General features: G+C 41.4%; 1 protein-coding gene across 1 annotated transcript; it reads left to right on the top strand.

The window, feature by feature from the left end:
- Positions 1-490: 490 nt before the first annotated feature.
- Positions 491-34,292, top strand: LOC308094206 (AP-2 complex subunit mu-A-like). The gene is made up of 12 exons (XM_080440713.1): positions 491-632; positions 11,377-11,497; positions 16,308-16,359; positions 16,553-16,766; positions 21,302-21,399; positions 22,534-22,669; positions 25,295-25,439; positions 30,235-30,360; positions 30,520-30,655; positions 31,871-31,968; positions 32,104-32,215; positions 32,364-34,292. Exons 2-12 carry the CDS (start codon positions 11,424-11,426, stop codon positions 32,496-32,498), a joined length of 1,326 nt encoding a protein of 441 aa, XP_080296839.1. The 5' UTR covers positions 491-632; positions 11,377-11,423; the 3' UTR covers positions 32,499-34,292.
- Positions 34,293-55,634: the final 21,342 nt, after the last annotated feature.

The raw sequence follows: 55,634 nt of genomic DNA, 5'->3' as shown, positions 1-55,634 counted from the left end.
TAGAGGACAAAATATGACTCCAAGTCTTAGGAATTAATTATTGGGTGAGTACAGACGGAGTTTAGAGCACTTTTATGGCCGCGCAGATCGTCACTACACAGTGGGTCGACGAGGGTGATCTATGACTGTGTATTTGGAATACTTGAAATGTATGTAAGATCACAGACATTCTAGGGCTAGGAAGTTGTGAATCCTTGTCTGAGACAAAGGCTGTTTTCTGTCAGAATGCAAGTTTAGATGTAAAACAAAACGGTAACCAAAACATTATATGTATATATATATATATATATATATATATATATATATATATATATATATATATATATATATATATATATATAGTCCATAAAAAAGAAATGAATGAAAAAAGTATTTCTTGCTCACACAGCAGAGTGAAAAAAACGGTTGCCCCTGACAACCTGGCTGGGATCGTCCAATCAGCAGCCGGGTGTCAGCCTGTCTCTACGGGCTATGGGATGTTGAGATAGACGAGGAGGAGAGCGGCTCAGAGACAGAAGTACACACCCTGACTACACACTGCTACACACTGCTACACACTGCCCTCTTACAGCAGCGGGACGGTACGGACAGCAGGGCATCGAACCTTTGGCCTGTGAGGAACAACATTCAGGGTAAGAGAGCATTAAGAGGCTTTTTATTCATTTTATTTGATCGTTGTTTCACCGTTAAGCCTTTCTGACGCGATGCTAACGCTAATGCTAGCTATAGCATGTAGCATGAAGCTAAGCTAACTGTGATCCGTTTTAATGTGAAGGTCATAGGTCAAGCTTTTCATTGATGTTTAATTAATGAATGAGTTTATTAAACAATCAGAGACTGAGATGCTTTATGGAGGAAGAGGATTTAATATTATAATGGATGTGAGGGGGAGGGGGGGGGGGGCAGACATCTTGACCAGTTATTAAGCAGTCTGGTTACTAACTAGTTAACTAGTTAATAACCAGTTAACCAGCTGAACATTGTGTAAAGATCTGATCTAAAGCCTGGTGACACAAGGCTCCTTTTAGATCTATAGGGGTGGCATTGACTGTGTGTGTGTGTGTGTGTGTGTGTGTGTGTGTGTGTGTGTGTGTGTGTGTGTATTGACCTAATGGGTCAATTAAGAGAAAAACAAAAGAGGCAAAAATGACTGTAGTGTCTGATTGAGATCTGATCTACAAGCTACTAGTGCTTGTAGATCAGATGTTTGGTGCACCTTGTGCTGCCTGGTCACGACACCTTCTGATGTGTGTGTGTGTGTGTGTGTGTGTGTGTGTGTGTGTGTGTGTGTGTGTGTGTGTGTTTCTGCTCCATTCCATAGTATTGTGTTTTATGAATGAATGAGAAGTGATTCATTCATAAGACGTATTATTTATTATTATTATTATTGTTTAACAGGAAGACATAATGTCTTTATTAGCCAATAAGATGACATCATTTGTCTTTAGCCAATAAGATGACATCATTTGTCTTTAGCCAATAAGATGTCTGCTAGTGTGGATGCAGGCCAGACTTAAAGGAGTAGTTCACACAATGTTTTTTGTAGCATTCCTGAGACAACAATTTGATGACCGACGGAAAGATGTAAATGTCTCCTACCTAGGACTCTACAAGTCTCCTACCTAGGAGACTACAAGTCTTCTACCTACCTAGGAGACTACAAGTCTCCTACCTAGGAGACTACAAGTCTCCTAGGTAGGTAGGAGACTACAAGTCTACTACCTACCTAGGAGACTACAAGTCTCTTATCTTAACTTAACTTGGTTGTCTGGCTGGTTGTCTGGATGGTTGTCTAGCTGGTTGTCTGGCTCTCTGGTTGTCTGGATGGTTGTCTGGATGGTTGTCTGGCTCTCTGGTTGTCTGGCTCTATGGTTGTCTGGATGGTTGTCTGGCTCTCTGGTTGTCTGGATGGTTGTCTGGATGGTTGTCTGGCTCTCTGGTTGTCTGGCTGGTTGTCTGGATGGTTGTCTGGCTCTCTGGTTGTCTGGATGGTTGTCTGGCTCTCTGGTTGTCTGGATGGTTGTCTGGCTCTCTGGTTGTCTGGCTCTCTGGTTGTCTGGATGGTTGTCTGGCTCTCTGGTTGAAACAGAAGGTCTCAGGTTCTATTCCCGGGCCGGCAGTGTGTCGAGGTGTCCCTGAGCAACACGTAACCGCTAACTCTAAGATCTGCTGCTCTTTAATGTGAATAGATCTGCTGATCTTTAATGTGAATAGATCTGATCTCTAATGTGAATAGATCTGATCTTTATTGTGAATAGATCTGATCTTTAATGTGAATAGATCTGATCTTTAATGTGAATGGATCTGATCTCTAATGTGAATAGATCTGATCTTTAATGTGAATGGATCTGATCTCTAATGTGAATAGATCTGATCTTTAATGTGAATAGATCTGATCTCTAATGTGAATAGATCTGATCTCTAATGTGAATAGATCTGATCTTTAATGTGAATAGATCTGATCTCTAATGTGAATAGATCTGATCTTTAATGTGAATAGATCTGATCTTTAATGTGAATGGATCTGATCTCTAATGTGAATAGATCTGATCTCTAATGTGAATAGATCTGATCTCTAATGTGAATAGATCTGATCTTTAATGTGAATAGATCTGATCTTTAATGTGAATGGATCTGATCTCTAATGTGAATAGATCTGATCTTTAATGTGAATAGATCTGATCTCTAATGTGAATAGATCTGATCTTTAATGTGAATAGATCTGATCTTTAATGTGAATAGATCTGATCTTTAATGTGAATGGATCTGATCTCTAATGTGAATAGATCTGATCTTTAATGTGAATGGATCTGATCTCTAATGTGAATAGATCTGATCTTTAATGTGAATAGATCTGATCTCTAATGTGAATAGATCTGATCTCTAATGTGAATAGATCTGATCTTTAATGTGAATAGATCTGATCTCTAATGTGAATAGATCTGATCTTTAATGTGAATAGATCTGATCTTTAATGTGAATAGATCTGATCTCTAATGTGAATAGATCTGATCTCTAATGTGAATAGATCTGATCTCTAATGTGAATAGATCTGATCTTTATTGTGAATAGATCTGATCTCTAATGTGAATAGATCTGATCTTTAATGTGAATAGATCTGATCTCTAATGTGAATAGATCTGATCTTTAATGTGAATAGATCTGATCTTTAATGTGAATAGATCTGATCTCTAATGTGAATAGATCTGATCTTTAATGTGAATAGATCTGATCTTTAATGTGAATAGATCTGATCTCTAATGTGAATAGATCTGATCTCTAATGTGAATAGATCTGATCTTTATTGTGAATAGATCTGATCTCTAATGTGAATAGATCTGATCTCTAATGTGAATAGATCTGATCTCTAATGTGAATAGATCTGATCTCTAATGTGAATAGATCTGATCTTTAATGTGAATAGATCTGATCTTTAATGTGAATAGATCTGATCTCTAATGTGAATAGATCTGATCTTTAATGTGAATAGGTCTGATCTCTAATGTGAATAGGTCTGATCTCTAATGTGAATAGATCTGATCTCTAATGTGAATAGATCTGATCTCTAATGTGAATAGATCTGATCTCTAATGTGAATAGATCTGATCTCTAATGTGAATAGATCTGATCTCTAATGTGAATAGATCTGATCTCTAATGTGAATAGATCTGATCTCTAATGTGAATAGATCTGATCTTTAATGTGAATAGATCTGATCTTTAATGTGAATAGATCTGATCTCTAATGTGAATAGATCTGATCTCTAATGTGAATAGATCTGATCTCTAATGTGAATAGATCTGATCTTTAATGTGAATAGATCTGATCTTTAATCTGAATAGATCTGATCTTTAATGTGAATAGATCTGATCTTTATTGTGAATAAATCTGATCTTTAATGTGAATAGATCTGATCTTTAATGTGAATAGATCTGATCTTTAATGTGAATAGATCTGATCTCTAATGTGAATAGATCTGATCTTTAATGTGAATAGATCTGATCTTTAATGTGAATAGATCTGATCTTTAATGTGAATAGATCTGATCTTTAATGTGAATAGATCTGATCTTTAATGTGAATAGATCTGATCTCTAATGTGAATAGATCTGATCTTTAATCTGAATAGATCTGATCTCTAATCTGAATAGATCTGATCTTTAATCTGAATAGATCTGATCTTTAATCTGAATAGATCTGATCTCTAATCTGAATAGATCTGATCTTTAATCTGAATAGATCTGATCTCTAATCTGAATAGATCTGATCTCTAATGTGAATAGATCTGATCTTTAATGTGAATAGATCTGATCTTTAATGTGAATAGATCTGATCTTTAATGTGAATGGATCTGATCTCTAATGTGAATAGATCTGATCTTTAATGTGAATGGATCTGATCTCTAATGTGAATAGATCTGATCTTTAATGTGAATAGATCTGATCTCTAATGTGAATAGATCTGATCTCTAATGTGAATAGATCTGATCTTTAATGTGAATAGATCTGATCTCTAATGTGAATAGATCTGATCTTTAATGTGAATAGATCTGATCTTTAATGTGAATAGATCTGATCTCTAATGTGAATAGATCTGATCTCTAATCTGAATAGATCTGATCTTTAATCTGAATAGATCTGATCTTTAATCTGAATAGATCTGATCTCTAATCTGAATAGATCTGATCTTTAATCTGAATAGATCTGATCTTTAATCTGAATAGATCTGATCTCTAATCTGAATAGATCTGATCTTTAATCTGAATAGATCTGATCTTTAATCTGAATAGATCTGCTGATCTTTAATGTGAATAGATCTCTTTTATTAAATGGTGAACTTTGAATGAAATTGAATAATGTATTTCACAGAATAATTTAAAATAAATGTAAATAAAGTTATTTATATTAAACAGGATGTATTTCACAGAATGATTTAAATTAAATATAAATAAAGTTATTTATATTAAACAGGATGTATTTCACAGAATGATTTAAATTAAATGTAAATAGTTAGAGATGTGATGAAAGAGCAGGGGTTGACACTAAGGTCTCAGAGGCACTTGCCCGTCGGGCAAGTAATAATAATAATAATAATAAACTTTATTTGTATAGCACCTTTCATGACATGAAATGCAGCTCAAAGTGCTTTACAGAGCAAGAATACAATTACAGTTAGAACCAATTTAACAATAAAGCAAACAAAAATAAAATAAAATAAAATAAAAGCAAAGGCAAAAGCAAAGGCATAAAACAACATTAAAATAGGCAGTACAGTGAGGAATTAAAAATCAACCAAAGAATCAGCTAAAAGCAAGAGTGAAGTAATAGGTCTTGAGCTGTGCTTTAAAGCTATCGACAGAGGCTGCCTGTCTTAAGTGTAATGGGAGTTTATTCCACACTGTCGGTCCGTAAAAGCAGAATGCTGCTTCACCGTATTTTTTATATGTCATTGTAGGCACCTCGAGCAGGTCAGCACTTGAAGACCTGAGGGCCCGGTTTGGAACATATCTCTCTAGGCAGTCATAGAGGTAGGTAGGTGCCAGACCATTTAGAGCTTTATAAACTATTAAAATAATTTTAAAATCAATCCTAAAAACAACCGGGAGCCAGTGTAGTGAAGCTAGAACTGGAGTGATATGTTCTCTCATCCTAGTTTTAGTTAAAATTCTGGCTGCCGCATTTTGAACAAGTTGTAATCTGTCAGTTGTTTTCTTTGGCAGGCCAGAGTAGAGTGCGTTGCAGTAATCAAGCCGAGAGAAAACAAAAGCGTGGATCAGCGTTTTTGCATCGTCTAACGACAGATAGTCGGCAATATTTCTAAGATGAAAGAAAGCAATCTTGGTGACATGATTAATGTGTGTATTGAAATTCAATTCAGAATCGATAATCACCCCCAGGTTCTTTACTGTGGTGTTACTTTCTACAGCCAGGTTACCAAGTCTACTTGTTATTGATTCTCTCTGCAGGTCATGTTCTACTTGCCCAAAGGTCATGCCCACTTGCCCGAAAAGTAAATCATCCAATATAAAATGATAGGTAAACTTTGAACTACCGTTCAATTTAACACTTATTTTTTTACTTTCTGGGGCTGTGCGATAAAAAATGTCATATAATGTTTTATGCCAAATACCTACATAGTAGAGATGCACCGATTAATCGGCCGCCGATTAAAAAAGCCGCTTTTAGGTCCAACCGGCTGGATTGGTGCTCGGCCGGTCACTGTCATAAATTCCGATTTTATGCCGGTCAAATTGAAACTGCGTTGGCACTGCGCAGCAACAGCATGATGATCAAAGTCGACTCGTGTGAGTCGACTCAGTAAACATTAGCAAGAGAAGCCCACAGATGGTGCTGATTACCCTTGAAATATAAGGATACATAATTATATTGAATATCTATATAATATGGAATATATTATATTTCATAATGCTGCGCGCATAGTCAATGTAGTGACTGTCGGTTCGTCAATCACGGGGAAAGTAAAGGCAGTAAGTGCGTCACCAGGCTTCTCATACGGTCCATGCAAAATATGTTGTAGACTACAGAAATAAATAGCTAGATAAACATCCCTTTTATTGTAGCCAGTGGCAAGGAAAAAATCACCCCCTGACTCTCTTTGCATATGCTGTTGAAAAGCAACTTTGGCATGGACGGGTGGTGTGTGTGTGTGTGTGTGTGCATGCGATGCGATGCGTGTGCGCGTGTGTGCATGCGATGCGTGTGCGCGCACTTCTCTCATACAGACAGTAGCTGCTCATTCCTCCTACCTGCAGGGTTGCCTCTTATTCCAAATACATTACTAGGCGCCATCTGAAAAGTCCTTAATGCAGTAAGCAGCTTCCAACAATAACTCTAAAAGACGTTGTGATCATGATATCAGCCACGACACAGCTGGTTTAATTAACAGACGTCTTCTCATCTATCCAGCTGTAGCCTATTAAAGCTCGTTAAGACACGTCCGAAAGTTTAACAAAGTCCACTGAGCAACAGAGTAGTGTAACATTTTTAGTCAGAGGTTAAAACAAGCCAAAACAGTGACATAAGGTGAGCTGAGAGAGATGAAGCAGGGACCCCCTTCTATGTTGTATGAAATTGAACTTTTTACTTGGTCAGCTCTTTTTTCCCCTCTCCACCTATATACCTCTTTGCCAAAAATAGCAGATCTACAAGCTTGTGAGCTTGTAGATCGGCCATTTTTAATAAATAATAATTTCAATAACTGATCTCAATATGGACCCATAATAAGTTTTGCCAAAATCATGCAGCTCTATAACAGTGACAGCCATAACAGCAATGGTACAAATAAAACAATAAATGATATAGGCTGCAGTAGTATTCTTTTTTAAATTATTCTTGTTTTTGTAATGACTTTAGGCCTTTCGTTGCATAGTACTTCATGTACTTAGCCTGGAAAAAATCTAGTTAGAAAATAGAAAATATAGAAAATGGGTATCAGTGAAACCGGTATCGGCAGGTCAGACTTTTAAAAAAACGGTAATCGGTATCGGCCAAGGATTTAGCAATGGGTGCATCTCTACTACATAGCTATGAAAATGACTCATGGGCTCACAGTCACACTTGTTATTTTATATTTTTAGCGGTGCCAGCCGCTCTACATTTGACCGTGTCTGTGTGTCCGTCCGTATGAGCACGGCAAAGAAGCAACACTGCACACGTGCGCACAACATGAACGCAGTGTGCAATTTCCGTGAAACTTTCCACGCATATTCCCACTAGGCCCAGGAAGAATTACCCCCCTTTTCACATTGCCCTGTTATAGCGCCACCAGGAGGCCAATTTTGGCAAAGCTGTTCAGTAGCCTTGAAATGAATTTACAGGGATTTAACATTGTTTCTCTAGTTCATATAAAGCCCAATTAAATAAACTCATCAAAGGCACCGCTTCCTTCACACAGGGTGTGATTTTTAAATGTAGCGACAGTGAAAACAGCACATTATAGGTAAACAGTCTCTTATTAGTATAGTATTAGTAGTATAGTATCACATTATAGGTAAACAGTCTTATTTTACATTCAGAAGACAGAGCTCTGGCCACGTTCAGGTGTTTAGACAGAAATCTCTTGTTGTGGTTATAGACGGTTGCGTTCCCTCTCAAACGAGCACTTGCCTGGTCGGGCAAAACCTGAAAGAAAACTCCACCTGCAGCACGTTTTATTTACCTGCCAGGAGCAGGTGGGCAACACATAGTGTCAATGCCTGAAAGAGGGAGAGGGGGGGGGGAGGGGGATGTGATGAGAGAGAGAGGGGGGGGGGGGGGATGTGATGAAAGGATGGAGGAGAGGGGATGTGTCAGACAACGGTTTCCCTGTAATGTGGGTCAGACTCAGCACATGGTCTCACTTCTCCTTTTCTCCTCCATTCCTCCCTTCATGCTTCTCCTTTTCTCCTCCATTCCTCCCTTCATGCTTCTCCTTTTCTCCTCCATTCCTCCCTTCATGCTATATACTAGAGGTTCCTCTCAGCTACGTTGAACCAGTGATCCAGCTGATAACTCTGTATCTGTCAGTCTTTATATATATATATATATATATATATATATATATGATGACACATTGAGGTTAGTCAACACAGTCAACACAGTCCATATTTGGCTGGAAAGTCCTTATATGGTCATGGCTGATCATGGTGACATGAGCTTAACGATGCTTAACGATGTGGTTCATCCGCCTGCCCATCCTCCCTTAAGGACATTTTAATATAGGAAGATGTGCCTTCTGTCTGCCTGGTTGTCTGTCTGGTTTGTCTGCCTGGTTGCAGGGGTTGACAATAAGGTCTCAGAGGCCTTAAATGTACTGTAAATAAGGGGCGGGGGAGGGGGTATTATATGTATTTATCCCCTCATTTGTAAAGGAAATGTACATGTGAAATGTAAAAGCAAAAATAAATGCATCTTAAAATAATTGGTGGTGACTTATGCAGCTCAGAGTGAAAAGATCAGCCGGCCAGGTGCCCACATGTCCCTAGTGCCCAGATGGTTTTGGTGCCCAGATGGTTTTGGTGCCCACATGTCCCTAGTGCCCAGATGGTTTTGGTGCCCACATGTCCCTAGTGCCCAGATGGTTTTGGTGCCCAGTTGTCCCTAGTGCCCAGATGGTTTTGGTGCCCAGTTGTCCCTAGTGCCCAGATGGTTTTGGTGCCCAGTTGTCCCTAGTGCCCAGATGGTTTTGGTGTCCATTTGTCCCTAGTGCCCAGATGGTTTTGGTGCCCAGATGGTTTTGGTGCCCATTTGTCCCTAGTGCCCAGATGGTTTTGGTGCCCAGTTGTCCCTAGTGCCCAGATGGTTTTGGTGCCCACATGTCCCTAGTGCCCAGATGGTTTTGGTGCCCAGTTGTCCCTAGTGCCCAGATGGTTTTGGTGCCCAGTTGTCCCTAGTGCCCAGATGGTTTTGGTGCCCAGATGGTTTTGGTGCCCACATGTCCCTAGTGCCCAGATGGTTTTGGTGCCCAGTTGTCCCTAGTGCCCAGATGGTTTTGGTGCCCAGATGGTTTTGGTGCCCACATGTCCCTAGTGCCCAGATGGTTTTGGTGCCCACATGTCCCTAGTGCCCAGATGGTTTTGGTGCCCAGTTGTCCCTAGTGCCCAGATGGTTTTGGTGCCCAGATGGTTTTGGTGCCCACCTGACCGGTTACCAGCCAGAGTGACGGCTTGTGTTGGTAACCGGAACACTCGCCCCAAAATACACAGTGGTTCTTCTATTTGTTTTACTGAGGTTAAGGTTAGGAATAAGGTTAGGTTTAGACACAGTTTTACTGAGGTTACATTTAGGAATAAGGTTAGGTTTAGACATAGTTTTACTGAGGTTAAGGTTAGGAATAAGGTTAGGTTTAGACATAGTTTTACTGAGGTTAAGGTTAGGAATAAGGTTAGGTTTAGACATAGTTTTACTGAGGTTAAGGTTAGGAATAAGGTTAGGTTTAGACATAGTTTTACTGAGGTTAAGGTTAGGAATAAGGTTAGGTTTAGACATAGTTTTACTGAGGTTACATTTAGGAATAAGGTTAGGTTTAGACATAGTTTTACTGAGGTTACATTTAGGAATAAGGTTAGGTTTAGACATAGTTTTACTGAGGTTACATTTAGGAATAAGGTTAGGTTTAGACATAGTTTTACTGAGGTTAAGGTTAGGAATAAGGTTAGGTTTAGACATAGTTTTACTGAGGTTACATTTAGGAATAAGGTTAGGTTTAGACATAGTTTTACTGAGGTTACATTTAGGAATAAGGTTAGGTTTAGACATAGTTTTACTGAGGTTACATTTAGGAATAAGGTTAGGTTTAGACATAGTTTTACTGAGGTTACATTTAGGAATAAGGTTAGGTTTAGACATAGTTTTACTGAGGTTAAGGTTAGGAATAAGGTTAGGGTTAGACATAGTTTTACTGAGGTTACATTTAGGAATAAGGTTAGGTTTAGACATAGTTTTACTGAGGTTACGTTTAGGAATAAGGTTAGGGTTAGACATAGTTTTACTGAGGTTAAGGTTAGGAATAAGGTTAGGTTTAGACATAGTTTTACTGAGGTTAAGGTTAGGAATAAGGTTAGGTTTAGACGTAGTTTTACTGAGGTTACGTTTAGGAATAAGGTTAGGTTTAGACATAGTTTTACTGAGGTTAAGGTTAGGAATAAGGTTAGGTTTAGACATAGTTTTACTGAGGTTACGTTAAGGAATAAGGTTAGGTTTAGACATAGTTTTACTGAGGTTAAGGTTAGGAATAAGGTTAGGTTTAGACATAGTTTTACTGAGGTTACGTTAAGGAATAAGGTTAGGTTTAGACATAGTTTTACTGAGGTTAAGGTTAGGAATAAGGTTAGGTTTAGACATAGTTTTACTGAGGTTAAGGTTAGGAATAAGGTTAGGTTTAGACATAGTTTTACTGAGGTTACGTTAAGGAATAAGGTTAGGTTTAGACATAGTTTTACTGAGGTTAAGGTTAGGAATAAGGTTAGGTTTAGACATAGTTTTACTGAGGTTAAGGTTAGGAATAAGGTTAGGTTTAGACATAGTTTACTGAGGTTAAGGTTAGGTGGTAAAGTAGATGGTTGCCTAGCCTGAGCAATTTTTGTATTAAGTTTGGAGAGAGGTGTGTGTGTGTGTGTGTGTGTGTGTGTGTGTGTGTGTGTGTGTGTGTGTGTGTGTGTGTGTGTGTGTGTGTGTGTGTGTGTGTGTGTGTGTGTGTGTGTGTGTGTGTGTGTGTGTGTGTGTGCACGTGCGCTCAACCAGGAGAATCCATTTTTATCTCTTATTCAAAATATATAAATAATATATTTTAATAAAAAATGATCCATTATGGGGGTAAAGATTAAAATGTTGCTTTTTTCTCCCCTTTCTTCCTCTCCCCTGTCTCTCTCTCCTCTCAGGTGGTTGTAGTTTCATCATGGCCAATCAGGAGTGAGGAACATCCAAGATGATTGGGGGACTGTTCATCTACAACCACAAGGGGGAGGTGCTTATCTCCCGTGTCTACCGCGATGACATAGGGTGCGTTCAAAACCTTTAACCTCTAACTTACTGTTTAATGTGATGACAGGGTGAGTTCAAAACCTCTAACTTACTGTTTAATGTGATGACAGGGTGAGTTCAAAACCTCTAACTTACTGTTTAATGTGATGACAGGGTGAGTTCAAAACTTCTAACTTACTGTTTAATGTGATGACAGGGTGAGTTCAAAACTTCTAACTTACTGTTTAATGTGATGACAGGGTGAGTTCAAAACCTCTAACTTACTGTTTAATGTGATGACAGGGTGAGTTCAAAACCTCTAACTTACTGTTTAATGTGATGACAGGGTGAGTTCAAAACCTCTAACTTACTGTTTAATGTGATGACAGGGTGAGTTCAAAACCTATAACTTACTGTTTAATGTGATGACAGGGTGAGTTCAAAACCTCTAACTTACTGTTTAATTTGATGACAGGGTGAGTTCAAAACCTCTAACTTACTGTTTAATGTGATGACAGGGTGAGTTCAAAACCTCTAACTTACTGTTTAATGTGATGACAGGGTGAGTTCAAAACCTCTAACTTACTGTTTAATGTGATGACAGGGTGAGTTCAAAACCTCTAACTTACTGTTTAATGTGATGACAGGGTGAGTTCAAAACCTCTAACTTACTGTTTAATGTGATGACAGGGTGGGTTCAAAACCTCTAACTTACTGTTTAATGTGATGACAGGGTGGGTTCAAAACCTATAACGTACTGTTTAATGTGATGACAGGGTGAGTTCAAAACCTCTAACTTACTGTTTGATGTGATGACAGGGTGAGTTCAAAACCTCTAACTTACTGTTTGATGTGATGACAGGGTGAGTTCAAAACCTCTAACTTACTGTTTAATGTGATGACAGGGTGAGTTCAAAACCTCTAACTTACTGTTTAATGTGATGACAGGGTGAGTTCAAAACCTCTAACTTACTGTTTAATGTGATGACAGGGTGAGTTCAAAACCTATAACTTACTGTTTAATGTGATGACAGGGTGAGTTCAAAACCTCTAACTTACTGTTTAATGTGATGACAGGGTGAGTTCAAAACCTCTAACTTACTGTTTAATGTGATGACAGGGTGAGTTCAAAACCTCTAACTTACTGTTTAATGTGATGACAGGGTGAGTTCAAAACCTCTAACTTACTGTTTAATGTGATGACAGGGTGAGTTCAAAACCTCTAACTTACTGTTTAATGTGATGACAGGGTGAGTTCAAAACCTCTAACTTACTGTTTAATGTGATGACAGGGTGAGTTCAAAACCTCTAACTTACTGTTTAATGTGATGACAGGGTGAGTTCAAAACCTATAACTTACTGTTTAATGTGATGACAGGGTGAGTTCAAAACCTATAACTTACTGTTTAATGTGATGACAGGGTGAGTTCAAAACCTCTAACTTACTGTTTAATGTGATGACAGGGTGAGTTCAAAACCTCTAACTTACTGTTAAATGTGATGACAGGGTGAGTTCAAAACCTATAACCTCTAACTTACTGTTTAATGTGATGACAGGGTGAGTTCAAAACCTATAACTTACTGTTTAATGTGATGACAGGGTGAGTTCAAAACCTCTAACTTACTGTTTAATGTGATGACAGGGTGAGTTCAAAACTTCTAACTTACTGTTTAATGTGATGACAGGGTGAGTTCAAAACCTCTGAACTTACTGTTTAATGTGATGACAGGGTGAGTTCAAAACTTCTAACTAATTGTTTAATGTGATGACAGGGTGAGTTCAAAACTTCTAACTTACTGTTTAATGTGATGACAGGGTGAGTTCAAAACCTCTAACTTACTGTTTAATGTGATGACAGGGTGAGTTCAAAACCTCTAACTTACTGTTTAATGTGATGACAGGGTGAGTTCAAAACCTCTAACTTACTGTTTAATGTGATGACAGGGTGAGTTCAAAACATCTAACTTACTGTTTAATGTGATGACAGGGTGAGTTCAAAACCTCTAACTTACTGTTTAATGTGATGACAGGGTGAGTTCAAAACCTATAACTTACTGTTTAACCCTGTAAGACCCGGATATATTTGTACTTGCAAAAAAAAATTAAAAACCTTTCAGATGGTCTTGTAGGAGTATTTAGAAGAGGAAAATATAATGTTTTTAAAAAAAAAATGTTTTGGTAAGTTTTTATGCAAATGTTGACATTTAGCAACGTTGGGTCCATCAGGTAGCAAAATTTCCTATAGGCCATTTTTATGGATAACATGGCAAATGTGTAATTACTTCACTAAAACAACTTAATGATTCATTGATATGGTTTATTATTTGGCCTCAGATCAATTATGAATAATATTTGGCCTCAGAACAGTATACATTATGAATAATAACACCAATAAGCCATATTTTTTAATCAATTTTATTAAAAGAACAACACAATAAAAATCTGTACAATATATGTAGTAAAGAAACCTAATAACCTAAACCATTGTCAGTGATCACACAATACTGTCTGGCCAACTCACTGATTTGCATTGATAAAAAGATGCAAACTGATCTCCACCCAATATGACCCTGCACATTGGTCAGTGGGTTCACTGGGTGGTTCACTGGGTGGTTGGTTTTCTTTGGACCCCATGCCACAGTCCTCTTCATCTGACTCTTCATCAGTCTCATTGATGTCTATGTAAACATCACTCTCTCCGTTCATCACGATATCCAGAACATCCCTGGCTGAGAAGCGAGTCCCTTTCTGTTGTTGTGGCATTCTGAAATGAAATATTACCATTAGTACATTTAGTAGTGCTTACACATCACTGCTTACTGCAGTGATGATGAAACAACATTTCACAAGTCATACAATACTGTCTGGAAAACCTATTGTGTGATGATGATTGCCCCTAAGTGGGCATCATTCCATTGCCCCTAAGTACCCACCACACCTTGAATGAATAATGAATAATAATGAACAACCCCCAACAAGTACCACAGTGGTCCCACTGTCCTTGTAGTATTGAAAGCAAATTAAACATACTGAGAAATAACAAGGGAATATATTGGTTAAACTATGGTTGAATATGTATTGTTTAGGGGGAGAGAGAAAGTTTGGGTGGACATTTTCTGAGGCTTACTGCTCAAAGCAAACAATTCTGTTTTTGTGAACAAAGGAACCAGCTTGTATGGTTCTGACTGTTAAAACAATGGTTACAAATATCATTGGAAATTAGAAATTAAAGTAAAAATGCACATATAGCCTACTCTCTCTCACTGTTTCTCTCTCTCTCATATATATATATATATATATATATATATATATATATATATATATATATATATATATATATATATATATATATATATATATATGCAAAGTGGGGGAAATACACATATAACTGTTTAAATCTATTGTGAAAACTATATATAAGGCTGAACAGTAGCAGGTGAACATTAGGCCTGCCCTTTGCAACCAAGAGGGCCCAACGTTGACCAAAAGCAACAAGTATGAATCATGCTATAATTTAAATTTGGGACATATATTTCACAATAATAACATATGTACATGTTCTAGACATTGTAATGTTCACCAAAACAAATATTACAGGCATATTACTTACGTTTTTGTGAGGAATATCTTCCAGAGAAAAAAGAGATCTGTTCCAACAGAGATTTTTCAAGTTGTGATGATTCCTGGCTCTGTGGGGGGTATTTATATGCAAATATCCTGGCCAATGGCATTGTAAGACTAAACAATAGGACCCAATGAGGATTTAGAGGTGAAAAAATAACAGAAAAACAAATTATTTAAACTCCTTTCTTTATAAAATATAATTGTTGCTCTAAAGCATCGCTGGGTCTTAGAGGGTTAATGTGATGACATAGGATGAGTTCAAAACCTATAACTTACTGTTTAATGTGATGACAAAAGGATGTAGGATGATCAAAACTAACTAAATTAGAAAACTAAGAAGTAGTGAAAAAAGAAGATCTACATGCTCGCAACGTGGTGAGAACGCGAGTTTGCAGATCTGCTATTTTCACTGGTTTGGGTCTGATTTCTCCTTTGGGTCTTGAGATAAAACATTTGTGAACCAAGGTGTCATGTGTTTGCTGCTCAGCCAATCAAACACAGCTGTGGGAAAGTCAACCTGAACAGGACTTTAATGGTAGATCCACTATTTACTACCAGGTGTGTTTATGTAATAATAGAATAATAATAATGTGTATCTCTAACCCCAGTAAGAACCAGTGTGTGAGAAACACTGGTTCTTACTCATATTCTATGATCCTATAGTCTACTGAGACACTACACTGTCTCTATGTATTCTAGTTTACTGAGACACTACACTCTCTCTGTATTCTATGATCCTATAGTTTACTGAGACACTACACTGTCTCTATGTATTCTAGTTTACTGAGACACTACACTGTCTCTGTATTCTATGATCCTATAGTTTACTGAGACACTACACTGTCTCTGTATTCTATGATCCTATAGTTTACTGAGACACTACACTGTCTCTGTATTCTATGATCCTATAGTTTACTGAGACACTACACTGTCTCTCTGTATTCTATGATCCTATAGTTTACTGAGACACTACACTGTCTCTGTATTCTATGATCCTATAGTTTACTGAGACACTACACTGTCTCTCTGTATTCTATGTATGTGTACCTTGTTTACTGTCATTCACTCTTTGTGACTTACAGAGTTTTATTCGACCAAATGAACCTTGTACCTAAGTGTTTTGTGAAATGGATTCCCCTCCAGGTCCACAATGGAAACCGTGTGTGTGTGTGTGTGTGGAGAGACACAGTTAAATGATCCTCTCATTTCTTCTCTCCCCTCCAGGCGTAATGCGGTGGACGCCTTCCGCGTCAACGTGATCCATGCCAGACAGCAGGTCAGTTCTCCTTCACTAACATAAACGTGTATTTCAGGTTCATTCTCCGGTCATCCAACATATTTATAATTATATTATATATACAGTATATTTCATAATCATATTTCAGGTTCGTTCTCCGTCACCAACATATTTTCATATATTTATAAATAATTATATTATATATACAGTATATTTTATAATCATTTTCCAGGTTCGTTCTCCGGTCACCAACATCGCCCGGACCAGCTTCTTCCACGTGAAGCGCTCTAACATCTGGCTGGCTGCCGTCACTAAGCAGAATGTCAACGCTGCCATGGTGTTCGAGTTCCTCTACAAGATGTGTGACGTCATGGCCGCCTACTTCGGCAAGATCAGTGAGGAGAACATCAAGAACAACTTTGTGCTCATCTACGAGCTGCTGGACGGTAAGTGTGTGTGTGCTTTTATTACTATGCTTGATATGAGAGGACCTACCACAGGTCACACTGATATGAGAGGACCTACCACAGGTCACACTGATATGAGAGGACCTACCACAGGTCACACTGATATGAGAGGACCTACCACAGGTCACACTGATATGAGAGGACCTACCACAGGTCACACTGATATGAGAGGATCTACCACAGGTCACACTGATATGAGAGGACCTACCACAGGTCACACTGATATGAGAGGACCTACCACAGGTCACACTGATATGAGAGGACCTACCACAGGTCACACTGATATGAGAGGACCTACCACAGGTCACACTGATATGAGAGGACCTACCACAGGTCACACTGATATGAGAGGACCTACCACAGGTCACAGACAAAGTCGGAGGATGTGTCTGACACTGTGTCAGATACTGTGTCTGACACTGTGTCAGATACTGTCAGACACTGTGTCAGATACTGTGTCTGACACTGTGTCAGATACTGTCAGACACTGTGTCAGATACTGTCAGACACAGTGTCAGATACTGTGTCAGATACTGTGTCAGACACTGTGTCAGACACTGTGTCAGATACTGTGTCAGATACTGTGTCAGATACTGTGTCAGACACTGTGTCAGATACTGTGTCAGATACTGTGTCAGACACTGTGTCTGACACTGTGTCTGACACTGTGTCAGATACTGTCAGATACTGTCAGACACTGTGTCAGACACTGTGTCAGACACTGTGTCTGACACAGTGTCTGACATGATCCTATAGTTTATCCTGTGTCGGATACTGTCAGACACTGTGTCAGACACTGTGTCAGACACAGTATCTGACACAGTGTCAGACACTGTGTCAGATACTGTGTCAGATACTGTGTCAGACACTGTGTCTGACACAGTGTCTGACACAGTGTCTGACACTGTGTCAGACACTGTGTCGGATACTGTCAGACACTGTGTCAGACACTGTGTCAGACACAGTATCTGACACTGTGTCAGATACTGTCAGACACTGTGTCAGACACTGTGTCAGACACTGTCTGACACTCCAAACCTCTATCAAAGCAGTGTGGGTTTTTGAAGCACATTTTGATTTAGTTTTTGTCTTTTGAATAAAATGTTATTACATTTTAGTCATCTGAAATGTTTTAATTTTAGTGACTAAATCTACTGTTGAAGTTTATTTTGGCAGACTGTGATGACAGTAATGCCTGATTTATACTTAGCTGTGTGCCGAAAATAGCTGATCTACAAGCTCACAATGCGTCACAGACGTGACACTTCTACTGGATCTCTTCTCCACTAGTCTTAGTTCTACTGGATCTCTTCTCCACTAGTCTTAGTTCTACTGGATCTCTTCTCCACTAGTCTTAGTTCTACTGGATCTCTTCTCCACTAGTCTTAGTTCTACTGGATCTCTTCTCCTCTAGTCTTAGTTCTACTGGATCTCTACTCCACTAGTCTTAGTTCTACTGGATCTCTACTCCACTAGTCTTAGTTCTACTGGATCTCTTCTCCACTAGTCTTAGTTCTACTGGATCTCTTCTCCACTAGTCTTAGTTCTACTGGATCTCTACTCCACTAGTCTTAGTTCTACTGGATCTCTTCTCCACTAGTCTTAGTTCTACTGGATCTCTACTCCACTAGTCTTAGTTCTACTGGATCTCTTCTCCTCTAGTCTTAGTTCTACTGGATCTCTTCTCCACTAGTCTTAGTTCTACTGGATCTCTTCTCCTCTAGTCTTAGTTCTACTGGATCTCTCTCTTCTCCACTAGTCTTAGTTCTACTGGATCTCTTCTCCACTAGTCTTAGTTCTACTGGATCTCTTCTCCTCTAGTCTTAGTTCTACTGGATCTCTTCTCCTCTAGTCTTAGTTCTACTGGATCTCTTCTCCACTAGTCTTAGTTCTACTGGATCTCTTCTCCACTAGTCTTAGTTCTACTGGATCTCTTCTCCACTAGTCTTAGTTCTACTGGATCTCTTCTCCACTAGTCTTAGTTCTACTGGATCTCTACTCCACTAGTCTTAGTTCTACTGGATCTCTACTCCACTAGTCTTAGTTCTACTGGATCTCTTCTCCACTAGTCTTAGTTCTACTGGATCTCTACTCCACTAGTCTTAGTTCTACTGGATCTCTTCTCCACTAGTCTTAGTTCTACTGGATCTCTTCTCCTCTAGTCTTAGTTCTACTGGATCTCTTCTCCTATAGTCTTAGTTCTACTGGATCTCTACTCCACTAGTCTTAGTTCTACTGGATCTCTTCTCCACTAGTCTTAGTTCTACTGGATCTCTTCTCCTCTAGTCTTAGTTCTACTGGATCTCTTCTCCTATAGTCTTAGTTCTACTGGATCTCTACTCCACTAGTCTTAGTTCTACTGGATCTCTTCTCCTCTAGTCTTAGTTCTACTGGATCTCTTCTCCACTAGTCTTAGTTCTACTGGATCTCTTCTCCACTAGTCTTAGTTCTACTGGATCTCTTCTCCTCTAGTCTTAGTTCTAGTGGATCTCTTCTCCACTAGTCTTAGTTCTACTGGATCTCTTCTCCACTAGTCTTAGTTCTACTGGATCTCTTCTCCACTAGTCTTAGTTCTACTGGATCTCTTCTCCACTAGTCTTAGTTCTACTGGATCTATTCTCCACTAGTCTTAGTTCTACTGGATCTCTTCTCCACTAGTCTTAGTTCTACTGGATCTCTTCTCCACTAGTCTTAGTTCTACTGGATCTCTTCTCCACTAGTCTTAGTTCTACTGGATCTCTTCTCCACTAGTCTTAGTTCTACTGGATCTCTTCTCCACTAGTCTTAGTTCTACTGGATCTATTCTCCACTAGTCTTAGTTCTACTGGATCTCTTCTCCACAAGTCTTAGTTCTACTGGATCTCTTCTCCACTAGTCTTAGTTCTAGTGGATCTCTTCTCCACTAGTCTTAGTTCTACTGGATCTCTTCTCCTCTAGTCTTAGTTCTAGTGGATCTCTTCTCCACTAGTCTTAGTTCTACTGGATCTCTTCTCCACTAGTCTTAGTTCTACTGGATCTCTTCTCCTCTAGTCTTAGTTCTACTGGATCTCTTCTCCACTAGTCTTAGTTCTACTGGATCTCTTCTCCACTAGTCTTAGTTCTACTGGATCACTTCTCCACAAGTCTTAGTTCTAGTGGATCGCTTCTCCACTAGTCTTAGTTCTACTGGATCTCTACTCCACTAGTCTTAGTTCTACTGGATCTCTACTCCACTAGTCTTAGTTCTACTGGATCTCTACTCCACTAGTCTTAGTTCTACTGGATCTCTTCTCCTCTAGTCTTAGTTCTACTGGATCTCTACTCCACTAGTCTTAGTTCTACTGGATCTCTTCTCCACTAGTCTTAGTTCTACTGGATCTCTTCTCCACTAGTCTTAGTTCTACTGGATCTCTTCTCCTCTAGTCTTAGTTCTAGTGGATCTCTTCTCCACTAGTCTTAGTTCTACTGGATCTCTTCTCCACTAGTCTTAGTTCTACTGGATCTATTCTCCACTAGTCTTAGTTCTACTGGATCTATTCTCCACTAGTCTTAGTTCTACTGGATCTCTTCTCCACTAGTCTTAGTTCTACTGGATCTCTTCTCCACTAGTCTTAGTTCTACTGGATCTCTTCTCCACTAGTCTTAGTTCTAGTGGATCTCTTCTCCACTAGTCTTAGTTCTACTGGATCTCTTCTCCTCTAGTCTTAGTTCTACTGGATCTATTCTCCACTAGTCTTAGTTCTACTGGATCTCTTCTCCTCTAGTCTTAGTTCTACTGGATCTCTTCTCCACTAGTCTTAGTTCTACTGGATCTCTTCTCCACAAGTCTTAGTTCTACTGGATCTCTTCTCCACTAGTCTTAGTTCTAGTGGATCTCTTCTCCACTAGTCTTAGTTCTACTGGATCTCTTCTCCTCTAGTCTTAGTTCTACTGGATCTCTTCTCCACTAGTCTTAGTTCTACTGGATCTCTAATCCACTAGTCTTAGTTCTACTGGATCTCTTCTCCACTAGTCTTAGTTCTACTGGATCTCTTCTCCACTAGTCTTAGTTCTACTGGATCTCTTCTCCACTAGTCTTAGTTCTACTGGATCTCTTCTCCTCTAGTCTTAGTTCTACTGGATCTCTTCTCCTCTAGTCTTAGTTCTACTGGATCTCTTCTCCACTAGTCTTAGTTCTAGTGGATCTCTTCTCCACTAGTCTTAGTTCTAGTGGATCTCTTCTCCACTAGTCTTAGTTCTAGTGGATCTCTTCTCCACTAGTCTTAGTTCTAGTGGATCTCTTCTCCACTAGTCCCTCCCTGACGTTTTAGTCTAGTTTCTTTTTGTTGATGAAATGGTCAATATATTTAGTCATAGTTTAGTTGATCAAATTAACATCAAATTAACACTGAACCAAACAGTCTCTACATCTACGTATCCTTTTCCACTTCAATATGAGTTTACTCTGTTGCTACAGTCTGCCTAGGTTTGCTCTTATCTGTGTGTGTATGTGTGTGTGTGTGTGTGTGTGTGTGTGTGTGTGTGTGCCCACACAGAGATCCTGGACTTTGGATATCCCCAGAACTCAGAGACCGGTGCTCTGAAAACCTTCATCACCCAGCAGGGCATCAAGGGACAGGTCAGCAAGGACAGGGTTAACCCAGGATACCATATGACCCTGTTTAACCCTAACCCAGGATACCACCTGACCCTGTTTAACTAACCCTTAACCAGGATACACAACACGTTTTAATAATATGATACAGTGAAAGGTTCCATAATAACTGCTTTTACTGCCTGTAAACCATAGAAATCATGTGACCAGACAAAGGTTTATAATGATAGACACAAAGTGCAGCATCATTCAAATCTGTATTGAATGAAATTATAATCTATTTTATTCATTCAAATTTGTTATTAAATGAAATTATTCAAAAGTATTTTATGAAACCTTTAACATTTGTCCCTCCGCCATCTCCACCTGTGGACACGCCTCCATCCACCTGTGGACACGCCTCCATCTCCACCTGTGGACACGCCTCCATCCACCTGTGGACACGCCTCCATCCACCTGTGGACACGCCTCCATCCAGCATCAGGTGAAAAAGACACACCAGTTATACCGTGTGTTTTATATCATGTTTATGGTTGATTGGTCACCTTTACAGCGAGGTACAGCTTGTAAGGATCGGGCATTCGTGGAATGAGCAACACAGCTAAACGTGTGGGTAGCGCCTCCAAACAAAATGCCCCAATATGCTTCTGTTGGTAATCGCTCTGGTTTTGAGCGACCTGCCAGCAGGTGTGTGATTGACACCTGAGCATGGACTCTGCAACTCTTGAGTTTGTGTTGATGCTCCAAGCAGCAACACTGCCCCCTCATGGAAAGATGCCACGTTTGTCCCTTCAGGATAAGACCCATGGTGACCCAACGCCAAATAATGCGTAATCTGTGTAACGGAACACCAGCTTCACTTATCCTGAAGGGACCAACGTGACATCTTTCCATGGGGCAGAGTTGCTGCTTGGAGACCCATTCACATGGTCACACACCTCTCAGCAGGACGCTGGCAGGTCGCTCAAAACACGAGCGATTACCAACAGAAGCATATTGGGGCATTTTGGCAATTTATTTTGGAGGCGCTACCCACACGTTTATCTGTGTTGCTCATTCCACGAATGCCCGATCCGATCCTGTACCTCATTGTAAAGGGGACTAATCAACGATGAAAATGATTTAAAACATAATACCAATTGGTCTCTCTCTCTCTGTCTCTCTCTCTGTCAGACCAAGGAGGAACAGTCTCAGATCACCAGTCAGGTGACCGGGCAGATCGGTTGGCGCAGGGAGGGCATCAAGTATCGTCGTAACGAGCTCTTCCTGGACGTTCTGGAGAGTGTCAACCTGCTGATGAGTCCACAGGGTGGGTTACTCACTACCACCCCTATAGTGTCTGTGCTGAACTACTACCTAACTATACTACCCCTAGTGTCAGTGTGCTGAACTACTACCTAACTATACTACCCCTAGTGTCTGTGTGCTGAACTACTACTACCTAACTATACTACCCCTAGTGTCTGTGTGCTGAACTACTACTACCTAACTATACTACCCCTAGTGTCTGTGTGCTGAACTACTACTACCTAACTATACTACCCCTAGTGTCTGTGTGCTGAACTACTACTACCTAACTATACTACCCCTAGTGTCTGTGTGCTGAACTACTACTACCTAACTATACTACCCCTAGTGTTTGTGTGATGAACTACTACTACCTAACTATACTACCCCTAGTGTCTGTGTGCTGAACTACTACTACCTAACTACTGTGATTTACAATCTAGGAATGTATCAGATGCTCTTAACACATCCACCGCCAGAGGTTAATCTCATAATGTACTCACCAGTGCCAAGGTGTTTTTGTTGTTTTTTTGTTTTTTTCATGTCGCCATAGATCTTGTTAAAATCCTTAAGATTGAGCCGTGAACGGTCTGTTTACATCCGCGAGATCTCCCTGTATCTCCCAGTGAAGACCGCATGTCAAACGGACTTCCATGACTGTAGTTAGAGCGGATTACGTTAAACAGTGAAATGCGAGGAGAAAAAACTACAGGAAGAGAATTGAGTTTCAGTTTCGTCTGTAGAATGGGAGCGGGCGTGATCGTCGAAACCGGATCCCAAATAATTCTATTTCCTGTCATCAAACCGGAAACGGAAGTGGATCAAAAAAATTCCGAAAGTGCACCCGGACCGCGCATGCGCGAAAAGACCGCAGCCCGTAGGACTACGGGCTCGGCGCTTAACCGTTGGATTTAACGGCCCGTAGAACTACGGGCCCGGCGGTAAAGGTGTTAATCAGAGTCATTTATAGTAAGCAAGAAAAACACAAGGTAATACATGAAATGCATAGAAATAGTGATCTAGGATCATAGGTAAACTAATATCCTATCATCAGTGGAAACAGTAGAATATAAAAACATAATCTGTACATTGAAACAAAAAAAACTATAGGATACCAGATCTACAAATGAACCTGTCATCTGTCTACATAACATGCTATCTAGATGACATTTTAGCATTTGAACAAGACTTGAATAAGGCTGTGAAAACGGCTAATCTACAAGCTCACAACGGCTGCATGCATCCCATCCGCGATTATAGCCTATATGTTTGTTGTTGATTTTCCTCTGAAGGCAACGTTACATTCAACTGTCTGTGATGATGCGTTAGCTACATGCTACATGCTAACGCTATCTGAGGGACAGAGTGAGGACCGGGGGCGGGGCTGACAGTCATAAAGTCATTAAGTCATACAAATTCGACCAGTTTTCAAAGCGGAGAATCTATTAATCATCTGTGATTTACAACAGCCGTTCTACTGAGCGCTACACGCTCATCACAATAGACACTCAGTAACCTCAGTGTTAATTAAACGCTGAGGTTTTTACTGTGTGTAAAAAACTCAGTGAGAAGCTGTGATGACATGCCTGTCTAAGACAAGTATTAGAGCAGGGGTCTTCAACAGGGGGGCCGCCAAATCTTTGTGTGATATGATATGTTTTACATTAACCACTAGCATCCCATTTCAGGAGAACTTAAGCCAAAAATAGCAGATCTACAAGCTCACAACTGAGCTTGTAGATCTGCTATTTTTGACAAAGCGGTAGACGGGTGTAGAGGGAAAAAAGAGCAGGCCAAGTTGTGGGGAAAAATGGTTTAATCTGCAGCACAATTTTATACAATATAGAGGGGGTCCCTGCTTCATCTCTCTCAGCTAGGGGGTCCTTGGCCTGAAAACGTTAAAGACCCTGTATTAGAGTATTCCTAAAACTATTCCTAAAACTATTCTTATTTTCTTTGAAACAATAAGAATCGTCTCAATTCTTATGAGGAAAATCCTGATTCACATTTGAGCAACAATCGTGCAGCACTAATCTGAAGGCACGCCCACTAATCTGAAGGCACGCCCACTAATCTGAAGGCACGCCCACTAATCTGAAGGCACGCCCACTAATCTGAAGGCACGCCCACTTGTAGCCAATGTGCATAGTTTCTCTACGCGGCTCCCGACAGATTCAAGCTCGGCTATGAATCTGTTCTTGAGAGATTAAACTGTTGAATCTGTTCTTGAGAGATTAAACTGTTGCTAACGGTGAACAGAGTTCCTTTCCGGTGTGGTTCCCAGGGAGTGGAAGTATTGTTGAAAGAAAAGAAATCTGCTCCAAAGAGGCAAATGTATTATAGTGAGCAATGAGAAGTAGACCAAACAATGGCTAAATAAACCAAGGACGTTGTGGGCAGTGTTGAACTGAAATTTTACTTGTTCTTGTTGTGTTTAACGAAACAATGAATGATAACCGGGGACACTGATAACCCACACACACAGGCTCACCAAATGTATAATAGGGAAGCTCTCTCTCTCTCTCTCTCTCTCTCTCTCTCTCTCTCTCTCATATCAGGTCAGTCTGGTGATGAAGAGTTATCTCAGTGATTAATCTCTCTCTCTATGTCTCTCTCTATGTCTCTCTCTATGTCTCTCTCTCATCAGGTCAGGTACTCTCTGCCCATGTGTCAGGGCGTGTGGTGATGAAGAGTTATCTCAGTGGGATGCCAGAGTGTAAATTCGGGATGAACGACAAGATCGTCATCGACAAGCAGGGAAAAGGCGGAGCTTCTGACGATGCGGGGAAGAGGTGAGGGGGCGGGGCATTTAGTATAGCTTTATGACATCATAGCATTATACCTGACTTACTATAAATGTCTAAAACAAGGCAAAGCCAGGTTGATTAGACCGTTCCATTTGGTTTCATGTTGAATTTGTGAAGCTGTTCATTATCTGACTTCCTTTGAAGGACAAAATATTATAGCTGCCTTACCAGTGGTAAAAGATTATATTTGTCTTTAGCAATTCATTCCCTTTTTAAGCAATTCATTCCCTTGTAAACAATTAAAAACGGTCTCTGCGCTCAGGAAATAAACATCTTGGTAGTAGGGGTGTGCCGATATATCGTCCCGCGATATATCGCGATACGTTTTCGTGACGATATGTATCGTTTTTTTTTTTTTTTCAATAATAATAATCAGGCATGCAAACAGCCCCGAGGGGAAAAGGGTGACAACATGTTTGTTTTTTTTCGGGTCAGGTGTCACACTATTGCCCTATTTGGATTCAAAACGGCTATTGTAGCTGAAAAGCTACAAGTTCGCATATCTGAATAATGCAAAAACTGAATTATTTGTTTGCATTTGCTTTTTTTCTCCCCCATATATTTTTCATAATAAAAAAGTGCGTATCGTATCGTATCGAAATCGTATCGAAGTTGTGAGCCAAATATCGTATCGTATCGTTTGGTGAAATTAGTGTATCGGCACACCCCTACTTGGTAGACACGCCCCTTTGGGTGCACGTTAGAGAATAGCAGCGTGTGTGTGCTAAATGATAAAGCTATATTTATACTTAGTCGCGCTAAGTATTATTCAAGGTGTGTGTGTGTGTGTGTGTGTGTGTGTGTGCTAAATGCTAAATGCTAGCTGTGATGTCACCAAGGCTTTACAATTTGTTTGATTTGTTTTCTTTCCTTTTTTCTTTCTTTTTGGATCCGTCCTCCTCCTTTCCCTCTCTTTCTTTTTCTATGTGCTGTATCTCAGTGATTTAGGGGGTGCAAGGTACTGTACTCAGATATATATATATATACATATATATGTATATATATTTATATATACATATACACACACACACACACACACACACACACACACACACACACACACACACACACACGTTGTTCTTCTATCTATCTTTGCTATGATTTAGTACAACAACCTTGACTGACACACACACACACACACACACACACACACACACACACACACACACACACACACCATCCACTGTCTTGTCAATGTTTATAACTAACGCCAGGAGGCTGTGTGTTTCCTTGCTATAATGTGTATTTTAGTAATGTGTTTTTTTATTAAATGTGTATTTATTAATGTGTTTTTTATTCTAATGTGTATTTTATGCATGTTTGTTTATTCTAATGTATATTGTATTCATGTTTGTTTCTTCATCGTGAAGTGTATTTTATTAATTTGATGTGAATCAAACAGCCTCCTGAAATATTGTGGTTCATAGATAGAAGTGTGTTTTATCTCCTGTTACTGAACAAACACTATAGCAATGAGTATTATCACAATATAGATCTATTTAACACTGTTACTGAACAAACACTCTATAGTAATGATTACTATCACAATATAGATCTATTTAACACTGTTACTGAACAAACACTCTATAGTAATGATTACTATCACAATATAGATCTATTTAACACTGTTACTGAACAAACACTCTATAGTAATGATTACTATCACAATATAGAGCTATTTAACACTGTTACTGAACAAACACTCTATAGTAATGATTACTATCACTATATAGAGCTATTTAACACTGTTACTGAACAAACACTCTATAGTAATGATTACTATCACAATATAGAGCTATTTAACACTGTTACTGAACAAACACTCTATAGAAATGATTACTATCACAATATAGAGCTATTTAACACTGTTACTGAACAAACACTCTATAGTAATGATTACTATCACTATATAGAGCTATTTAACACTGTTACTGAACAAACACTATAGTAATGATTAATATCACAATATAGAGCTATTTAACACTGTTACTGAACAAACACTCTATAGAAATGATTACTATCACAATATAGAGCTATTTAACACTGTTACTGAACAAACACTCTATAGTAATGAGGTGGCTAGAGGTCCCAGACTAGAGGTCCCAGGCTAGAGGTCACAGGCTAGAGGTCACAGGCTAGAGGTCACAGGCTAGAGGTCACAGGCTAGAGGTCCCAGGCTAGAGGTCCCAGGCTAGAGGTCCCAGGCTAGAGGTCACAGACTAGAGGTCACAGACTAGAGGTCCCAGACTAGAGGTCCCAGACTAGAGGTCCCAGACTAGAGGTCCCAGACTAGAGGTCCCAGACTAGAGGTCCCAGACTAGAGGTCCCAGACTAGAGGTCACAGGCTAGAGGTCCCAGGCTAGAGGTCCCAGACTAGAGGTCCCAGACTAGAGGTCCCAGACTAGAGGTCCCAGACTAGAGGTCCCAGACTAGAGGTCCCAGACTAGAGGTCCCAGACTAGAGGTCACAGACTAGAGGTCCCAGGCCTGAGCCCTCAAGCCTGAGCCCTCAACCCAACAGGCCCACTAGGCCTGTTGGGTAATCCTCCCCTGAGTACCGGGGATGTCCGTGGCTGTCGGAGCGTTCTGGTTCCCCTCAACAGACAGTGTTCTGAGCGTAACCACAACAGACAGAGTTCTGGTTCCCCTCAACAGACAGAGTTCTGGTTCCCCTCAACAGACAGTGTTGTGGTTCCCCTCAACAGACAGTGTTGTGGTTCCCCTCAACAGACAGTGTTGTGGTTCCCCTCAACAGACAGTGTTGTGGTTCCCCTCAACAGACAGTGTTGTGGTTCCCCTCAACAGACAGTGTTGTTGTTCCGCTCAACAGACAGTGTTGTGGTTCCCCTCAACAGACAGTGTTGTGGTTCCCCTCAACAGACAGTGTTGTGGTTCCCCTCAACAGACAGTGTTGTGGTTCCCCTCAACAGAAAGTGTTGTGGTTCCACTCAACAGACAGTGTTGTGGTTCCACTCAACAGACAGTGTTGTGGTTCCACTCAACAGACAGTGTTGTGGTTCCACTCAACAGACAGTGTTGTGGTTCCACTCAACAGACAGTGTTGTGGTTCCCCTCAACAGACAGTGTTCTGGTTCCCCTCAACAGACAGTGTTCTGGTTCCCCTCAACAGACAGTGTTCTGGTTCCCCTCAACAGACAGTGTTCTGGTTCCCCTCAACAGACAGTGTTGTGGTTCCCCTCAACAGACAGTGTTGTGGTTCCCCTCAACAGACAGTGTTGTGGTGGTTCCCCTCAACAGACAGTGTTGTGGTTCCCCTCAACAGACAGTGTTGTGGTTCCCCTCAACAGACAGTGTTCTGTTTCTCCTCAACAGACAGTGTTCTTGTTACCCTCAACAGACAGTGTTGCGGTTCCCCTCAACAGACAGTGTTCTGGTTCCCCTCAACAGACAGAGTTGTGGTTCCCCTCAACAGACAGAGTTGCAGTTCCCCTCAACAGACAGTGTTCTGGTTCCCCTCAACAGACAGTGTTGTGGTTCCCCTCAACAGTGTTCTGGTTACGCTCAACAGTCAGTGTTCTGGTTCCACTCAACAGACAGTGTTCTGGTTCCACTCAACAGACAGCAGTGCAGTCTTATATCATTATAGGGGAAAAAATTAAGAGACTGGAGACTCGACTCCCGTTCTGGCCCCACAGTGGTGGAATGAACTCCCCACTGATGTCAGGACAGCAGAGTCACTGATGTCAGGACAGCAGAGAAACTGATGTCAGGACAGCAGAGTCACTGATGTCAGGACAGCAGAGTCACTGATGTCAGGACAGCAGAGACACTGATGTCAGGACAGCAGAGTCACTGATGTCAGGACAGCAGAGTCACTGATGTCAGGACAGCAGAGTCACTGATGTCAGGACAGCAGAGACACTGATGTCAGGACAGCAGAGTCACTGATGTCAGGACAGCAGAGACACTGATGTCAGGACAGCAGAGACACTGATGTCAGGACAGCAGAGTCACTGATGTCAGGACAGCAGAGACACTGATGTCAGGACAGCAGAGACACTGATGTCAGGACAGCAGAGTCACTGATGTCAGGACAGCAGAGTCACTGATGTCAGGACAGCAGAGTCACTGATGTCAGGACAGCAGAGACACTGATGTCAGGACAGCAGAGTCACTGATGTCAGGACAGCAGAGTCACTGATGTCAGGACAGCAGAGACACTGATGTCAGGACAGCAGAGTCACTGATGTCAGGACAGCAGAGTCACTGATGTCAGGACAGTAGAGTCACTGATGTCAGGACAGCAGAGTCACTGATGTCAGGACAGCAGAGTCACTGCCCATCTTTCGCCGCAGGCTGAAAACCCACCTCTTAAGGAAACACTATCCTTCCTCTTCGCCCTGCCTACTTGTTAACTAGTTGTACGAACTCTTGTTTTATTGTATCTTGTTTAGTCGATACACTTATTTGTTTTAGCTCTTGCTCATTTGATTTTCCTATTTTGTTTATCTAAATCTGTTTATGAAAGTAGGTAGCTGATATATTGCACTTTTACTTTAGCGCTAGGTATACTCTCAAGAGAATGCACTTAATACTTCTGGTGATTAGTAGTTTTGTTCCCTACCTATGTTGAATGCACTTATTGTAAGTGGCTTTGGATAAAAGCGTCTGCTAAATGACCGTAATGAGACTCGACTCGCCCCTCAAAGACTTCTGACTCGACTTGGGCTCCTCCTCTTTCTATAGCAGTAGTAGTAAACATGCTGTATTGTTTCTATAGCAGCAGTAGTAGTAAACATGCTGTACTCTTGTTTCTACAGCAGCACCGGTAAACAGTCCATAGCCATTGATGACTGCACCTTCCACCAGTGTGTTCGTCTCAGCAAGTTTGACTCGGAGCGCAGCATCAGCTTCATTCCCCCTGATGGAGAATACGAGCTCATGAGGTCTGTTTAAGAAATTATGGAACCACTTTTAAATCACACCGTATATAGATAGACACAGAACATCATCTCTGATTGGTTCAGAGCACATGACATCATTGTTCCAATAAAGCACGATGGCCTTAGAAAATAATGTAGTTTTGTTTGACCTTTGACCTTCAGGTATCGCACCACTAAGGACATCATCCTACCGTTCCGGGTCATTCCTCTGGTCAGGGAGGTCGGCCGCACCAAGCTGGAGGTCAAGGTGGTCATCAAGTCCAACTTCAAACCCTCCCTATTGGCTCAGAAGATCGAGGTGAGACCCTAACCCTAGCCTCCATCTCCAGGCTTTTATTTTCCTTAGCGTTTTGCTCAAAAATAAGAGCCTGGACCAGCCTGTTTACGTTCCTGGCATAGGAAGTGTTTTATTTCCCCAACCAACCAGAGTGCAGTGGGCGTCGCTCCAAATGTTGTGACGTCAGGGCTCTCAATGCTGCACATTGGGGGAGGAGGAGGGGCGCGGGGGCCGACGGACAGATGTGAACCAATGGGATAACGCAGATTTTTTCTCTGGAGATTTTTAAACCTGCCCCACTAGACCAGATATCAGACGTGCTAAACCTACCCTAAACCTAACCCTAAACCTAACCCTAACCCTAAACCTACCCTAAACCTAACCCTAAACCTAACCCTAGACCTACCCTAACCCTAAACCTAACCCTAGACCTACCCTAAACCTAACCCTAAACCTAACCCTAGACCTACCCTAAACCTAACCCTAAACCTAACCCTAGACCTACCCTAAACCTAACCCTAGACCTACCCTAAACCTAACCCTAAACCTAACCCTAGACCTACCCTAAACCTAACCCTAGACCTACCCTAAACCTAACCCTAAACCTAACCCTAAACCTAACCCTAGACCTACCCTAAACCTAACCCTAAACCTACCCTAAACCTAAACCTAAACCTACCCTAAACCTAACCCTAAACCTAACCCTAAACCTACCCTAAACCTACCCTAAACCTACCCTAAACCTAACCCTAAACCTACCCTAAACCTAACCCTAAACCTACCCTAAACCTAAAGCCTCTGAATATAACCTGATCTGAACTAATCTAAACCAAGATGTTTGAGTTTTATTAAACCAAGATGTTAGATTGAACCAAGCTGACTGTGTTAATGTTAGGTTGTGATGTGTAGTAATGTTGTCATGTTGTGGTGTGTAGTAATGTTGTCATGTTGTGGTGTGTAGTAATGTTGTCATGTTGTGGTGTGTAGTAATGTTGTCATGTTGTGGTGTGTAGTAATGTTGTCATGTTGTGGTGTGTAGTAATGTTGTCATGTTGTGGTGTGTAGTAATGTTGTCATGTTGTGGTGTGTAGTAATGTTGTCATGTTGTGGTGTGTAGTAATGTTGTCATGTTGTGGTGTGTAGTAATGTTGTCATGTTGTGGTGTGTAGTAATGTTGTCATGTTATGTTGTGATGGCTGTAATGACTGTAATGTAATGTAATGTAAATGGTTGCAGGTGCGAATCCCCACGCCGCTCAACACCAGTGGAGTTCAGGTCATTTGTATGAAGGGAAAAGCCAAGTACAAAGCCAGTGAGAACGCAATCGTCTGGAAGTGAGTCGTAAACATTTGTTTTTATGTTTATTGTTAATATCACTAGTGATGTTTTTATGTTAACTCTCTCACTGCCAAGGACGACTTATGTGTCTTCCATACTGTGTGTGTGTGTGTGTGTGTGTGTGTGTGTAGGATCAAGCGCATGGCAGGGATGAAAGAATCTCAGATTAGCGCTGAGATTGAGCTTCTGCCCACCAATGACAAAAAGAAATGGGCCCGCCCCCCCATCTCCATGAACTTTGAGGTGAGAACACACTCTGCTCTGTGTGCAGCGTCTAAATGTGTCCTCTGCTCTGTGTGCAGCGTCTAAATGTGTCCTCTGCTCTGTGTGCAGCGTCTAAATGTGTCCTCTGCTCTGTGTGCAGCGTCTAAATGTGTCCTCTGCTCTCCAGGTTCCTTTCGCTCCCTCTGGGCTGAAGGTTCGCTACCTGAAGGTGTTTGAGTCCAAGCTGAACTACAGTGATCACGACGTCATCAAATGGGTCCGCTACATCGGCCGCTCGGGCATCTACGAGACCCGCTGCTAATGTCCGGCCACGCCCACCATGCCAGGCAGCCAACACATCTCTACCCCCTCCCCCCCCCCTCCCCTCTCTTCCAATCCCCCCTCTTTATCTCTTTTTCTCATATAATTGCTCCTCCCCCTTTCCTCCTTAAGTAATTGTGGGAGATTGAATATGTCATTTAAAGAAGTAAAATAAAGAAAAGAGTATCAGATATTATGCAACGTGTTGAAGCATTGTTATCGTGTATTTTATCTCCTTAGTGTTCTGAGTAAAACGTGTGAGGAGGGGGGAGAGGAGACACATTTCTCCAGACTCAAAAAGTTCTGCCTCCTCACCTCCTCGTCCTCCCAGTACGGCGGTGTTACTGTGAAATTGGTGACCTGCTGAATTATGTGACCAACATAAAGGTCTATGTCCAAACATACATCACTGATTAGACTAGGTTTAACTCTAGTTTAGACTAGGTTTAACTCTAGTTTAGACTAGGTTTAACTCTAGTTTAGACTAGGTTTAACTCTAGTCTACTCCATGAAGGAGGCAGAAATGTGTCTAGAAGGGCTGTGGTGTTTCTCATTAACGGGGGGGAGGGGTAATCTGCCGTTAGCGTTACAGTTCCGCTATCTAGTCTATATACAGAAATGTTATGGGAACAACATCCTGATATGTCTTCTTTGTTAGTATTTCTATTTAAGATTCTCTTGTTGTTGTGAGTGACCCTATGGTTTAATCCCCAGATATTCTTCTTCTCTGATATAAATATATAGACATTGTAATAGAAGTATCAATCGTTTCTGAACAGAGACTCGTGGACTTGGCAGTTTGTTTGTCTTTTGCTTGTTTGTTTTCGTGTGGTTCGGGTGCAGCGATCGTTAAGTCCTTTACTTCACCATGTCGTTAAGTCCTTTACTTCACCATGTCATTCCTCAAAGCAGGAAGGAGACGAGACAGATTTACAGGTGCATCAAAAAAAATAAAATGATGTCATTCAAAAGAAACTTTCCTTATATTCTAGATTTATGACACAAAGTGAATATTTCAAGTATCTCTGTTTTTGATTCTGGATGATTACAGCATACAGTATCTGTATTATTACAGCATACAGTATCTGTATTATTACAGCATACAGTATCTGTATTATTACAGCATACAGTATCTGTGTTATTACAGCATACAGTATCTGTGTTATTACAGCATACAGTATCTGTATTATTACAGCATACAGTATCTGTATTATTACAGCATACAGTATCTCATCTACGTGTGATAAATTAATTCCTTAAATCGCAATAATCACAATAATATACATTTTTGGATTAATTTGTGTCGTATGCCTTACATTCCTAATCATTCACATTCATTTTCCACTGTTATATATTTTTTATGATGCACCTGTTTACTAATGTTTGTCGGAGTGGCTCGTTGGAAATGACTGAAAGCTCATTGTACTACTGGAACTTGTACTGAAAGCGTAAAGGGAATTTAGTGACTGAAATATTTTTGTACCCCCCCCCCCCCCCACCTCTTCATGAAATAAGCTGCAGTCCAGTGGAAATGACATGAAATCAAATGGAAGGTCCCTGCATTGCATTCATTCCACCACTAATAGACCACTTGTGACATCATGTGACATCATGTGACATGTGACATCATGGCCGTTAGAACAGGGCCTGTTTGGGTGCTTTTCTGGTAAAGCAAGGCCTTCTTATTAGGGCTCCCCCTGGTGTTCACCCCCTGTCACTGTAGTTCACTGCTTCTCCATGTTTGTAGCCCTGGTGCTGTTCTGTCCAATAAAATCTGACCGTGTAACCAACCAATCCCCACTGCCGTGGCTGTGTTTTTATTTAACCAACCAATCCCCACTGCCGTGGCTGTGTTTTTATTTTACCAACCAATCCCTGTTGCCGTTTTCATTTTCATAGTTTTTCAGTAGTTTTTTCTTTAGCTCTGTTGAGAGAAACCAAGTAGCAAAATAAAGATAATTTGTTCCATCACAGGATTAGATTAGAATAGAATAGTGGGGGTGTTCTTTGTCACTGTATATGTATATGTATATAATATAAACATTCGTGCATTTATCCATCCTATGACCACTAGGAGCAGTGAGCAGCTAGCCTGGGATCAATACCATTATTTTAACTAACTACCTCTATGACTTTAGTCCTTATGTTTCATTCTTATCTCTCTACTTTGACTATCTGTCTTGTTTAGCCTAATTACATTACATTTATGATGCATTTATGTTTAGCCTAGGCAAACATCGCATCAGTGACAAGGTCCTGCAGATTCCTCCTCTACAACATCAGGAGGATTCGCCCCTTCCTCACGGAGAAGGCAGCCCAGGTGCTCATCCAGGCTCTTGTCATCTCCCGCCTGGACTACTGCAACTCCCTCCTTGCTGGTGCCCCGGCGTCTGCCATCAGACCTCTGGAGCTTGTTCAGAAAGCTGCGGCTCGTCTGGTGTTCAACCGCCCCAAGTTCTCCCACACAACTATCCTTCTCCGTTCTCTACACTGGCTCCCCGTAGCGGCTCGCATCCAGTTTAAAACCCTGGTGCTAGCCTATAGGGCAGTGAAAGGAACAGCTCCTTCTTACCTCCGGGCTATGGTCGATGCTTACACCCCTGCCCGACCACTTCGGTCTGCCACCTCGGGGCAACTGATTGCCTCGTCACTCAAGGGTCCTTCTGGTCGGTCGACACGGTCGCGACTCTTTTCTGTTCTGGCCCCACAGTGGTGGAATGAACTCCCCACTGATGTCAGGACAGCAGAGTCACTGCCCATCTTTCACCGCAGGCTGAAAACCCACCTCTTCAGGAAACACTACCCTTCCTCTCTGCCTGGCCTACTTGTTGTTAACTAGTTGTACGAACGCTTGTTTTATTGTTTTATTGGATCTTGTTTAGTCGATACACTTATTTGTTTTAGCTCCTGCTCATTTGATTTTGCTATTTTTGTCTCCTCTGTTTAAGGAAATAGGTAGCTGATATAATGCACTTTTACCTTAGCGCTAGGTATACTCTTGGTTGCTTGTTTTTACAGAAAATGCACTTCAGACTTCTGGTGATTAGTAGTTTTCGTTCCCTACCTATGTTGAATGCACTTATTGTAAGTCGCTTTGGATAAAAGTGTCTGCTAAATGACTGTAATGTAATGTAGCCTAATGTGAAGTTCTTGTACTTCAAACTTCCTCGCAGTTTGCATAACTTAAAGTATCAATTATGTATAATACTAATAGAATTAAGAATGTAATACAAATATCTAACCATATCAATCAAACAAAGTTCACCTGAAATTGAAAACATAAATGACCAAACATCACTAGAATTATTCTGTTTCAACGTGAAACATTCATTTAACAGGTCCATTGTTTTGAACTGTAAGAACAATGCACAGCACACACAGCTAAACTCACTGTGGTAACAGAAATATGAGTTGCGTACAGTAATAAACAAAAGTCACTGGTAACAGAAATATGAGTTGCGTACAGTAATAAACAACTCACTGTGGTAACAGAAATATGAGTTGCGTACAGTAATAAACAAAACTCACTGTGGTAACAGAAATATGAGTTGCGTACAGTAATAAACAACTCACTGTGGCTAACAGAAATATGAGTTGCGTACAGTAATAAGCAAAACTCACTGTGGTAACAGAAATATGAGTTGAGTACAGTAATAAGCAAAACTCACTGTGGTAACAGAAATATGAGTTGAGTACAGTAATAAACAAAACTCACTGTGGTAACAGAAATATGAGTTGCGTACAGTAATAAGCAAAACTCACTGTGGTAACAGAAATATGAGTTGAGTACAGTAATAAGCAAAACTCAGTGGTAACAGAAATATGAGTTGAGTACAGTAATAAGCAAAACTCACTGTGGTAACAGAAATATGAGTTGAGTACAGTAATAAACAAAACTCACTGTGGTAACAGAAACATGAGTTGAGTACAGTAATAAGCAAAACTCACTGTGGTAACAGAAATATGAGTTGAGTACAGTAATAAGCAAAACTCACTGTGGTAACAGAAATATGAGTTGAGTACAGTAATAAACAAAACTCACTGTGGTAACAGAAATATGAGTTGAGTACAGTAATAAGCAAAACTAACTGTGGTAACAGAAATATGAGTTGCGTACAGTAATAAGCAAAACTCACTGTGGTAACAGAAATATGAGTTGCGTACAGTAATAAGCAAAACTCACTGTAACACAGTCCTCTCTGCCTGACCTACTTGTTGTTAACTAGTTGTACGAACGCTTGTTTTCTATTGCTGTATTGTTTATTGGAGTATTGGATTGTTTATTGGATCTTGTTTAGTCGATTCACTTATTTGTTTTAGCTCATGCTCATTTGATTTAGCTATTTTGTCTCATCTGTTTAAGGAAATAGGTAGCTGATATATTGCACTTTTACCTTAGCGCTAGGTATACTCTTGGTTGCTTGTTTTTGCAGATAATGCACTTAAGACTTCTGGTGATTAGTAGTTTTCGTTCCCTACCTATGTTGAATGCACTTATTGTAAGTCGCTTTGGATAAAAGCGTCTGCTAAATGACTGTAATGTAATGTAATGTAATGTAACAGAAATATGAGTTGAGTACAGTAATAAGCAAAACTCACTGTGGTAACAGAAATATGAGTTGAGTACAGTAATAAACAAAACTCACTGTGGTAACAGAAATATGAGTTGCGTACAGTAATAAGCAAAACTCACTGGTAACAGAAATATGAGTTGAGTACAGTAATAAGCAAAACTCACTGTGGTAACAGAAATATGAGTTGAGTACAGTAATAAGCAAAACTCACTGTGGTAACAGAAATGAGTTGAGTACAGTAATAAACAAAACTCACTGTGGTAACAGAAATATGAGTTGCGTACAGTAATAAGCAAAACTCACTGGTAACAGAAATATGAGTTGAGTACAGTAATAAGCAAAACTCACTGTGGTAACAGAAATATGAGTTGCGTACAGTAATAAGCCAAACTAACTGTGGTAACAGAAATATGAGTTGTGTAGCCTACAGTAATAATATGTCCAACCAAACTTGACAGGCAGCAGATACAGTTTGATTAATTGTCCTGTTTATGGATGTATTTATTTGTCATGTTCTTGTGTGTTTTGTCCATGAATCACTATATGCTTGCCCATTTAGACACAGGAATCTTATTCTCCCAAAGGTGTTGACTGACTGTCTTCTCATGTAAATTGTAACGTCACGTCACCACAAGACAAAGGTCTCCCCTCCTGTCTCTCTCACTGGCTCTCCTGTCCTCCATGTAGTTTCCCTTCAATGGAGGGGAATTGAATTCCGCTGGTCATCGATGTCAAACTGCTGGCAGAGTGTCTCCACTTTTTTCCCCAAACAGTGCCCCTGCATCCTGTGGCCAATATTGCGGGTACAGGACTTTTAGGTCGTCAATTAACTTGTTGTATGACTTGTCTGTCTGGAATTTCCCTTGTGACAGCATGCGATTTTCCAGATTCCGTGCCAGGCTTACAAAAAACTCCCTCTGGGTCCAGGGTTCGATCACTGGCTCGTCCTGCATGTAGTGGGACGCCTTGGAATGAGTTCTCGTCAATTCCCTTCTGAGCTAATTGGCTGGTCGCGTTGACAAGGCCTCGAAGACCCTGACCTGCCGACAGATGGCTTTATGTGCCATTATGATTGAGCAGTCTCGTTTTTGGAGCTCCAGGGACAGTTCCGACAGTTCTTGTAGTGCATCAGGCATTATTCCCAAGTTGTTTACTAAAGCATATGACGAGTCGTGCTTTGCCATGCCATTGTAGGTTTCCCTGGAAGAGCTGTCACGTAAGCCATCCTCCGCTGCGTGCGTAAAATGTTTTTACACAACATAACATATATATAGTTATATATAAATGATATAATGCTGCATATAAATGACCATCAACAATAAATGCAGTTATTTATAATAAAGGTATTCAACAGACTTCTTACATTATTAATAATCATTATTATTTATTATTATTATTATTATTATTAGTAGTAGTAGTATTAAAACTCCTCTCACATCACCATAGACTTCTTACATTATTATTAGTATTATTACTATTATTACTAGTAGTAGTAAGTAGTAGTATTAAAACTCCTTTCACATCACCACAGGGTGATGTGAAATGGGCCTGTTCACATGGGCCTGTTATAGCGCCACCAGGAGGCCGATTTGTGCAAAACCAATTTCTTTATATTACTCCTACAGATTTTATCCAAAGGTCATGAAAATCGGTATACAGTATCTCTATAGTCATGTGATCAACACGGATGTGTCCGATTTCCCATATTCCATCCTCATTGGCTAAGGCTGGCTTCCAAAGTTTGCAGGATTGCTCCGTTTTCAACTAAATGCCTCAAATTATGCACTCAGCTTGCGATTTCCGTGAAATTTTACACGCACATTCCCACTATGCTGAGGAAGAAATGCCACCCCTTTCACATTGGCCTGTTATAGCGCCACCAGCAGGTCTAATTTAGCTAAACACATTTTTGGAACAAAATGCCTCAAATCATGAATGCAGTGTCCGATTGTCGTGAAAGGCCTAAGAAGAAACGGGCACCCTTTTCACAATGGCCTATTATAGCGCCACCAGGAGGCCACAATAACCTACCTGACCTGGCGGAGACCTGTGCTCCGAGGAGCACTTTTTCTAGTTATTATTATTAGTAGTAGTAGTAGTAGTAGTAGTAAGTAGTAGTAGTAGTAGTATTAGTATTAAAACTCTCACATCGCCACAGGTCATATTATGTATTTTCCTGTGTTTTTCCCCCTCATTGGTGTGAATGGTGACTGAGTGGTGGCTGAGTGAGTGACTAACTAGTATGTAGATTCTCGCAGGTGATTGGCTCCTATCTTCTTGGGCGTCACTATAAAGCTTCCTGCTTCCAGAAGTTCAGATGTCTTTCTCCTAGCCAGCCTCCAAACACCAGTGTGCTGTAATGTGTTAATGTTTATGTGTTAAAGATGTGCGTGTAGGGGTGAGGAATCTCTTATGTATTAGTAGTTGTTTTGTAGATCCCACCCTGAGGTAGTATGTATATATTGTCATGACTTTTTATCTTAAATTAGTAAATAAATTCTCAATGCTTGGGATTTTGAACATGTGTTGTCTGGCTGTTTGGGGACTGGGAAGGAGGGAGTCCACTTTTGTGTTGCGACAATAGGCTCCCCTAGGCCGGGTCGTAACACTTCTTACATTATTATTATTATTAGTAGTAGTAGTAGTATTAAAACTCTCACATCGCCACATACAGACTCTTACATTTTATAACATTATTTATCCTCATTTTACAGCTCAACGCACAATATATGCAAAATATAGGCTTTGCTGCCCTCTTGTGGTGACAACGGACAATTGCAGAATACATAAATATGTCCAGTGATTTACTTGTAGAACTCTTCATATTTATATTATAATATTATAACAACAATATTAAAATATTATATCTATAATATAACAACAATATTATAATATTATAACTATAATATTATATTATAACAACAATATTATAACTATAATATTATAATATAACTATAATATTATAATATAACTATAATATTATAACTATAATATTAAAATAATATAACTATAATATTATAATATAACTATAATATTATAATATAACTATAATATTATAATATTATAACTATAATATTAAAATAATATAACTATAATATTATAATATAACTATAATATTATAACTATAATATTATAATATAACTATAATATTATAATATTATAACTATAATATTAAAATAATATAACTATAATATTATAATATAACTATAATATTATAACTATAATATTATAATATAACTATAATATTATAATATTATAACTATAATATTATAATATAACTATAATATTATAATATTATAACTACAAAACATACTGGTTCATCATTATGGAACGTATAAAAATATTTAAACTCATCGTGTGTCAATATTTTATAATCTGTTAAATCATCATTATGGATTAGATTAACAGTAGAATAATATTTAAACTAATATTTTATAATCTGTTAAATCATCATTATAGATTATATTAACAGTAGAATAATATTTAAACTAATATTTTATAATCTGTTAAATCATCATTATAGATTAGATTAACAGTAGAATAATATTTAAACTAATATTTTATAATCTGTTAAATCATTCTGGATTAGATTAACAGTAGAATAATATTTAAACTAATATTTTATAATCTGTTAAATCATTCTGGATTAGATCAACAGTAGAATAATATTTAAACCAATATTTTATAATCTGTTAAATCATCATTATGGATTAAATTAACAGTAGAATAATATTTAATTATTTTTTGCGTCACAATGCGACTCAAAGCACAGAGTGTGGAGGCAACAATGAACCACAGGAGGGCGACACTGAGCCGTTGTCCTTTCTCAGTGTCGAAGAAGGAGACGCCAATAGCAGATCTACAAGCCCACAACACGCTGCATCCGACACGCGTTGTGGGCTTGTAGATCGGCTATTTTGGGCGCTCGACACCGTCATACCACGGTTGAAAGAGCTGCGGACTGGTTTTGTTGTGACACACTGGGTCCGTCAGTAAAATACATCCATGTAGAAACAATGTGTTCCTTCAAGTGGTTCCAGGTTAGCCTGGTAAACCCTCCCTCCGGAAATCTCAATTCCATTTAATTTCAGGAGTGAGTCTGGCCTGATCCGCCTGTCTGCAATATTGGCTGTGCTGGAGTTGGGCGGGAGTAATACCGTTGACTGACAACCCCTTCAGCCAATGATAATTTTTCCCCTTCAGCCAATCAGCAGTTCACCAGTCTTAATGTGACGCGACGGGACTTTTGAGACAGCCATACCCAAAATGGGTTGCCTTTTTCGGGTACAATGGTGTCACTGCCCGCCCCTACCGGTTCTCTAATTATTATTTTTTAAATAGGCTTTGTCATGATTAATTGACCACATATATGAAGTTAAACAACTAAATTCTATCCAAACGATATCTTATAAGTAAATTCCGTGCCTCAAAATAGAAGTTAGAGAGCTTTTTGAAGTAAAAAAATAGCGGAGAATTGGCCGCACAAGAAAAAGATGGCTGCCGTTCGTGTTTTGGGCTCACTCGAACTCGCCACCTGATTGGCCAACGTAAGCTGTCAATCACAGAACAATGAGCGACGACGCTGATAGGCGCGGCCGTTTGGCATACACAGCCAATATTGCAGAGAGGCGGTTCATGCCAGACTCACTCCTGAAATGAAATGGAATTGAGATTTCCGGAGGGAGGGTTTACCAGGCTAGTTCCAGGTGACACTCGGTACAAACTTTACTCGTTGTGAATTGTTTTCTTTTCATTTTATACAAAGTGCTTCATGTGTTTATTTCAAAGTGTTGCAGGGATGTTTCTGCTCATTCTATAAATATAAAAACCTATTTATACAATGTAATTTATTTTATTAGACCAAATAACCGAGGTTGAACCATAAGAGTTATACTTTACCAATCAATAGAATAGATCACACCTGGAAGTGTTCAAACATTTATGTAACTCTGAGAGTGTACACCTGGAACCAAATGAACCCTTACAGGTCTATAACTCTGAGAGTGTACAAATGGAACCAAATGGACCCTTACAGGTCTGTAACTCTGAGAGTGTACAAATGGAACCAAATGAACCCTTACAGGTCTATAACTCTGAGAGTGTACACATGGAACCAAATGGACCCTTACAGGTCTGTAACTCTGAGAGTGTACACCTGGAACCAAATGAACCCTTACAGGTCTATAACTCTGAGAGTGTACAAATGGAACCAAATGGACCCTTACAGGTCTATAACTCTGAGAGTGTACAAATGGAACCAAATGGACCCTTACAGGTCTGTAACTCTGAGAGTGTACACATGGAACCAAATGGACCCTTACAGGTCTGTAACTCTGAGAGTGTACAAATGGAACCAAATGGACCCTTACAGGTCTATAACTCTGAGAGTGTACAAATGGAACCAAATGGACCCTTACCAGGGCCGGATTACCCATAGGCCGTAGGGGGCGAGTGCCCTGGGGCAGCAGCCAATGGGGGCACAAAAAATATATATATCTAAGAATGAAATAACATAACCCTAACCCTAACCCTAAATAAAGTAACCAAAAACCGAAAAGAAACTAACAAAATCCAGCCAAAAAACTAAAAACACACCCGTCCCCAAGTTAAGCCTGATTTATACTTTGTCAAAAATAGCAGATCTTTACGTTTTCTGCTAAACCTTTTCATGTCAAGGACCCCCCAAAACTATTTTGTCCGTGGATCCACATCTCAAAATACTTTGTTCTAGGGATCCCGAGAAGCAAAGTTTTGAGTTAAAAACGTTTGCTTTAAAAATATTATGTTCAAAGACTTACACAAATAGCAGATCTACAAGCTCATGTCTTACTCTGTTGTAACCAAATATCCCCACATAGGTTAAAGTATTCTATTAGGCAATAGAAGGACAGAGGCTTTTTTGTGAACAATCAATGACAGTTGTATTTAACAACAAGTTAGAAAGCATACAAAAGTCACGTTTGAGCTGACAATGGAAATAATAACACTGTGCCTTATATTGGGCACACTGCACACCAATGAAACATAACTGTTAAAATCAGTGGTGTGTTCTAGATTTACTATAACTATACTATACTATAACTATTCCCTCCCACACGCACGAGGGTATATAATGAATTAATGTTAAAAAATGTGTAATGTAATGTAAAAAAATCTTTTCCGCCCGCACAAACTCGGCCAGGCCCACTCAGGCCCAGTTACACAGTAACACTGAGTGCATTTACAATATGCTTTGTACTGATTTTCTACCGTTTCTAATGTTAATCACCCTGTAACTCAACCACTTCGGAGCTGCTTTTAGCTTTAGATGCATTTTCAATGCAAATGTATTACCATAGAATAGTGCAATGATTATAAATGCTGGTTAGGCTTATCAGATATAATAGCAGTGTTAACAGCGAGCATTCCTGTATCTATTACAGAATAGAATTAACTTGGCATTGAAGACACAAACTGTATTGAAGATTCAAGATTTTGCTGTGCTATGACACACAATTTGAATACTAATGAAGTACTCAATTCAGTGACCAACGTTCAATGAAGTGAATGGCAGGTCGTTGAGTTAATGTGTGAATTCCATCGCCAGCAGCCATTAATTATCACCTCAAGAACAATACAATAGCCACACACGTGATAAGCCATCAACTCAGAGTTAGACTAGTCAGACGGTCAGACCACATTCTTGCTGTTTGTATTGCTGCGCCCCCTAGCCCAGCCACTCCTGGGTGCATTGTGTAACCAGATGGAGTCACCAAGTACTCCTTTATACACAGTGTGACTACGCCACTCCCAATTACAGGGTGGGAGACCCGAGGTACAGGTTATTATATCCAGTCAACTTCCCCAAAAGGTAAGTGTTCAGTTTAAGTGAACAAAGAATTGGTCGGTTTGGAATGCAAAAATGTATTTATTCACATAAGGACGTACAATGTATTGGTAATATATTTAATGATTAAAAACTATTTCCACAATGTCAACCAGTAAAGTGCATAGGGCTACTAGAGAGACAAAAGCTTGGCCAAATAGTTGCACTGAAAGGTAGGCCTACCTATTGAAATCTGCACACACACACAAGTTAAACACTGCAAATCAGCAAGATATAAACACTCAGAGCCATGTGTAATTTGGCATTAAAGATCACTGCAAATGCTCAGTCCTAGCACCGCCTGTATGACAAAATACACCAGCGTGAGAACTCATTTATTTCATTCATAAAAAGAATTGTACTGTTGCAACACAAAAAGCCAGCCTACCTCTAGACCCGTGTGTGAACGCACACACACTCTAACAGGGCTCTAGAAGAGATAAAGATGTACATAAATAACCTGTAGCATGTTGACATATGAAACTAAAAACAGATCACGCTACATCATTAAAACAAAGGCTTACCTCGACGCTATGAGTACAAACAAACGACCCGCCGTGAAACGAGGAAGTGGGCGGGGAACCTGGGCAAACTCAGTCTGACACTGCCTGGCCAGCTGACTCATATACTGCTCTTAAAGGGGCGGTGCCACTAAAACGCATCGGTTCCAAGTCCCACTAACTACATTAAAAGTACATGAATGGGGGTCAATAATGTGACTATGTATATTGTGGGTTGGGACTCAGTAACTTTGCAGCTTTCTGCAATGGTCCGCTCACTCTGCTTGTCCTGTGGTGAGTTTATTACGTGCACGTAATGATGATGTGTGTTCTTATAAGTATTGAATTATTGTATTGTGTATTGTTTAACCCACTGAATGAAGATTGTTCCTCCATGTTTGCCATGTAAAAGTTATATTGCAGTAACCTCTCAGTTGTGTGGTGCTATTTGCAGTGCAGTGAAACTAACTACTAATGTGAAAAGCCCTATGTGTATTAACTTTATTTGTCTTTACTGCTGCATTATATTTTATATATGGTATCTTTAGGATGATTGGAACTAATCTGTTATGTGGCCTAAATTGTAATTTAAATGAAAATAAAATTTCCATTTTGTATCTTCTGGTGTCTTCACTGAGCCTCATACTCAGTTTTAAAGCTCTGCTAAACGAACCTGTATTGCTAAAAATTAAAGCCTTAATTGGTTGTTGGTGCAATTCCAACTGGCGTAGTCGAGTAGTGTTAAATTCATGTATGTTAGTAACCCCTATTTCGGCGCGGGTGTTACATTGTATCAGATGCGTATCAACATATCAGATATGCCGTTTCGAACTGTTTTTGGATGTATACGGTGGTGACGAAAAGAATCAGCAGGCCAAACGGCGTATACAGCGTACCACGGTAAAACACACCACTGGAGGCAAGATCTTAGTTGGGCAGGTGACCGCCTGCCCTGCCTCTACAGTGGGTACGCCACTGGTCTGACCGTAAAATCAGCTCTAGTAAGAATTTAATTCCTAGACTACAATGTCATGTTTATGAATAAACGTTACGTGGGTTTCTTCAACAGTTCAGCTAATTGTTTAGCCTTTAGTAGAAAAAAAGGGTTAGGGTTAGGAATAAGGAGTATAGTATTATAGTATAATAAAGAGAATAATATTATCAAATGAGGTGCTTGGCTCAAGATTGTTGTCTTGCATGGGTGTGTGTGTGTGTGTGTGCGCGTGCGTTCGAGAGAGAGAGAGAGAGAGAGAGAGAGAGAGAGAGAGAGAGAGAGAGAGAGAGAGAGAGGGACGGACGTGGTAATGATGCATAACGTATCATTACGTTACAGTGGCGGAACAATTCAAAACAACATGGACGTCAGTGATGCTCTTAGAAGCATCCTTGTAGAAACATCCCTGTATCAGCCTCACGGTGGCGCTATAACAGGCCGATTCGTGTTTATACCTTTAACTGCTCCGATCTGTGTAAAACTTTGTTTGTGCACTCCCTAGAGGCCAAGGAAAAACCTTTGCCCTGCATTTCTCACATCTGCCTTTTATAGCGCCACCAGGAGGCCGACTTATGTAAAACACATTTTTGGATATTAAGCCTTCAGATTTTATTCAAATTTCACGCAAATCGGTACACATGATCTCTATAGTCATGTGATCACATGATCTCTATAGTCATGTGATCAAGACGGATCTGTAAGATTTTTCATAATCCATCCTGATTGGCTAAGATTCACATCTAAAGCTTGCAGGAGTGGCCCGTCTTGAACAAAATGCCGCAAATCATGAACGCAGCGTCCGATTGCGGTGAAACTTTGCACACACATTCACACTACGTTGAGGAACAAATGCCACCCTTTCAACATTGCCCTTTTATAGCGCCACCAGGAGACCGACTTTTGCATTACTATTTTTTTAATATTAAAACAAATATTTAATGTTAAGTGATCAAGACGGATCCGTCCAATTTGTCACATTCCAGGTGTAAAATCAATAACAAATGTTTATTAAAGAATGAACCTAACATAATCAACTACGATATAAACGGATGGCATAACTGATAAGATGAGATAAGGATACTGTGAGGTGTGGAGTCAGTAAATCAGTAGCCTCCATCTCCAAGCTTTTATTTTCCTTCGCGTTTTGCTCAAAAATAAAAGCCTGGACCAGGGTGTTGACGTTCCTGGCATAGGAAGTGGGAGTCAACCTTTCATTTCCCCAACCAACCAGAGTGCAGTGGGCATCGCTCCAAATGTTGTGACGTCAGGGCTCTCAATGCTGCACCCAAGAGGGAAATAGCAAGAGTCGCATTCTCCGGTTTACTTCCCGTTTCTGCGTGACGTAGGTGGACGCCTTTTTAGGAGACAGGAAGCTAGTTGGAGTCTATTGATTCCAATGGAAGAGTCAACGTGAACACAGCTTCTGAACCATTCTTTAGCTCCTTGGTTACTGAACTAAATATTGGACCCAATCGTCACAAGACACACAATATGTACAAGATTTTCATACTAAAATGGCTTTTTTTAGAGACACAAATGAGGGGAAAATCAACTTTGTTATCAACTTTTCTCTATCCCAGCAACACACTCTCGCGAGATTTGGGAAGATATCTGAAGAGTCCATCTGCAGTCTGACGGACGAGACATAGAGGGCTCTGTCCCTTATTTTTAACTTCTAAAAACTGATTAACTGAGATTATATATGTGAATATAGTACGTGAAATCATTATGGACGTATTAAAAATTAAATAAAATGTGTGTTCCAATAGTCAATAATATAATTTTCCATTATTAACTGTCTTGGTTGATGGGGTATGATTTGGGAATCATAACATTCATGCTAAACATACTATGGTCTATAGTGGTAAAATATATACATGTACCTTATAAATAAAGGCCCTTGGGCCTTTTATTTATAAGGTATATATAATATTTTATATATATATATATAGGTTATAAGTAGGGCCGGGACTTTATCGCGTTAATTTCGATCAATTAATTACAGAAAAAATATCGCGTTAAAAATTTAACGCATTTTAATCGCACTTATTTTTGCACCGCGGAACGTTTCTCACGGGACGAGTTTCAGACGGACCGATCATCCCGGTGCACCAACTGAACGTGCATGGTCTCACACAACAACAAACCCCAGTCAACACAATGCATGAAAGTGAAACATGAATGCAGATGCCGATGAGACCGCTTTGGTTGGCCCTGTGGATGGGAAATTTCGTGGATAAAAATACGGTTGTGTGCAAATTATGCAAAAAATAATTTGCATATCACCGCAGGTCGTCGAGCCTCCGGTAACACCTTAAGGCAAAACATGTTGCAACTAGTGTGGAAGGTAACGTTAATAATCCGAGTCCGAGTACAACGACCCACACCCAACCCACACTCGACCAGATGAGTAGTTTCAGAGCCAGGATGAGTAAGTCCACGTCTGAAAAAATAACAAACTCTCTGGCTCACTGGATTGCAGTCGACTGTAGACCACTTGCGGTGGTAGAAGATCAAGGGCTGCAAAAGGTGCTGCAGATTTCGTCGTCTGACACAACAAATGAGCTGCCATGCAGAAAGACAATGTCATAAAGAATCCAGCAGCTTTATGAGACTGAAAAGACAGCAAAGGAGAATTTAATGGAGGAAGCCGAATATGTTGCTCTGACTGGGGATCATTGGACCTCGGTAAGCAATTCAAATTACCTCGGTGTGACGGCACACTTTATTGACACTAAGTGGTGTCTTCAGTCATTTGCCTTGACCATCCAGAAGACCACCACCAAGCCCTTTGCTGAAAACGTGGCAGAGGATTTTGAATCTGTGGCAGAGGCCTGGAAAGCCACACAAAAGGTCACCACAATCGGAACAGACAGTGCCCGAACCGTGATTGCTGCAATGAGAAAGCTCACATTCCAACAAAACAGCTGATCATCATCAGCTGTTTTGTTTGAATAAAACCTGGAGCACAAAAGTTAGTTGCGAGCCCTATCTTTGTCTCATTATCACTGTTTTTACAGTTAAAGCTCGGCACCAAAGAACGGAGGATGTGCGTTATTTGGTTTTCTGAAAGCTCACATTCCAGCACATGCCGTGTGTTGCTCACGTGTTGCAGAGGACCATCACTGTTTGCCTTGGTGACAGTGGGTTTACAGACACATTGGCAAAATGTCGCAAGATAGTGGGGTACTTTAAACACAGCCCCTCAAACACAGAGGAACTGCACCAGGAGCAAAAAGAAAATGGACAAGAAAAAGAGCCACTGATACAGGACGTGTCCACAAGGTGGAATTCAACACTGTTTATGATCTCTCGTCTGTTGAAGAACCAAGAGGCTGTGAAGGCTACTCTAGCCACACAGAAGCACAAGCTAACCATGTTGACTACAGCAGAGTGGGACAAACTGCAGAGGCTGGAGACCCTCCTTGAACCATGCAGGTAAACACCCACCAACTGTTTTATTAATGGGATTCATTACACGTTACTGTCCCTTGAAAAGCTTTGTGAATAGTGCAATATAAATTAAATTGCTTTTCCAAAATTGTATGAACTGAATATCAATATCACTAGGACTATAGTATAAGTTGCTACTGTTTTTTTTATATGCAATTTGAATCTACTATTAATTGGTCCAATAATTAAATCACTTTCCTAAACTATCCACTGCAGATACGTGACTGAGCTCCTTGGGGTGAGACTAATGTCTCATGCTCTGTGGTGTTACCTTCTCTCCGCCACCTGACCCACATCATGGAGGTCTCAGATGACGACCCAGCCTACGTGGTGAGGTTCAAGGCTGCCTTCACAAAGGACCTGTCTCAACGCAAAGATACACTCAACCATGGATGGCTCACGGTGGCTACAGCACTCGACCCGCGCTTTAAGGACCTAAAGTGTCTACCAAGAGGAGAGCGAGAAGGGGTGTGGACCAGCGTTGAGGCACTGCTGCGAGAAGAACCCGGCAGAGCCACTCCAGAACCCACAGAGGAGCCAGCAAGGAAGAGGAGCCTCCTGCTGTTTAACATTGCTCTGAGACGCTACAGAGCAGAGCCCACCATCAGTGAGACAGACTGCCCACTGCACTGGTGGTCCACTCATGCTGGGGCCCATCCACAGCTTTCTACCCTGGCACGCAAGTATCTGGGCAGCCCTGCCACTTCTGTCCCTTGTGAGAGACTTTTCTCACTGGCAGGTAACATTGTTCAAAAGAAAAGGGCAGCCTTGAGCTCTGAAAATGTGAACAGGCTAGTTTGTCTCAGCAACTGGCTGAAAGAGAAGAACCAGAAGAAGTAGGCTGAGAGGTATCCTGAGGCCAATGGGCTTGTTGTCACTAAAATGTTGATTGGTTATGGGCTATGTTTTGTAACAGAGATATTGGAGGAATAGGAGGGATTGAGGTCAATCACTGGCACTTTTTTATTTTATTTGTGTTGAATTTACAGAAGGTCCTTGAATGTATATAGGCTACCTGCATCTCTTCAATGTATCCTAAAGTTGCTGCACTTTATGGCAATAATTGCACTGATCTGTTGGTCTTGGTTAAGTACCACCTTGATAAAAAAATAAACAATGTTTTGTTGCCTGAGCTTATGTATTCACTATTCATTGATTCACTCGTGTACCAAAATCCATTTGAAAAATTGGTTCTCACTGTTCTCAGGTCAAATATCTCTTGATATGCGATTAAAATGCGATTAATTTAGATTCATTAATTACAAAGCCTCTAATTAATTAGATTTTTTTTTTAATCGAGTCCCAGCCCTACTTATAAGGTTAACCTTGAGCAGAAACAGGAGCACATCTAGCATAAGACTGAATAATACATGTGTGTTTGTGGGGGGAATTTCATAGGTTGCCAATAACGCATTTATTTTCTTTAATGAGGAAAATACACAAATACACATCCACATGACGTTGTCAGCCAGGGAGAGGGGAGGGGGAGGGTGGTGGGATGGTCGGTGGAGAAGCGAACCACGCCTACTTAGGAGACTATTTGTAGGATTTGTGTACTATTTCGCCTCTTGAGGCTCCAATTGAGATCGTGTATCTTGCTATATTAACAATCTTTGGCTGCACATTGGGGGAGGAGGAGGGGCGCGGGGCGGGGGCGGGCGTACAGATCGGTAAAAAACCAATGGGAGCCCACAGATTCTCTCTCCGGTGATTTTGAACCCACCCCTCTAGACCAGATATCAGACGCGCTTGGGCAGCCTAGTAAATCAGTGGTGTCTGTGTGACAGGGTTGGTTTTGCAGTGTCCATCCATCCTCCTATAATTCTAGTAACCTCTGAGACCAAACCTGTGAAGCCCAACCTGTGAGCCCAAAATGTTTCTGCCCGGTTCTCCTCAGTGCCTGGAGCTATTGATCTCAAATTGCGCACTGCCATTGACCATTACCATGTGCATGGAACTGTGAAGCCCGTTTTTCGATTACATCAAATCTCAGCTTATTATTACCGTTTATGAGTCAAACAATGGGAGATCACGCTGCGCAGGGTTGCCAGGTTTCGCGAGACAAACAAGCAGCAAGGTCTATGAAAACAAGGCCAAACGAAGCGAGCCCTACAAGCAACAAGGTCTATGAAAAGAAGGCCAAACGAAGCACCGTCACACATATACATTGCCTCTTGGAAAACAGCCAATCTACAAGCTCACAACGCGTCCCCACACCCACCTGCACTTTCACAACCAACGCCAAAAACACACTTCCACCAATATTGCCCCTAAACCGCTTACAATAGGCGAACATGGCAACGCCAGGGAGTCACATTCCATTCTGCGTCGTGTGTGTGTGTGTGTGCGTGTGCGCGCTCGCGGCGACAACACAACCTTCAACCACACATTGCCTCATGGAAAAGAGCACATCTACAAGCTCACAACGCCTCACTCTAAGCCCACTACCACGCCACGCAACACCCAAAAGAAAACATTCTCATACAGCCCCACAGCATTACACTGTTGCACTCACAGAACGTGCTTCCCCCAAGTTGTGCGTGTGTCAGGGGTGGACTGGCCATTTGGCGTACCGGGCAAATGCCCGGTGGGCCGCTGGCCAGTGGGCCGCTGGGCCACCCAAAAAAAAATTTTTTTTTTTTAAATCAAATATTTTCGTTCCCGTTTTAGGATTATTACGGTCATTTCAGGGTCGCGTGGCCCAATTATTAGTTACGTTAATGTTTGGGCTGGGATGCTTTCCAGCAGGGGCCTCAGTGCGGCTGCAGAGTTCATGTGCAGGGCTGGGCTGAAACAGTGAAACGCTCCTCCTGTGTGTGTGTCTGTCTGTCTGGCCGCATGAGAATTTACCGCATGTGTGTGTGTGTGAGCGCTCGCAACGGGTCGCGCGCGCGTGTGTGTGTTAGATGTACCGTTGTGTGTGTGTGTGTGTGTGTGTGTGTGTGTGTGTGTGTGTGTGTGTGTGTCTGTGTCTGTGTCTGGCCGCATGAGAATGTACCGCATGTGTGTGTGTGTGTGTGTGTGTGTGTGTGTGTGTGTGTGTGTGTGAGTGTGTGAGCGCTCGCAACGGGTCGCGCGCGTGTGTGTGTTGAACGTGCTTCGCCCAAGTTACGTGTGTGTGGAGGGGGGACGGCTCTGACCGCGAGGATGTACTGTGTGTGTGTGTGTGTGTGTGTGTGTGTGTGTGTGTGTGCTCGCGCTGGGTCGCGCGCGTGTGTTGGGGATGGCTCCAGCTGTTACTGTAGATCTGTATATGCTCGGGTGTTAGGTGTTTCTGTGTGTTCTGTGCCTCCACGACGCGGCGACAACACAACCTTCAACCACATACATTGCCTCATGGAAAATAGCCCATCTACAAGCTCACCACGCTACGCAACACCCAAAATAATTCTCATTCACGTTCACCTAGACGTGCCCTCTTCCTACAACTCGGTTGCCAGGTTTAGCGAGACACACACGCAACCAGGTCTACGAAAACAAGGCCACACAACGCAACGCAGGCCACACAACGCAACGCAGGCCACACAACGCGAGCCCTTCGCCCATCAACCACATACATTGCCTGATGGAAAACAGCCCATCTACAAGCTCACAACGCCTCACGCTAAGCAACTGCACTTGCACAACAAACAACCACCAACATTGCAGAAAAAACGCTTATAATAGGCGGACATGGCAACACCAATATCTCCACTCTCCAAGGGGAACACCATCCAGCCACGGCACTACCCTCACCTCAGTACACCACAAGAACTTCAGGGACAGGACGACATCCATCTACTACTCCAACAACAACACATCCCTCTACAATGACGACCTTACACGCAGCAGACAAAGGTAATAATTTCGCTACATTTACCTGCTGTGTGTTTACTTATTCCGTGACAAAATGGTCATTAATGCCAGTAAATACCCGTCTTTGACGGCGCTTTCTGCTGCGATTTCCTCCTCCACCGTCGTGGGCCTGTGTGTTGCACGTCGTTGTGTGTGCCATCTTTAAAACACCCTATGCATTGCTAACTTTATGGGACAATGTCTAACGCCAAACTTTTCCATGGATTTCATGTCATTCACATTGATCCCTCACCCTCACCCTGCGCAAAATAAGTTGCTTCCCACAACATACAGTGTATACACCATCACTAAACCCTGTATTGCTTATTTCCAAAACAAAAACACATGTCAACTTCCTGTTCATTTGCCTATATTGCTTCATTTACAACAAATACCCCACTGGAGTTTCGTTTGTGTTCCTTCACCTGCTGAAACACTGACTTCCACAGCCCTTTCAGCACACAATGGCAGTCCATGAGCTGCATATTTGCAATTACCCATTTCCACCTAATGGAGCACTTCATTTGACTTTGCTGTTCAACCCCCCAAATTGGTGTGCCTGTGTGCTCTCACAGTGTGCCCCTCCCCCCCCCTCTCCTTCACATTCCTCACACCTTTCCCTACCCCCCTTATGCAGACCAGGCCTGCTCCAAGTCTGTGGCCTCTAAGTCAGGGACCATCACATGCAAATGTGTTTGCTTCCTTCCCCTAATCGCTCTAATTCCCCTTACAATATTTCACTCTACAATTACAGTGCCTCACAATTTCCTCCCTTTTCTCTCCAGAACATGCTGTCTTCGAAGGTGACCCGCACCCATCGACATCCAGCGCTGCGGCTCTGTCAACTGCCCCAAAGAAACGCAGAATGCCACAGATAAGAACCAAGTACACCTCAAAAAACAAAAAAGAAACTGTCCCAGACGCACACAGACCAGCCCATGCAGCAAAACACCCATCGTCATCCAGCGCTGCGGCTCCGTCAACTACCCCAAAGACACGCCGAATGCCACAGACAACAACCAAGTACACCTCAAAACAAACAACAAAAACAACAGTCCCAGACGCACACAGACCAGCCCATGCAGCAAAACACCCATCCACATCCAGCGCTGCGGCTCCGTCAACTGCCCCAAACACAGGCCGAATGCCACAGACAAGAACCAAGTACACCTAAAAAAACAAACAAAAAAAAAACAGCCCCAGACGCACACAGACCAGCCCATGCAGCAAAAACACCTGACGAACGACGGCGTGCTCACACAGACGCACAACGACAACGTCGCCGAGCTGATGCTGCCGCTCGAGTAGCACTCCACAGACCAGCCCATGCAGCAAAAACACCTGACGAACGACGGCGTGCTCACACAGACGCACAACGACAACGTCGCCGAGCTGATGCTGCCGCTCGAGTAGCACTCCACAGACCAGCCCATGCAGCAAAAACACCTGACGAGCGAAGGCGTGCTCGCACACATGCACAACGACAAGCACGCGCTGCACAAACACCAGACCAGCGTGAAACACATCAGCGTGCTGATGCTTCTGCTAGAGCAGCACTATACTCTCGAAGGCTGGCTCAAGCAAGACGACACACACGCGGCACAGCATGTCCTGATGACGTCGAACACTTTCAGGAAACTCTTCATGATGGTGTCACACACACACTCAGCCAAGTCAACATTCTCCTGTGCCCTAAGTGCTCTAAATGTGGCGCCTATTGTTGGAAAGAGGAGCACCTGGGATTCTGCTGTTCCGCAGGCCGTGTCAATCTCCAGTATGACCCTCAAAACCCCAAACCAGGCTCTATCCCTCCCCAACCTCCACAGACCATCAAACACTTATTTGAAGACAAAAGATTTGTGCGTGACGCCAGAAATTACAACAACGCCCTGGCAATGGCCTCTATTGGTATGAAGGAAATCTTTCCACTACGCGGCGGCTTCAACCCAGGCTTCAAGATTCAAGGGAAGATGCATCATTACATTGGACCCCTACTTCCTGATTCCGATTCCAGGACCCCCTGTTTCTCACAACTGTACGTCTACGATCCACAGAATGAATTACGCAACCGCAGAGCGCATGCTTCTAATCACCTCCTCAACGAAAGCCTACTGGAGAGAGCTCAAAGGGCGTTGCACAACTGTAACCCTCTAATCCAACAGTTCAAATCAGCTGTGGACTTTCTTGCTGCTCGCGATCCTGCTTCCGAGATGCACATCTACCTCAGTGACAATGCTCCACGGAACATCCATCCAGGTTTGTACCTAACAGCTTCACCTAATACAAATGTCACGATCCGCTCCTCGGACTTCTCTTTCTTCTTCTTTCTTCTTCTTTCTCTTTGGACTTCTCATTTGCTTTGCTACTTCTTTGTCTTCTCTTTCCTCCTGTCCTGTCTCCAGCTCCTGTTTCGCCCCGGGTCGGCGGCGGCGAACGACGGGCGGCCCGCCGGGACGTGGACGTGCACCGCCAGTATCCAGGTGCGGTGTTCGGTCCTTCTGACTGGTCCGCGGTCCCGGCGGGGCCGCTCGTGTCCCGTTTTCCGGTCGTCGCTGTCCGGGGACTTTCCTCTTCTGCCTTGGTTTTGGTTCTGCCCACCCCCCCCCCCCCCCCCCCACTTGCTCGCCTGCCGTCCGGGCCTCTCCAGTCGCCTTCCGGCTGGTCCCCGGTGGTCCTCCTGCTTCGAGCTCCGCCTCTCTGCCCCGGTTCCTCGCCTGCCATTCCGGACCTCTCCTGCCGTTGTCCGGCCGGACCCGGGTGGCCGTTCCGGCCTCGACCCGTGCCTCTGTTCTGGTCCTGCTTGTGCCCTCTGTGCCGACGTCCTCCGCGCAGAGCCCTGGCAGCGCCCGCCCCCCCCCCCCCCCCCCTGGTCTTGCTTGCGCCCACTGTGCCGAAATCCTCCGCGCAGAGCCCTGGC

Source organism: Gymnoscopelus braueri (genome assembly GCF_963280865.1).
Source record: "Gymnoscopelus braueri genome assembly, chromosome: 10".
Lineage (NCBI taxonomy): Eukaryota > Metazoa > Chordata > Actinopteri > Myctophiformes > Myctophidae > Gymnoscopelus > Gymnoscopelus braueri.
Note: the sequence above shows the minus strand (reverse complement) of the source record. Positions and strands in the feature narration are given on the sequence as shown.

Excerpts from the sequence above, each read along its gene's own strand:
- LOC308094206 (XM_080440713.1), top strand. The coding sequence starts at position 11,424 with ATGATTGGGGGACTGTTCATCTACAACCACAAGGGGGAGGTGCTTATC. Across the intron at positions 11,498-16,307 it reads GTCTACCGCGATGACATAGG|GCGTAATGCGGTGGACGCCT; the intron begins GTGCGTTCAAAA and ends TCTCCCCTCCAG. Across the intron at positions 30,656-31,870 it reads TATTGGCTCAGAAGATCGAG|GTGCGAATCCCCACGCCGCT; the intron begins GTGAGACCCTAA and ends AAATGGTTGCAG.